The sequence below is a fragment of the Zea mays genome, chromosome 2 (assembly GCF_902167145.1).
Source record: "Zea mays cultivar B73 chromosome 2, Zm-B73-REFERENCE-NAM-5.0, whole genome shotgun sequence".
Lineage (NCBI taxonomy): Eukaryota > Viridiplantae > Streptophyta > Magnoliopsida > Poales > Poaceae > Zea > Zea mays.
This window is the reverse complement of record NC_050097.1, coordinates 117105048-117177136: the sequence shown is the minus strand read 5'-3', so window position 1 is coordinate 117177136 and position 72089 is coordinate 117105048. Positions and strand designations below refer to the sequence as shown.

Genomic DNA, 72089 nt, shown 5'->3' with positions numbered 1-72089 from the left:
TAGTAGTAGTAGTAGTAGTAGTAGTAGTAGTAGTAGTAGTAGTAGTAGTAGTAGTAGTAGTAGTAGTAGTAGTAGTAGTAGTAGTAGTAGTAGTAGTAGTAGTAGTAGTAGTAGTAGTAGTAGTAGTAGGGAAGTATCAACTCATAATGAGTTGATTTGTAAGTACTGTTACTTCCCTTTAATGAAGAATGACGTTGCCTTCTCTGTGCCGATTGTTTTGCTTCGTAATCAGTTAATTTCTGCCGTGATATTCATTGCCCATGATGTTCTCTATCCGTTATGTTTGTAGCATAACTTAGAGTTCTTGAATCATTCCTCCGCCCACCCTATTTGTGAAGTTGATTCTCTTGGAATAGTAAGTAAATAACTCGGGCATCATATCGACGCTTTTAGAGGTAGCTGCCGAGTGACTTGAAGACGACGTCGGAGTTTTAGAGATAACTGTCGAGCGACTAAAGACGACGTCGGCGCGTTAGAGGTAACTGCGGAGCCACTGAACACGATGTCGGAGTTTTAGAGGTAACTGCCGAGCGACTGAGGACGACGTCGGAGTTTTAGAGGTAACACCGAGTGACTGAGGACGACGTCGGAGTTTTAGAGGTAACGCCGAGTGACTTGAAGACGACGTCGGAGTTTTAGAGATAACTGCCGAGCGACTAAAGACGACGTCGGCGTGTTAGAGGTAACTGCCGAGCGACTGAGGACGACATCAGAGTTTTAGAGGTAACACCGAGTGACTTGAAGACGGCGTCGGAGTTTTAGAGATAACTGCCGAGCGACTGAGGACGACGTCGGAGTTTTAGAGGTAACTGTCGAGCGACTGAGGACGACGTCAGAGTTTTAGAGATAACTGCCGAGCGACTGAAGACGACGCCGGCGTGTTAGAGGTAACTGCCGAGCGACTGAAGGTAACATCGGCGTTTTAGAAATAATGGCCGAGTTAGAACGGGCTGCGCCGGCCATGTTGAGGGTAATAGCCGAGTGATGATGTGGAAGTGACCGCCGGGTGACAACGTGGCGCGCTGGTGTTTTGAAAGTAACTGTCGGGTGCTGACTGAGCGCTTTTAGAAACGGTATCTAACTCGGGAATATCCCATAAGTACTGCGCTTTTAGCCGCCTCTGCTTTCCGTGCCCTAGTTCTTGCTTTCTTGCCTCCAAATCCTCTCTGCAATTCGTCTTCCACTCTGTTCGCCGGTAGAATTGAGATGGCGCCCAAGAGGAAGGCCTCGAGTTCATCCGCCGCGGTGATTCCCCCAATCGACCCCAACAGTCAGTTGCCTTTCGCAGGTAACCACATGTCTATTGTCTCCGAGCCCGACCTTCTCCACCTCGTGTCCATCGGGGTCCTTCCCCCGAGGGAGTTGTGTTCTTGGCGGATTTGTCATGGGGTCACTGTCCCGACAGAGGATACCCATGAATCCGTAATTTACGTTCCTTTTCTTCTCCGCGGTCTCGGTCTTCCCATTTCTCCCTTTTTCCACGGCCTCCTTGATTTCTATCGCCTTAACCTGACCCATCTGAATCCCAATTCCATTCTACAAATTTCCATTTACATTCATTTGTGCGAAGCTTTTCTTGGCGTGCTGCCACATTTTGGGTTGTGGAAGTACTTGTATCACTGTCGCCCTGGGATGGCCGGGGGGCAGCATCAGCTGGTTGGGGGTGCTAGTTTAGAGATGCGTCACGGGAGGAAGACTGAATATCTTGAAATCCCTCTCAAAGACATTATCAAGGGATGGCGCTTGGAGTGGTTTATTGTTGAGAACCATGGAAATTCTCTCCCCCCTAGGTCGGGAAGACAGCCGGATGTTCGTACTCCAAGTTGGACCGAATCCCCCACTGATCAGGAGGTAGCTGAGGCAGGTGCTTTGCTAGCTGAAGTTGGGCTGCTGAAGGAGAGGGGTCTGACTGCTGAGGCTGTGGTTGCTGATTTTGTTTTCAAGAATATTCAGCCGTTGAAAGACAGGGCATACCCAGCTTATCTGTACCGAGGCCTAGCTGACTCAACTCGGATTACCAACAGAAGAATTCCCTCTGTAGACTTGGTGAACCGACTTGAGATGATTCTTAGAGGCAAGGTATCAAATGTTGGTTCCCCAGTGGCATACTCAGCCTGGAACTTGCCTCCTCCCAAGGCCTTCACTCTTTTTGTGTTGAATCCACCTGTCACTAATGGCAGTTTGGGCCTTAGAGTGCGACCCTCTGCTGAAGAAGTTAGCGTCTTGGTTGCCTCGCTCGGGGAAATTCCTGATGATGGACGACAGGTCCATTTTGAGGTGCCTTTGGATCCTAGTGACACAGAAATAAGTGCTATGCTTGATTTGCTGGCTGAGGACTCTTCTGATGCTGCTCCTGCTGGGACATTGGTGGTGGCGCCTCTCCCAGAAACTGGTACAACCTTGGATATCCAGAAGCCTGCCAGTACTCGTTCGAGACGCCCTTGCCGAGCCAATCAACTTGATCCTTCCGCAGATGAGCAGAAAAAGAAAAAGAGACGCCTCCGACGAGTATCTAGTTTGGATCGGGACGTTGGTACTTCGGTTCCTGCTGCTGAAGAAGTGCCTGTGCCTGAATTTACTGACACTGACCCCGATGGGTGTGCTCCATCTGTTGCTGATCCCAATGGGGGTGCTCCATCTGCTGCTGACCCCAATGGGTGTGCTCCATCTGTTGCTGATTCCAATGTGGGTGTTGCTTGTGTTGCTGGTGAAAACGATGGGGAGGAAGAGGACGAGGTCCCTCTGACTCGAAAGAACAGTCGGCAGTACGTCGCCAGTGGTGAAAGTAGTGGAGTTCCTTCTCCTGCTTTGTCTGCTCTCATTGGTCTGCAAGAATTGTCTCTGGCGAATTTTGATCAGACTCTTGAGGATATGGTTCCAGAGGATCTGTTATCAGAGCCAACAGATGATGGTGTGATGGAGGTTTGTGCTGATGTGCTCGATGCTGGGTTGAGGTCATCCCGTGCCTCATCGACCTTAGAACGCGGTCTTAAGGGTCAGGAGGCTGACTTGGATCATCTTGGTCCCATGGAAGTAACCGAGGGTCCATCAGCCTTAGAGGCGGCTACTGCAGAGAACTTGGTCCCCAAGGACGGTGTTGACACTTGCCCAGCCCCCGAGGATGTTGCCGGGGATGACTCGGCTCGGGTGGGAAGTGCAAGCCACTGCCCAGCCCCCGAGGGTACTGCCGGAGATGATCCGGCTCAAGTGGGCAGCGCAAACCGTGACCCAGCCCCCGAGGGTGTCCGAGCGGGGTCTTCCTCTTGTACTTCCATGGACGTTCATGCGGGATCGCCTCCGCACTCCGGCTGCATGGTGGTAGCCCAAGCTTTGGACCAGGGAGTCGCTTTAGAGGGCAGCGTCCCCGCTGACCAAGTTTTGGGCTCTGTTGATGGCACTGAGTTGGTTCCTGCTGGTTCGTTGCAAGCTGCTTCGGGTGGCGACCTTACGCCCGGTCATCAATTGATCTCTCATGATTTGGGAGTCCCTTCGTTCTTTTCCAACCTCCAGGTACTGTGATATATTTTAGCTTGATTTTTACACCGCATGAACTGCTATCATTACACTCATCTGTTCTCCTTATCAGGCTTTGGTGGACGGGATGGCTAGCCAGCTGAGGTTGCAGGGTGCTTCTGTTCCAGAAGGAGCTTTGTCTCTTGCACGTTGGAATCCAGTGTTACTTCAACATCGTGTCTCTGACTTGGAGGCGACCAATGCTGGTTAGTGTTTTTTTGCTTCTCTTTGTCTTCATTATTGAACTACCTTACATTCTGACCCCTTTTGTTTGATTGTCTCCTGCTAGATATGACTCGGCAGATTTCCACTCTTGAAGAAAAACATTCTCGAGATCAGGCTGAGCTGGTCCAGTGGTGCTCTGATTTTGAAGAAAAGTATTCTCAAAGCCAGACTGAACTAGCTCAGGTCTCTGCCGCCCTAGATGACGCCAATGCACTGAGCTCTTCCCTTCGCACTCAGCTTGATTCTGAAAAGGTGACTTATGGAACTGTGCCTTGCATTACTGTGTTCCTATTGCTTGCTTAATGCTTGAAGGAGTTGATTTTTGTTTGCAGGAAGAAAAACGTATCCTCGCTGCTTCTCGCGACAATCTTGATAGACTGTATCGCGACTCTAGCAACTCGTTGACCATCCTGGAGAGGAGTCATCGCTTCACCATGGAGGAGTTAGACAACCATCGCTGTAAGCTGCAGGAATCCACGGATGAGGTGATCCGGCTCAAGCAATTGATATCGGCGAAGGATGCTACTATCAAAGAACTCTGTGCTTCCAAGAAATCCATCGCCCAGGAGCTAGAAACCGCTCAGTTGGCTGCCAAGGTTGCTGAAGAAACTTCCATTACTCTGAGAGCCCAGCGCGACAGGGCCATGGATAAGGCCATTCGGGCGGGGCGAATCTTGATGAGGAGACCTAGCGTGGTTGTTCCTGAAGATATAAGGGCTGACGTGAATGCTGCTCCTGATTCCTCAAGTCACCCTTCCTCGTCGGTTGCCCCTGAGAAAGATATCGTGAAATAGAGAAATATTTTGCGTGCTTTGAGCGCGCGGTTAGCATGGTCAGACATTTGTTAGAGGACACCAGTTTAGCACTTGAATGATATTGCTATTCTCCTATTGTTTCAGAATTCAACAGTACGTAAATTTGCAGTAGTAAAATGCTGTGTGATGGTTTTGAAACTTGTTTACGGGATATAGAAGTCATCCCTATATGAGTAATCGTAAGCGCGTCAAATCGCCTTAAGTTGCTGCTGACTTAAGTCGATCGCTTCTGTTAATAGGGCATAGTGGTCATCCCAAGTTAGGTAGGCGTGAGCGTGTTGCACAGTCTTAAGTCGTTGCCGACTTAAGCTGATTGCTCCGTTAGCAGGGCATAGTGGTCACCCCGAGTTATGTAAGCGTGAGCATGTTGCACCGCCTTAAGTCGTTGCCGACTTAAGCCGATTGCTCCGTTAGCAGGGTATAGTGGTCACCCCGAGTTAAGTAAGTGTGAGCATGTTGCACCACCTTAAGTCGTTGCCGACTTAAGCCGATTACTCCGTTAGCAGGGTATAGTGGTCACCCCGAGTTAAGTAAGCGTGAGCATGTTGCACCGCCTTAAGTCGTTGCCGACTTAAGCCGATTGCTCCGTTAGCAGGGTATAGTGGTCACCCCGAGTTAAGTAAGCGTGAGCATGTTGCACCACCTTAAGTCGTTGCCGACTTAAGCCGATTGCTCCGTTAGCAAGGTATAGTGGTCACCCCGAGTTAAGTAAGCGTGAGCATGTTGCACCACCTTAAGTCGTTGCCGACTTAAGCTGATTGCTCCGTTAGCAGGGTATAGTGGTCACCCCGAGTTAAGTAAGAATGCAAGTCAATCATGAACAAACTGAGTATCTTTGAAGCCTTTTTTATTGATGACATATTTCCCATTTTACAGAGTACATCGTCGTCCCGATAGCTTTTGAAATATAGCTAGGGATAAAACTTCCTAAGGTGTTCTATATTCCAGGAGTTCCCAATTTCTGTGCCGTCCATCTGAGTGAGACGATATGATCCTGGCCGAGTGACTTCTTCTATTATGAAGGGTCCTTCCCATAAGGGCGATAACTTGTGCCGTCCCTCTCCCGTTAGAATTCGGCGGAGGACGAGATCTCCTACTGAGAAGGATCGCTGTCGCACGGCCTTGTCGTGATAGCGCCTTAGAGTCTGCTCGTACCATGCTGATTGGATTACTGCATTCAGTCGTTCTTCCTCAAGTATATCGATGTCCTCCATCCTAGTAGCTTCGGCTTCTGCTATGCTTTCGAAGATCAACCTTGGCGCCCCGAACTTGAGATCGGCGGGTAACACTGCCTCCGACCCATAGACCATGAAGAAAGGAGTGTTTCCATGCAGAGCTCGGCTAGGTTGGGTTCTTAGGCTCCAAACGACGTAGGGCAATTCCCTTATCCACTTTCCTGCGAACTTTTCATTCTTATCGAAGACCTTTTTCCTGAGTGCCTCCAGTATCATCTCGTTGGCTCGCTCAACCTGCCCGTTGGCTCTTGGGTGTGCTACAGAAGCATACTTGATCTGAATGCTTTTTTGCTCGCAGAAATCGAAGAACTCTGAACTTGTGAAGTTGGATCCTAGGTCAGTTATGATGCTGTTTGGTATCCCGAATCTGAATATTATGTCTTGTATGAATTCCACGGCCTTAGCTGAGGTTAAAGAAACAATGGGTTTGAACTCTATCCATTTGGTGAATTTGTCGATTGCTACCAGTACATGAGTGTATCCTCCTTGAGCTTTCTTGAAAGGTCCAATCATATCGAGTCCCCAGCATGCGAAGGGCCAAGTTACTGGTATGGTCTTCAGTTGCTGTGCTGGTAGATGTTGTTGCTTCGACAAGTACTGGCAAGGTTCGCACCTCTGAACTAACTCGGCTGCGTCATTCTTCGCTGTTGGCCAATAGAATCCTGACCTGAAGACCTTCCCAACTAGTGTCTTGGATGCTGCGTGTATTCCACATTGCCCAGCATGGACCTCATCCAGAAGTCGCTTCCCGGTAGATGAGAGAATGCACTTCATGAAGACGCCTGATGCACCCCTTCTGTATAATGTCTCTCCAATGAGTGTGTAGTGAGCCGACTGTCGGGCGATACGCTCGGCTGCATTTTTGTCATCTGGTTCCTCTTCATTCTTTATATACCTGATGATTGACCTTCTCTAGTCATCAGAGTCTGACTCTGGTTGATTCACGATATTACACTCTTCTACTTGATCCATTGAGATGCTCGGCTGTAGTATTTCTTGCACAAAGACTCCAGGTGGGATCTGAGTTTGACTGGATCCTAGCTTGGACAATACATCGGCCGCCGTGTTCCGATCTCTTTCTACATGATGAAATTCCAGACCCTCAAATTTATCCTCTAGTTTTCGGACGGTAGTGCAGTACTTTCCCATTGAATCGTTTGAACAATCCCATGCTTTGTTTATCTGGCTTATGACTACCAGAGAGTCTCCGTACACCATCAGTCTCTTGATGCCCAATGATATGGCGATGTTCAGTCCATGGATCAAAGCTTCATACTCGGCTGCGTTGTTGGAGGTTGGAAATAGCAACTGGAGGGCATATTTGAGGTGCTCGCCTCCAGGTGCGGTGAGGAGAATTCCTGCTCCTGCTCCCTACAGCTTCAGCGAGCCATCGAAATACATTCGCCATACTTCTGCAGTCTCTGGGTTATCTGGTGCTTGCTGTTCAGTCCACTCTGATACGAAGTCAACCAATGCTTGAGTTTTGACGGCAGTGCGAGGTCGAAATTCGATGTCATGAGATCCCAGCTCACAGGCCCACTTGGCTATTCGGCCAATGGCTTCCTTGTTGTGAAAAATATCCCCTATTGGAAAACCAGTGACTACTATGACTTTGTGGTCGTCAAAGTAGTGACGTAGCTTGCGGGCAGTTAGAAGTACTGCATATAATAGCTTCTGAACTTGAGGATACTTTTTCTTCGAGGGACCCAGAACTTCACTGATGAAGTAAACATGATGTTTCACTAGGTAGGCATGTCCTTCTTCTGCTCGCTCGACTACCAACGCGGTGCTTACCACGTGAGTCGTGCAAGAGATATACAGCAGCAGATCTTCAGCTGGTTGTGTTGACGTGGCTCGCCGTGGCGGATTCAGCACTAGTGGTGTTGTCAAGAATTTTTTTAGTGCATCTAGAGCTTCCTGTGCTTCTGAGGTCCACTGAAACTTATCCACTTTCTTGAGTAGCTTGTAAAATGGTAAACCTTTTTCTCCCAGCCTGGATATAAATCTGCTCAGAGCTGCCATACATCCAGTAAGTCGCTGAACCTTCTTTTGTGATCGTGGTGCTTCCATTTTCATGATAGCTTCAATCTTATCCGGATTAGCCTCAATTCCCCGGTGGCTGACAATAAATCCGAGTAACTTTCCTGCTGGTACCCCAAAAATACATTTTTTGGGATTAAGCTTCCATCGATACCGCCGTAGACTGTTGAAAACCAGCTGTAAGTCTTCAATGAAGCTTTCTGAGTTCTCCGTTTTGATTACCACATCATCTACGTAGGCTTCCACACGCTTGCCCCAGTGATCGGCTAGGCATGTTTGAATGGCTCTCTGATAAGTCGCTCTAGCGTTTTTGAGGCCAAACGGCATGGAGGTGTAACATAAAGCACCAAATGGAGTGATGAACATTGTTTTTTCCTCGTCTTCCTTCGCCAAGATAATCTGATGGTATCCGGAATAGCAATCCAGGAAAGATAGCACAGAACATCCAGCGGTGGAGTCTACCACCTGATCTATCCTTGGGAGCCCGAAGGGATCCTTTGGACAATGTTTGTTGAGATCAGTATAGTCGACGCACATGCGCCAATCCACTTTATTCTTTTTGAGTACAAGAACAGGGTTGGCTAACCACTCGAGGTGTAACACCTCTCTAATAAATCCAGCCGCGACCAAGTGAGCTAGCTCGACGCGAATGGCTTCTCTCTTGTCGGGCGTGAAACGACGTAGTTTTTGCCGGATCGGCCTTGCCTGGGGATAGACCTTTAGTTTGTGCTCGGCCAGTTCTCTTGGGACTCCCGGCATATCCGCAGGTTGCCATGCGAATACGTCTCGGTTATCTTGCAGAAACTGGACGAGCGTGTCTTCCTATTTGTCGTCCAGGCTGGAGCTGATGATGGCAGTCTTGCGTTCATCAGCGAACCCCAGGTTGATCCTTTTAGTTTCTTCAGTCGGCCGCATAGAGGTCGCGACCTGAGCTTCATTCGCCGGTGCTGCAAGGTCCTCCTCAGGCTTAGAGTTCGCCTGTGTTGAAGAAGACGTCGACGACTTGGTGGTGAGGGCCGCTTGGATGGCCACTCGGAAACACTCTGCGGCGCCTTGGAAGTCAGCGCGCACAGTTATGATTCCTTGTGGTCCTGGCATCTTCAGTATCATATACGTGTAATGCGGAATGGCCATGAATTTTGCCAATCCCGGCCTCCCGATGATGGCGTTGTACCCGCAGTCGAAGTTCGCCACTTCGAACCTCAAGAACTCGGTTCTGTAGTTATCCGGTGTTCCGAAGGTGACGGGCATGTAGATGTGGCCCAACGGGTATTCTCCCTCAGTCAGCACGATGCCGAAGAATGGAGTGTCGGACTCGTGGAGCTCTTTGAGGTGAACTCCCAAGCCTTGGAGTGTCCGGGGGAAGGTGACGTTGATGCTGCTCCCCCCGTCCACTAACACCTTCTTCACCCTGCTCTCTCGGATCACCGGATCGACGAGGAGCGGGTATTTGCCTAGGTGGTCGAAGTTGAGCCATTGATCCGCCCGAGTGAAAGTGATTGGGTGCTCCGACCACCGGTATGGGGCGGGAGGACTGGTGGTCGCCACCAATATCCGGCAATCGTTGAGCTTTTGTTGTCTTCTATTCTCCTGCGATCCGTGTCCGCCGAAGATGACGTTGACCTCCCTGTCAACGCGCGGGAAAGCTCCTCCTCCTCCCTCCTCCTGCTGCTGGGGTTGTCGTGGTTCTTCTGGCCCTCCCCGCGGCGGAGGAGGAGGTAGAGGTTGGAAGGGTAGACCGTGCCCGATGGAGTGCTTGAAGTCCCGGCAGTTCCGAAGAGTATGGCGCATGTCCTTGTGGTACGGGCACTGGGCGTCGAGGATGTCATCCAGCGTGCGCTCGCCTCCACGAGGTCCTCCCCGGGCGCGAGAGGCGGGTGGTCCGGCGGCATGTACTTCTTCGCGAGGTCTCTTCTCCCAGCGTTTGTCGGGTTGCTGGTTCGCGTCGCGTCGTGGTGCTGTCGGTGCGGACTTCGCTCCTCCGATGAGGTCCTGGGCTCGCTCGTCGGCGATGATGTAGAGGTCGGCTTCCCGGAACAGCTCCTCGGAGGTAGTCGGCGCCTTCTGCAATATGGCTCGGACGAAGGCTGAGTCATTGGATCCTCTGTAGAAGTCCTCGATCACGGCCGCCTCCGTGACCTCAGGGATACGATTTCTCATGGTCTGGAACCTTTTGAGGTATGACCGGAGAGTTTCGTCCCCCCGTCGCTTGATGGATTTGAGGTCCCACGGTTGCGCCGGTTTGTCGGAGAGGGACTGAAAATTGGCGGTGAAGCATCGACTGAAGTCGCCCCAGTCGTCGATGCAGTGTCGGGGTAGATGTTGCAGCCATTGCAGCGCGTCTTGCCCGAGGACAATGGGTAAGTATGCGGTCATCACGTCCTCGGACGCCCCGGCAGCCTGAGCAGCGGTGGTGTAGACGGCTAACCAGCCCCCTGGATCCTGCTTAGGTTCATATTTGTCGACATTGGATACCTTGAAGTTAGGGGGCCATTGAATGGCCCTAAGGCGTGGAGTAAGAGCAGATACTCCACACGTATCCTCCTGTCGTCGGGGATGATGTCTGTCCCGGGGAGGGGAGTAGTTGTTGTGGTTCCTCGACCGTCCCCGGGTAGTGCCGCCAGTTGAGGCCGTTGCCGACTCAGTTCTGGTGGCCTGGCTCCGAGCTGGGATGCCATGATCCCTGTCGTACTCCTCCCGGCGGTGGATCTCGTTATCATGCCGTCATTCACGCGAAGCATTGATGGAGCTTCGCGCGTCCCGACGACTGTTGATAGCGTATCGTAGATCATTCGGCGGGTGAGCAAGCGGTAGAAGATGGTTGGCTGCCTGGATGAACAGTCGTCGATAGCCCTCGGTGTCAGGAGTCCGAGGGAGTCCATTAGCTATCCGAGCTAGTACTCCTCCGACTTCACTCGGCGTGTTCATGGCTCGGGCGAAGTCGGGATTCAGGTTGCGCCCGAAGAGTGGATTCTCCCAGCGTTGCCTTGCATCTTGCTCGGCTTGTTCCTGAGCCCGGCGGCGATCACGTCGTCGGGAGTTCCTTCGTTCTCTGAAGACGCGTTCCTCCGGAGTTTCTCCTATCTCCGAGACCTCATCCCGCGAAACAGGTTGCTCCAGATCCCGTTCTCCGGCCTCGTGGTGTCGCTGAATGTTTCGGCGTCGGTTTCTCCGTCGGCGGGATTCTCGCTGAGGTGGTTCTTCTCCATGCGCGGTCGGCTCGTCGTCGGAGACGGGAGGCGACTCCACTCTCCCGATGAAGAGGACGTCGGGGTAGAATGGTACGGCGGTCGTGAAGATCTCTTTTCCGTTCTCCTTTGAGGGCGGAGGAACGGAAAGAACAACTTGTTTCCTCCTGGCCTCCTTCTTCCTTGCGATCTGTGTCCATTCTTTCGTCGGGGAAGTAGACAGTGGAGTTCTCCGGGTCAGCGGGCTCTCGGCCCTTGACTTTCCGAAGGCGATCTTTTTTCGGAGAGCTGGAGGTTGCGCTTCTCCGGTATTTTCGGAGTTTGTTGGAGGAGACTTCTTTTTCGGCGGATCTGCAATGCGGTGTAGAGTTCCATCTTCATCTGCTATGGATGAGATTGTTCCAAAGCAGAATACGGATTCGAGACGGAGGGTGATCTTGCTGTGGAAGGTGATGGCCATTGAGCTAGCTTGGATCGTCGACACACCCCCTACCTGGCGCGCCAGCTATCGGTGTTTTGGGTCCGACCGCACACCCGGGGTTGCCCCTCTAGCTGTTTTAGGAGCAGGACGGTGTCGCCGACTATAGCAAAATGGTTCGTGCCAGACGCACGAGGGACAATGGACAGTGTTTACATGTTCGGGCCGTTTAGAGATGTGTAACACCCTACGTCCTGGTGAGTATGCTTTGTGTAATGGGTTACAAGGTAGCTCTCTAAAGCGAGAACGTGGAGAGTTGAGGTGGATGGCTGAGTGATGGGATCGATCCTTCTGAAGGGGTGCTCCCTAGGCCTTATATATTCGACCGTGGGGCAATACATGTGGATATGATAACAATGTGCACCTAAAAGATAATGAACTGTTTGAGTCTATCTTCCTATGGTTCTGTCAACCTATCCTCGCCTGGTTCCGTTGCATGGGGCTCCAGCGCGGGAAAGTCGGATCTTTGTTGTGGTCGCTTGCTCAACGCTGTGGGTCGTCCGGGCTTGCACCAATCCGGCCTTACGTCAACCTGCTTTACTGACTGTCCCTCCCCAGGCCCACGAAGGAATGGCCTTACGATTTATTGGGCCCTTGGGCCTCTCGTGAGGTCTTTTGCCCTTCCAGTGGACCCGGGGGATATCTGTCCCCCATAAAGAAGAAAAAGGAGAAGAAGGACGCGGAAAAGGCCCAGGCCCACGAGCGGATGCGGGCTTGGGAAGCCTTGGAGAGGTGCCGTCGGAGGTAGGAGAGGGACGGGCTCCCGAGGGAGCCGTCGCCAGAGACGCCTGACGATGATGACGATGATGATGATGATGACGAGGGCGACGACATGGCGGCCTGTCTTGGCCTCAGCCCGAATATGAGGCTAGGCTAGGGGTCGCTGAGCCAACCTCCAAGTGGGTTAGCGCCATCAGAATCTAGGGTCGGGACATCAAGGTCCCGGTCCGAGGAGCGGGGGCAGGCCGAGGGGGTACTTGACCCCTTGGCCGAGGTAGTTGAGGTGACTCCGGGGAGTCAAGCCGATCTGCCTGTCCCCTAAGAGCAGTCGCCCGTGCCGGCTGCACAGGAAGTTGGTCCTCCAGCCATCGTGACGACGCCTGGGCGGGCCGCCCCTTTGGCGCCTCGGGCGCCCGAGGTGGAGGCGGCGCCGGAGTCGGCAGCGGGGCTACCCTCGGCAGCGCCTGCGAGGGCCGAGGCCTGAGGGGCCTCCCCACAGGCACGATTGGCCTTGGTCCGGAGCGGGTAAGTATCCGAGGATACCTCTGCTTTGGTTTTTTCCTCCGTGTGTCTTGATCTTGCCTTCTCTCCTTCTTTCAGCAAGCAGAGGCAGAGCTCGACTAGTCTGGCCCCCAGGAAGGCCCTTAAGATGGGGCTAGCCTCTGCAGCCGGTGCCGCGGCGCACCAGGCCGGTTGGCTGGCCTCCGCATAAAGCGCCCTCGAGCGGGGGGCCCAAGCGGCACGAGTTGCCATGGGGCAAGTCCCCCGGGCCGACCCCTCTGTCGGGACGACCATCGTGTCGGAGGAGACTGCTGACGCGGTCGTGGCCCCAAGCCCGCCTGACCTGTTGCTGGCGCCGGCGTCGACTCCCGCCGGGGCCGTCGCTGATTCGCCCGCGGAGCCGCCCGTGGCTCCCGACGTCGGGATGGTTGAGGAGCCACCGCTCGTGGTCGTCCCCGACCTCCCCAGTCTCGGCCATAAGGAGAGGGCGGACGCCGTTGCCGAGGTCGGTGATCGGGGGCCCGCCTCCTTAGCCGAGGGGAGGCCCAGTACGTCGACAACGAGGGTACCCGATGCGTCGACTGCAGGGGGTCCCAACGCCTTGGAGGAGGGGCGCGCAGAACCGCGACCCATCTTGGGGGGCAGCGACCTTATCCCCGCGCGGTGCAACCCCAATGAGTGGTGTGGGCAGGCACTCCGGTTCTAGAGCCGCGGCGCCTCGGAACCCCTCTTCCTCCTCAACGATGAGCGGGAGGAGCAGTCTCAGAATGAGCTCCGTGAGTATGGCGAGGCAGCGATGGGGTCGCTTCGGTCGACCATGGAGGCAGCGATGGGGTCGCTTCGGACGAATCAGACAACTTAGCCCCTTTTTAAATACGCTTTTGAAAAGATTTTCTTTCGGAAATCAGAAGCACTATTAGCCCTCATGCACATGCATCATCTATATGCTCTATGAGGCACTAAGTTTCTCAAAAGGTAAACATTATTGACCCCTCTTGATAGTACGACTATCTAACGTACTAATCCTACCATTTTACTTCTCTAATCACGTTTTGACCGACAAAACCAAAACCTATCGATTACCTTTGCCTTGAGCTATTCCACATTCCACACCAAAGCCTCCAAGACTTCTAAAGTAGCTCAACCGTCAGTGGTCCAACCCGCATTCTTATTTTCTCCAAAATTCGTTAGTCCACATATAATTGTCATTAATTACCAAAACTTGCTCATGGATCACCTTGCGCCAAGCTTACCATACCACCTAGAGAGTGACCACCGCCCTCACCATGTTTTGGTTTTTTAGGCCCACCATGACTGACAAGAGCCACACCCTTATGTTGTTACATTAACATCGGTGCGAGTGCTCTACAACTTTCTCGTCTTATAGAGCCCACACTCATTTGGCCATGTTGCAATATAAGTCACCATGTTTCTATGATGGAGGACATCTCCTGGAGTGATTGATTGCCGTGCCAACCTCCATGCAAAACCCATATCTTAGATGGTACCTAATTTTTTCAAAGACTTCTCCACTCCACTCCTCAGATTTATAATCTAACCTCCGAGTCGTATTCTCAACGATAGCCTTCACCGATTCATGAGTGTGGACAAGTATGAAGTATCCGGTATGCTGGTCGAACACAACAAATCCCATGATGCCATGATTTCAAAAAAACAAAAAAGAGAAAATTTTGTTTCATTTTATAGGGGGTGTTTGGTTTCTAAGGACTAATGTTTAGTCTCTAGATTTTATTTCATTTTAGTTCTAAAATTGCCAAATATAGAAACTAAAACTTTATTTTAGTTTCTATATTTAGCAATTTATACACTAAAAAGGAATAAGATGAAGGGACTAAATATTAGTCCCTAAAAACCAAACACCCCTAGATGAGAGAGAAGAACATATGGCCCAGAACCGAGGAGGCCGTTTTCCAGATGAGAAAGCGAATAACTAACGGCCCACTTGCCCCTAAAGGCCCAAGACGACAATTACTTTCGTTGCGCGCTGCAACTGCCGCTCGCCGATCCGCGCACACAGCCGACTGCCGCCGCCATGGAGGACGTTCTGACACCGCCGCCGCAGCCGGAACTCGCCGGAGAGAAGCGTAAGAGGGAGGAGAGTTCGCTGGATGCGTCCATCGAAGACGCTCCATCCGCCCCCGCCTCCACCTGCAGCGCTGAGGATGCGGCCGGCAGCGACGTCGCCCGGCACCCGATGTGGAAGACGAGCCTGTGCTCCTTCTTCCGCCGCCGCGGCGCCGGCGCCGAAGGGTGCAGTCACGGGGACTCCTGCCGCTACGCGCACACCGAGGAGGAGCTCCGCCCACGGCCCGACGGCACCTGGGACCCCACCTCCGACCGCGCCAAGGAGCTGCGCAAGGTCGCCGCGGAGGCCCAGGAGGAGGCCGAGGAGGAGGTCACGGTGGATGAGCAGTCACTCGACAAGTGCCTCGTCGGGCTTCCCAGGGGCTGGACGGCTGATAGGCTCAAGTCCTTGCTCCAGGATCAGGCAATTAGTACTAATGCTCAATTAATTCTTGTCCTTGGTTTTATTGGACAGTGTCTCGTACTGTTAAATCTAGTACTACGCATTGCCCGTCGTCATCAGCAACTAGAACTATATTTAATGCCAGAGCTCTAGAAGTTTGCTTAATCCATTGTCACCATTGAAGCCTCAAGCCTGAACCAATACTGATTCTATCCAGCAGGGACGTCTAAGTGATCATGGTCTATGAGTGTTTTAGGCAGCTTAAGTGTGATTCGTATTGGTACATGTAGTTAAATATCAACACCAACACATTTGTAGTCCGATGCAGCCAATTTTCCCCTTATCCTTTTAAAAAAAGGAATAAGGATATGCATTCGCGAACCCTGTTAGTTTATGCTGAGTTGCCAACTTAATTGTTACATATCAAATGATGGCGCTGCAGGGAATCTCGTATGCAACAGCAAAGAAAAAGAAGGGAATGACAGTTGGTTTTGTGACTTTTCAGAGTGTTGAACAACTAACAAATGCAGTTCAGGTAATTGTCCCTCTCTACATACTGTCTATTTGCTTGGGTGTCTAGGCAGGGAACATTGAGTTTTACCTCTTGAATTGGTTAGGTCCTTAAGGAGAACCCTTCTGATGGAAAGCAAATTAAGATAGTAGATGCCAATCGTAGGTCCCATCAAAAGGCACATGCTGGAGCACCTGTATCCAATACTGGAACTGCAACAGAAAATGGTAGTAGTCCTACTACACCTGCAGAGGAAACATCTGTGCCTGAATCGGTGTCATCAAGTAAAAAAGGTGCCCGTGATGCAGTTACTCCCCTTGCCCATATGACTTACATTGATCAGCTAGAACACAAAAAGCAATCTATGGCACAGATACTGAAGAAACTTGTAAGGCCAATTTCACGTCCTTGTACAGTTCTAAACACTGATAAACTATGGTTCTGCAGAAATTGCTAATATCTCTTTTACTGTCTAATCTAATGCAGACTCGCAATGCTAGGAAAGCTTGCCCACCTACCATTCCCCATCCTGATTGGGTTTTTAAATCAAAGGAAATCGGTAACTTTCCAAGCTTATTTTGTTACAATTTCACATGGGATTCTCAGTAATTGTGATAAGCTCTTGAATGGCCGTCAATGTGCTGATCCAGCATCCATTGTTATCATATAGTTTATATTCTTTATTTCTTTTTTGTGTTTCAAAAAGTTTCCTTTACTAGTACTTTTACTACTGCTCGTCGAATGCAATTACACTCATAGCTTGTTTTAGCTCTAGCCAAATGCTAGCTCTGCCTCTTATGATCCCCATGCAGATTCTTTTAGACAACTATATATAGAGTTATGGATGAAGATAATTGTATGACATGTTTTATGTTCGATTTTTTGGCTGAATGATTGAAATGTAATGCATATTTTGATATAAGCCATGCGGAATTGTGAGTAAACTGAAACAATCTTCATCCCAGAGGAGTTAAATCTAGCGCTAAGGGGCATGCATGCTAATCCTTACTAAGTAATAATCCAATTTCTAGTCAAAAGAGAAGTATTAATCACTGTTTTCAAGTCGGGCGACCAGCTGGTCGCCTAATCGGTCCTGGTCGACCTTAGGTCGTCTCCTAATCGTCCTATATAATTTCTGGACATATGTATATGTATATACAAGCAATTCTGCAATAGCCAATAGGCTAGGCACTATATAAGTCTGAACTGAAAGTCTGAAATAGGAACTAAAATATTGAAAGTACAAGCAGCAGAACTGAAAGTCTGAAATTGGAACTGAAATATAACAGTAGCAGCAGAACTGAAAGTCTGAAACTGAAATATTGAAAGTACAAGCAGTAATGCAGTACTTGCTAGTCTGCTACCTAGAACATTGGTGCAATGGTGCTGGTAAGAAACTAAGAACATCAACATACTGTGACTATTGACTAGAGCAGACAGAGCAGAACACTGGTGCTGTGATGGTAAGAACCAAGAAGGCAAGAACTAGAGACTGCAGACATACTGATAATAAGATAGAAAAGGGGGAGGAGGGGAGCAGGGGAAACCTTGAGATGACGAGGTCATCTCGTCAGTCGTCAGTGGTGCTGGTCTGGAGTCAACGCCGGTGACCTGGAGACGCCAGAAGTGGGTGTGGAGCCGGCGCAGGTGGACTGGAGCGGCCACCGGTGACTGCACTGGACGGCCGACGGCGGCAGAGGACAGACAACGGGCTGGAGAGGAGCGCATGCAGGGTTTTGGTTTCGGCAGGGAAGGCAATTTGTTTATATTACTTACTGTAGATGGGTCGAAACAATAATGAAGCCCAATAGAAAACCCTAGCCACCACTGAACGACCAGAAACCCACTAATCGGATGATCTAGACAACCAGAAAGTCTGATCAAGTCGTCCTGCTAATTGGCCACTTTCAGGCGACCAGCTCGACTAATCGTGGTTAATTGCGATTAGTCGGATGACTTGCAAACAGTGGTATTAATCAGCAGCAAATAGTTATGCCATATGTGTATGTGCTGATATCATTGCTCCAAAGGCAATAGGCAACAAGGCGACCTACGGTGAACTGGGTATGCCTTAACTAGACACCCAAGGTGAGCTGCACCTGCTTGGACGCCTAGGTGGCGCCTTTGAAACAGAGGCCAATGGAACAACTTGTTCAGTGTTTTTTTGTTATATATTTTTCACTACCCTACGATGGTTATAGCACATTAACGTTGAAGACTCTTCCATGGAAACACTGCTTCTATTTTTGAGGCTTCCATGACCCTATTATAATAGAACACTAACTCTTCCATGTTTCAATGATTCATATCAATAGCAGACAAGCTGTTAAAATCTTTAGGCAAAGACATATGAGCCATGGTGCTGACTGAGTATAAAATGTGTGTCAGACTCCGACATGCCTTTCTTTTGATTAAAAGTGAGCATAAGTGGCATGCAATCCAACTCTTTACAAACACAGACACATTCTAATATGTCTCACTTACCTAAAACATATATAATTCTGTTTTGTGCCAGTGCCTGAGACACTTTGCAATTAATCTCAAATATATGTAATGTGACTTCTGAACATATATGTGGGGTCTGAAAATTTTGCTTTTTAAGCTTAACTGGATGCATCTTATCATGGCCTTTGCAAGGGCCTTTTGTGCTTTGCCTCTTGGTAATGCCCTTCTGGACTCTACTCCTTTTAGCTAAGTAATGGTCTGTTCAATTACTCAGGTGGCCTTCCTTGCAAGTTTGAAGGCATTTTGGAGTCCCCAGTTGTTAATGGATACCGTAACAAGTGTGAGTTCTCTGTAGGATATTCTTTAGAGGGCAAAAAGACAGTAGGATTTATGCTCGGAAATTTCAGGTTGATTTCTCTTTCTCATTTTTTCACTGCTTTTAATTCCATTAATAATAACTGGTACACATAATTCTAGGGAAGGCGTGACTGCTGTTGAGGAACCTGAGAACTGTCCAAATGTCTCAGAAATTTCCTGCAAATATGCTAAAATGTTCCAAGATTTTCTTCAATCATCAAGTTTCCCTTTGTGGAGCAAGATTGACAACTCTGGGTTTTGGCGCCAACTCACAGTATTCTCTCTAACTTCTCAATCCACAGCTAGATGCTTCTATTTTATGTTTATGTTGGGATTTAGAACTAAGACAACTATAGAATTAACTTTGTTACACTGGGATTGTTTTAGGTTCGTGAGGGAAGATGTCCAGCTGAAGCTGTTGTTTCACAGAATGCAGAATCACAAATATCAGAAGTCATGCTTATTGTGCAGGTTGTTTAGAGTAAAACCTCACTTGTAGTGTCAACCTCAATGAGTAAAGTCATAAATGGAGTATTTGGTTTGAGGAATGAGTTAGTCCATTATCTCCTCACTTATCACTTTTTTACTTGGTTTATGAATTGGAAATTTGGAATAGGTTGATCCATCATCAACTCATTCCTCACAAGGCAATAATTAATACTAGTATGAGGAATGGAGTCATTCCATCAAATTTGAGGAATGATCTCATGATGTAACGCCTCATCTAGTATGGTCGATTCCTCAAACCAAACACCCTAAAACATTCCTAGCGGCTGGCAGCTGACACCCTATCAAACTTTGCCTGTAATTTCAGGTGTGTTCGACAAGTGTTGATGAAGCTCTTATGAAAGAAGAGTTTGACAAGCTGTCTGCTGCCCTGGTACAAGGAGCAGCAACATGCTCACCTCCCTTGCCACTGACAACTATTGTAGTGCAAGTAAGTTTTCCCAGCTTCTTCAGAACTATGATTTCTGGCTGTTCTTATTATTTATTACTTCATTTACTTTACATTTTTTTGCTTGTAAATCATATTATGTTCTGCCCGGTAAAAGCTTATACTAATGGGCCATGGCTTATTTTGTCATGGTTGTCAGGAATTTGATTAACATTTTGCTTGGAGCACATAAGAGAGCTTGTAGCTTTGAACTGGACTTTTGTCTTTATATAATACTCCCAAATTTGTATAGTCATTCATGCCTAACATTGGGGCACTGCCGCACTGGGCTCATTATTCATTTTTTTAGTGACTCTTTGGATCATGTTGATTTAGAAATAACATTTTTTGAAAATATAGGCTTCATATGATTTTCAGGAAAACTGATTTTAAGTTACTTTTCTTTTGGATAAGTATACAGAGCATTCTATTTAGATGATTTGTTCAGTAGTGGAGAAATTTAGATTGGAAACCGATTCATGAAAAAATGGTTGATATATGTCACAAAACTTTTACTATGTGCTAGCTTTTTTCAATATCTTGATCTTTATCTTGGCTAACAAAACCAGATTTTTTTGTTAAGCTCCAAAAATTGTGGTAAAACTTGAGACCAAACAACCACTTAGTGATGTTACTTTCAGTTTATGTTGAAAAGTTGGCTGTCTGTGTTGTACTTGAAATAATTAAAGAATAGTAAAACTTGAGATCAAACAACCCCTTAATGGAACCAACTTATGCATGCAGGATCATAAAGGGATATCAAATGCTGCACCTACTGATTGCCCACTGATCCCGCTATTGGTACCAAAGGGAGATAAGTTGGATGGCACATCAGAAGATAAAACAAGAATCCATGATCACATAAGCAACTTAAAGTTCTCTATATCACCAACAGCTTTTTTCCAGGTTATTAGCTGAAACAAGTTATTGCTAATTCCCTTTTCTGTTTACAAATAAATGTTTTAATGACACACAATTGCACAGGTTAATACTCTTGCTGCGGAAAGATTGTATGCCCTTGCTGGTGATTGGGCTAATCTCAATTCAGACACATTACTTTTTGATGTGTGTTGTGGGACTGGAACTATTGGCCTGACCTTAGCACAGCGTGTTGGAATGGTGATTTCTTTTACGCCCCGTTTGGATCATTGTAATTGAATTTCATTCTAATAATAGTAATTTATGCATATATCAATTAAGCTAGTTCGGTGTTATACAAAATATATTTGTATACTATTATTAGCAAGATATCGGAGATATTTATGTGCTACGTTTTTATTATAGAGAAGTGAGACGAAGAGTGTCATGTAAGTTACAGAGTAGAATCAAATTCTACTAATGCATAAAATCATTTCCCATCCTCCACCCCATGAATTTGAGATAGACTTGTATCTTTACTTTGGAAAGTGGTGGAATGTCAAATTCCAAACTAAATAAGTTACTTTATTGAGTGAATTCCAATTCCTCTAAAATGAAGAGATCCAAACGCCCCGTTACAGAATTTGTTATCTAGTGTAACACGCAACTACAGCTTGAGCCATTATTAACTTATTTAGATTCTTGTTGGAAGTCTCTGTTTCTTTGGAAAAATCTTTCTCAAATCTATTTACTAATTTCTCCAGGTTGTTGGGATTGAAATGAATGAATCGGCAGTTTCAGATGCTCACAGAAATGCTCTTATCAATGGCATAAAAAATTGTCGCTTTGTCTGTGGTAAGGTAAGGCTCATATTCACTACATGAAACTGATGCCACATTGCCTCATCCTTAACTACCATGTTGTCTTCCTCTAGGAACTACCATAATGTCATCCTGTTCAGTTCCATTGTCTTCCTGATCTATCTGCATAATGAAATTATCTTATTTACGCTCATGTATTGGGATTAAACAGGCTGAAGATGTGATGGGGCCCCTTCTCACAGAATATCTTGGTTCACCACAGCAGCAGGCTGCAGCTTCTAAAAGTAATTCTGAAATCGATGATACAAGCAAAACTGAGGATATGATTGGTTGTGCAAGTTATGATGGTGAAAATATAGATAGCTCAAAGCAGAGACATGACAATGCTGAAGGTCAGCAGCCTATGGACACGTCAGTTGATCATCCTACCTGTGCAAGTGAGGTGGATGGGATGGACGTGGTTGATTGCAATCATGATGAAAACAATGTGGCTTCTGGTGAACAAAATTGTGGGGAAGCATCATTGATTAATGGTAAACCCATTGAGACATCATCAGATAATAGTTTGGAGCAAGGCAAGACATGCAAGGATGGTTCTTCCAGTCCAAACAACAATGTCCTTGCTGCTAATGCATGCCAGTTTAAGAATGTCGTTGCTATTGTAGACCCTCCACGTGTTGGCCTTCACCCTACTGTAAGTAAATCTCAGCCTACCGCTGAATGATTGTAGTGAATTCCTTTTTTTTTTATCGAACGCGCAGGAGAGCTGAGCATCTTTATATATTAGAGAGAAAGAAAGACGGTCTTACAAGAAGGGAGAAAAAAACTTGCTATGCAGGAATCCCCAGAAAATCACACACACCCTTAGAGCTTTTACATGTTTGTTACATAATTTTCTCCGACCACAGTAAGGGCTTCGGCTGAAGGGCGGGCCTGGTGCAGCGGTAGAGCCTATCGTCTGTAACCGAAAGGTCCCGGATTCGAGCCCCAGCCTCTGCATATTATGCGGGTAAAGCTTGGCGTTTAAAGATACCCTTCCCCAGACCCCGCACAGTGCGGGAAGCCTACGGCATTGGGTACGCCTTTTTTTTACACTAAGGGCTTCGGCTAAGCCTAAGCTTCCGAGATGTTTGGCTCCAACTAGCACCCAACACGCCAACTCACTAAGAAACCTCTCTGCACCTTGCCGATGGAGGGAGAATCACCCTAAAAGATCACCCGGTTACGCTGCAGCCATAAACACCATGCACCTAGTATAATATCAATATTAAGGCCTTTCTTGTCTTTATGCACTCGGTTACAAACTCTTCTCCACCAATCAGCAAAAGGGATATCCTCTACACCAGGGGAGAGATGACCAAGCCTGAAAAGAGATAAGAGGCTGTGCCAAAATTGCTGAGCAAAGACACACGTAGTCAAGAGGTGCTGAACAATCTCTTGCTCTTGATCACAAAGAGGACATGCTTCCGGATGTGGGAGGCCTCTTTTTGCCCATGTATCAGTTGTCCAACATTTATTCCTCATGGCTAGCCATAGAAAGGTCTTACATTTAGGAGGGGCCCAACTTTTCCATAACCTCTTCCATGGCTCAAAAAGGATGGATCCTGTGAACATGACCTCGTAGCAAGATTTAGAGGAGAATCGACCAGAAGCCTCGTGCCTCCACACACTCTGATCATCATCTTGGGTCAACACTAGTACACTACCTCTCCCATAGTATCCTAGAGAAGTAGGTACTGCTGCATCCCCACTAATGTCCCTCACCCACAATCTGTTGTCAAGAGCTTGTGCCTGAAACAGTCTGCCTGTTGTCATTTTCCTGTTGTTATAGTGCAAGGAGCTAGTGTTTGCTCCCTGTATTTAATCAAAGAGCTGGTTATCTTAGTTTATCCCTCTATATGCTCCGACGCTGTTCCTTAGTTATCATTTGAATACTGAACCTTTATATTTGTCAAACATCTTTGTGTTTGTAGGCTTGTAGCTAAAACACATTAGCGAACCAAAACACCTAGGGTTAGCACAATGCTTTTTACTGGATTTACTTGCACTATGCTCTAGTGTATATTCTGATTTTTACTGGGCCTGGTGCAGTGGTGGGAGCTGTCTCACCGAGTCACCAGGTTATGAGTTCAAAGCAGTGTCTCTGGATTTGTGGGAGGAATGTTTAGTTCGGTCTATCTCGTTTCTAAACCCCACTCATGTAGGAGCCTCTAGTAGTGGGCATGTATTTTATTTTTACTAAAATGCTAACCTTCATGGTGGATCATACTCACATTCAAAGTATCTTTATAGGTGATCAAGGCATTGAGGACGCATCCACGTATTCGACGTCTAGTGTACGTATTTCACATACTTGTGTTGTACCATACTGTCTTAGCTTGACAGGCACTGGTAGATTTTCTTACTTCCCTTTAAGATAAAGTTACTAGCCGCATATGCAGTGAAGTGTTTGCTGCTGCGCTATTGAATTGTAATTGAGGTAGTGATGTCAGGTGGTTATGTTCTGAAGGTCAGGGGCAGTTTCTAGCCTAGAGTTTAAACAAACATACAACAGTGTCATGGATTAGTCAGTTACAGCTGTGAAGCTCACTCACTGCTTGTTTTTCTTTTCTTGTACCACAGGTACATTTCCTGCAACCCTGACAGTCTAGTCGCCAACGGGATCGAGCTTTGCACACCAACACCCGAGAAACAAGAGAAGAACAAAGGCAACCGAGGGTGGCGGTCTATGAGCAGCGCGGGTCTCGCTCGGCAGAGGACGAAGTCGATGCCCAACTCTGAACCTTTTATCCCCAAGAGGGCAATGGCTGTCGATCTGTTCCCTCACACACCGCATTGCGAGATGGTTATGCTTTTTGAGAGGTGAAGGAAGTGTGTCTACCAATTGGACGCAGCTGGCGTGCCTCAGATTCTTGTTAAGAGATTTTTGACCTTTGTGTCGAGGACCATATCTGTTTTTCCTCCTCACCTTGGCCCATCCATATGTTGTAACTTAGTAACATCTATTCGATTGAGAGGCCATGACGGTTGGTGTTGGTGGTTACTCTTTCGGATTTGCCTTCTGTTCGGCTACACTTAATCACTGGTATGTATTTCTTTTTCGTGTTAAATGGATGGCATAGTAGGACTAATTCGTGTACGTAAAATGTGTGCTAGTAGCCATACCTGGCTCAGCTTTTATATCGATGGTCCAACCTGGAGTGACATCCTAGTCAGGGAAGAAAACCGTGCATGAGAGCTAGTGTTGGCCCAACCGTGCTAGCATTTGTATCTGCTACTAGAAATAGGCAGCGTCCTATCGGACGCTTTGTACCAGCCACCTACACTATGGAAAAACTGGGGAGAGACCGGAGTTGCAAGATCAGGTTGTTCAGAGGTATCTTTGCAAATCCTAATAGAAATGTATTTACAGAAATAGAGCATCGTGTCAGACAAGAAATATGTTAGTGATGCTCAGGAAATTGAAGTTTTCCTCTTCCTGAATATTCATTCTCTTGTGTGTTAGAGTTCAAAAAGATGCAAAACAGACTTAACCACATTATTCCCGCTTCACCAATTGTTCTTAAGAAAGAAGGGGAACAACATGATTCTTAACTGGAGATGACCCCACTGAATTGTCAAATTAAGGCGCTACATCTACTAAAGCCACATTTAGTACTTTTGTAGGGTTGCAACTCATGTCCTATTGGTTCAATTTTTCAAAGCTCGGTTAAATAGTAGGAGAGGAATCGTGTCACCAACAGAGAACTGCATAAATAACTTTTTGGTGATCCTGGCACTTATTTTATTTCATAAATAACCAAAAATATTGCTTGTGAGTTTTGTTGGGTTTTAATTCTAGCCCACCACAATTTGTTTGGGACTAAAAGGTTTCGTTGTTATTGTTGTTGAAATAACGAAGTATATTAAAATCATTTTTAACTTATAAAGTCTTACACTTCGACAAAAACAATTATTGCATAACTTACTGAATTCCTGAGCATGAGGCGCATGTGCCATCAGATTAACTTTTCAGGTACCCTTGACTCCATTACTGCGATAATGTGTTACACACGACATATATTCAATGGATACCAGTTAATAGGTATTCTAGTTGATAGCAGCCTTGGAGGTTAGACTGAGATTTTTTTAAGCGGCAGTAACGGAGTAGTATCCAACTTTTGCATATTATGCAGGTAAGGCTTGGCGTAGAGCCTACCGTCTGTAATCGGAAGGTCCCAGGTTCGAGCCCTACCCTCTGCATATTATGCGGGTAAGCCTTGGCACTTAAAGATACCCTTCCCCATACCCCGCATAGTACGGGAAGCCTAGGGCACTGGGTACGCCCCAGTGGCCTGGCAGATAGTTTTGGCGAAGTCCAGAAATTCACAGGTTCTTGATGCTCCAGAAAATTCATGGATCTTGCTCCCAAATATGAATTTTTGGGTGCTTCAGATTTCATGGAGCTAGTGTGTTTGGATATAAAAAGCAAGATTTGGAACTATTTTATCTAGAGCTATATAGTTTGTATCCAAAACAATCCCATATTGCTGACAAACTAAAATAGCAGTGAACTTTGGTTGCAAACGAGGTTTCAGATACATGCTAATTACCAATCCGTTACAACCGGTAGAGGCCTTGACCTTGCATTGTCGATTAGCTATCTTCAACTGCTGCAGTGTAAACAGGAGAAGACAGGCGGGAGGGCAGCACGGGCACCGTTCGGAGCTCGACACGTTGTTGTCCTCGTCGGCGATGCCTCAGCCTCACAGCTGTCGTGCCTTGCACCCGCACCGCTGCGGCTCGGCTGGACAGCCGACGGTCCAGGCCTCCAGGGTGAGTCGCCGAGGACGGCAGCACCGCCGCACCAGCGTGCAGCAGATCGACGTCGTTCCCCAGCATGGCGACACCAGCGGCCTACGGATGTTGCTCTCGGAATGGTCGTGGCCCCGCACCAGCTCCACCTTCTCCAGCGGCTAGAACTGGCAGAAGAATTCTGCGATGTCAGGCTTCCTCGCCCACAGCAGCAGGTTCCCCACGAACACCTTACCCTTCTGCCGGAAGTCCTCCGGCGGCGGCGACGAAGGAGGAGGCGAGGGCGGAGGCTCCTCGGTCGTCTCCAGCGTAGGAGGCGGCGGGGGCAGCTTGCTCGTTGGCCATAGGCTGGAGGCGAGTGGGTTCGCGTGAGGAGGAGGCAAGGGCGTAGATGGGCGGCAGAGGGGTTGAAGGGCCTGCGAGGAGGCGAGGCATGTGTAAGCGGAAGTGGGGAACACGGACGCAAGCGCTCGCTCAGCTGAATCAAAGGAAGAAGTCGGGTCCGAGAGTGTGGGCTCACGCGGCCACGTGTCGTACACGCGGTGGTCGATGAACGCGTGAAGTGCGGGCAACGCTTGAAACCGGGTGAGGTTTTAATAGAAGAGATGCTAAATTTCTCCCCGCCCTGTACATGCATACGGTGTATATATGACTGACAGGTGGCCTATGATGGCATTGCTGCGCTGCCTATATCGCTGCCCTTCTCATGTATCTATACATGTCCAAACCGGTGGGCCGTGCGGCGCTGCCTTCTAGTCAGCCTTCAGCTGCAGACATGGGAATGGGAGTGTGACAGCACCACGCCATGGCCACCGCCGCCGGCGATGTTGAGAACCCCCACGTTCCTCCTCAGGCATAGAACAACATTGCATCCACTATATACATGATAGTGCAGATGGAGTCGGAATCTTGTTTCTTTGATATGTATGCATGCCTTCTGAAAGAGATCATCGTTTTGCGTTGTATTTTATTGTGCATGTACATTCTCCGAAGCCGTTTTTTCTATACCATTACATCCACAAGTTTAAACTTTGTAAAACACACTCAACAAAAGGCACCAAGACTTAGCATATCATCAAAATCAACGGTTTAAATCGCTGGATAACTCCCCTCTCTCCCTTACTCAAATCCAATGGCCAATATTATTTGAATCATGTCTCATCCCTCCCCCGCGATCCCACCGCTCCCTGCCTCCCCCTCGACCTCGCCACCCCCTCCTCCCCCTCGCTCTACCGTCGTCGGTCCCTCCCTCGCGTCATTGGACCTCCCCCTGACCCCAACATCCCCTCCCCCTTACTCGCATCGCTATCGGCAACTACCCTTGCACCGTCACCGCCATCGAGCCCTCCCCCTCCCTTTTCCGGGATCGTAGTATTAGCACGAGTTATAATTATAAGAAAACTAGTATAATGCATGTGCGTTGCTGTTAGATTGGAAACTCCAACCCTAATCTGGGTTTGGGAGATGTATATTAATATAGAGGTAGTTGAGCCTAGGCCCATTACATAGACACCATCACCACCCATTACACAGTAGCTCTAACACCCCTAGTCGAAACTCTAACCACGACAGATGTTGAGATTAGACCAGAAATCCTTGAACACAGTAGCCTAGGGAGATATATATATATATATATATATAGTTTGTACATTTGGAGCCCTGGTCTTCCAATAACTAGAGGAAGCATTGGCTCAACGGTTCAGCCGCACCAGGTTCGGGCGGCTATAAAAACACCCGGTCGCTAGGGATTAGGTTTTAGTGTGGGTGGCGGTTCCCTCGGGCGAGCGAGCGGCGGCGGCGGTTTCCTCGGGCGTGCGAGTGGTGGCGATCCCGGGGGCCAGCGGCGGTGGCGCGCCGAGGCGGGCGACCGGCAGCGGCACTCCCCCAGGATCGAGCGACGGCGACGCTCCTGAGGCGGGCAGGCAAGCGCTGACGACGCTTCTGAACCCGACGAGATTATATTTTACGGACGAAATAAAGCATTGAAAAATCAAATTTTTGTTTACATACATACCATTCCATTTCCTTTCAACTCAAATTCTTGCCATCCTAAATTTATGCGAATGCAATAGGAAACATATTTTGTACACAGTGCACCATAGTGCATAAATACCTTCGACGTGTAGCATAATTAACCTCAGTGTATATCATAAACTGGTTCTAATGAGCCTAGATGCATGGTTGTTGGAGAGATCATATATTTGTGGAGGAAATTAAGCATTTAAATCAGATTTTTTGTTTCCATGCATGTCAATCTATTTTTCTCTCAACGCACATTATTGTCATCCTAAATTTGTGCACATGCAGCAGGAAACTGATTTTTACGCAGCGTACTGTATTGCATAAATACCTACACTGTGTAGCATAGTTAGTAGTAGTATATTTCATAAAATGTTTCTAACGAGTCTAGCTGCATGACTGTTATAGAGATTTAATATTTATGGATGGAATAAAACATTCAAATCTGATTTTTTTGTTTCCATGCATGCCGCAATTAACAGATACACTTCCTAATTTCTCGCGCACGCAAATGGATACAAATTGCGCACATTCAAAGAATGGACGCATGCGGGGTGGGCTAGCAGCCAAGATGTAGTGGTACATGGCTGGCTAGGGCTTCCTGTATCCTATGAAAGCCCAGGGCTCCTAATAGCCTCACCCTATATATATACACGATTCTCTTCTAGTTTTATATACAATTGAGCATGAGCAGTTTGTAGTATGTAGTTTACCTGAGAGAGGGACCTTGTTACACTATATACATGATAGTGCAGATGGAGTCTGAATCTTGTTTCTCTGATATATATGCATGCCTTCTAAAAGAGATCATCCTCTGGCGTTGTATTTTATTGTGCATGTACATTCTCCGAAGCCGTTTTTTCTATACCACTACATCCACCGGTTTAAACTTTGCAAAACTCACTCAACAATTGCACCCAGACTTAACACACCATCAAAACCAACGGTTCGGATCGCTGGATAACTCCTCTCTCCCTTACTCACCCAAATCCAATGATCAATATTATTTAAATCATCTATCATCCCTCCCATGGGATCCCACCGCTCCCTACCTCCCCCTCGACCTGACGATCCCCCTCCTCCTCCCCTCACTCACAATGACGCCGTCGGTCCCACCCCGCATCATCGGCCCTCCCTTGTGACCCCAACATCCCCTCCCCTCACTCGTGCCGCCGTCGGCAACTCCCCTTGCGCCGTCACCTCTATCGACCCCTCCTCTTCCCCTTTCCAGGATCGTAGCATTAGCACGAGTTATAATTATAAGAAAACTAGTATAATGCATGTGCATTGTTGTTAGATTGGAAACCCCAACCCATAATCTGGGTTAGGAGTTATATATTAATACAAAGGTAGTTGGGCCTAGGCTCATTACATAAACAGCACCACAACCCATTACACAGTAGCTCTAACACCCCTAGTCGAAACTCTAGCCACAACAAAAGTTGAGACTGGACCGAAATCCTCAAACATGGACATAGGGAGGCCCTTGGCGAAGACGTCGGTGAACTAAGAAGTAGTTGGCACATGAAGAAGTCGCACATCACCGATGGTGACACGCTCGCAGACAAAGTGGAGGTTGAACTCGACATGCTTCGCGCGCTGGTGCTGGAATGGGTTGTTGGAGAGGTATATGGCACTGACATTGTCGCAATAGACAAGAGTATTCCTTGTTAGCGGACTATGGAGCTCATGAAGAACCTGACGGAGACTCACAACATTGTTGGCCACAACGCAGTACTCGGCCTCGGTGCTAGAGTGAGAAATGACCGGCTGCTGCTTCGAGGACCACGAGACAAGGCTGTCATCGAGGAACACTGTGTAGCATGAGGTGGACCAACACGTGTCTAGGCAGCCAACCCAGTCAACATCGGTGTAGACAACAAGGTCGGTGATCGCCGATTGTCGAAGAAAAAGGTCAAAGTCGATGGTGCCCCAGAGATACTAAAGGATCCGCTTCATAGAGGCAAGATGTGGCTCCTGTTGGTTGTGCATATAGAGGCACACCTGCTGGACGTCGTAAGCGTGCATATAGAGGCCTTGCCTTAAGTGTCCATAGGAGTCATGCACGCTTACAATCAGCCATGCCAGCATGCTCGAGAATGTCGATGATGTACTGGTGTTGATGGAGAAACAGGCTTGTGACCAGTGCTCCACGGTGATCCCTAGGTAGTGGTGCAGCTCACCAAGGTCCTTCATCGCGAACTCCTATTGTAGGGAGAAGATGAGGCACCGTAGGAGGTCGGGGGAGGAGGCCGTGAGGATGATGTCGTCGTAGAGAAGGAGGTACGCTGTGTCCAGGCCACGATAGAAGACAAATAGGGATGCGTACACCTTGGCCTCGACGAAACCCTGTGAGATCAAGAAGGTGACGAAGCGACTATACTAAGCTCCGAGCGCCTGATTGAGGCCATAGAGGTACCGATTGAGCTTACAGACCATGTCGAGGTGAGTTGGGTCTACGAAGCTGACTTGCTGAGGGAAATACACTATATTCGCTAGAGTTCCATGGATGATGAAGCTGAGGTGCCCGATCTTTCGGCGAGTAGAGATAATTCCGATTTGTCGGAAGATGACCCTTGCGATCCGACTACGACGAGCAAGCCCGAGGCGCCAATGCAATCGCTGAACCAACTCCCTGTGGTTACCGACCTTGCTGATGCGAGATCGGCCTGATCACGAAGATCGTTTCTTGTGCGCAATCGAAGAACGAACAAGAACAAGATGCGAGCAATCTAATCTATTACTCGAGGGTGGAGTTCTGAATACACGAAGACAGCGCAGATTTGCGCGTGTTCGAGAGTAGCTAAGGCTAACGTAAAACAAAACTCAGGAAATAAAGGAGGCGCAGCTCCTAAATAAATAGAGAGGGGGCGCAGCCCCTAGGGGCGGCCAACCCTAGGTCGTCCATTATGGGCCGCAATTGGGCTGGTCGTCTATTCTTCCGGGCCTTCGTTCTTTAACAACATGATGTAGTTCAATTCTCTTGCACGGGCCCGAGTCACTGGCCCAGGTGGAAGGGGTGGCGCCTGGGCTGGAGAAGGTGCTGCTGGTGTAGATGTGCTCGTGTTGGTGTTGATGTCCGCATCATCCTCCCCTTCTTGAACTGAAGTCGTCCTCGACGGCAACTCCTCATCTTCTCCCGCATACGGTTTCAAATCTGCAACATTAAAACTAGTGGAAACACCAAACTCCGCAGGTAGGTCGAGGGTATAAGCATTATCATTAATCTTGGTTAGTATCTTAAAAGGACCAGCAGCACGAGGCATCAATTTAGAACGGCGCAAAGTAGGAAAACGATCCTTTCTCAAATGCAACCAAACCATATCACCAGGTTCAAAAGTAACATGTTTTCTTCCTTTACTACCAGCAACCTGATTTTTTGTATTAGTAGCAGCAATGTTCTGTTTCGTTTGTTCATGTATGGTAATCATTTGTTCAACATGTGCAGAAGCATCTACATGTGGGGCGTTCGCAGCATTAAGTGAAATCAAATCAATAGGTGCCCTAGGAATGTAACCATAAACAATCTGGAAAGGGCACATCTTTGTAGAAGAATGCGTGGCATGATTGTAAGCAAATTCAACATGAGGCAAGCAATCCTCCCAACTAGAGATGGCAATGGGTACCCGAAACCCGAAACCCGATGGGTTTTTACCCTATTAGGGTACGGGTTTGGGTCAATTTTCATACCCATGGGTTTGTTAATGGGCATAAATGTATACCCGACGGGTTCATGGGTACGGGTTTGTTCCTATAGTACCCAAACCCGTGAACCCGTGGGTTTTTTAAACCCGACCAAACCTAGTGCATATTGTCATTTTATTTTATAAACTAACAACAAACTTGTTATCTACCTATTTACTTCCTAATTTTTATAAAATAGTGAATGTATAAGTAGTTGGTGATAGTGTTGCTTGCTTGCTATTATAGTTATTGCTAGTGTTATATATGTGGTGGATGTATAACTTAGTGCAAGGTAACTTGATTATACAACTTATTATTTGTAATTAATTCTCTCTACCAATATTTTTTATACCAAATCATGAACTCGTTGATCATTACATAAATTTTGGACCATGATCTCATTAATCATTACGATACTTATTGATTATAAAAAGAATAAGCATATTGGAGATAAAAACCCGCGGGTAACCCGTGGGTACCCGCAAACCCGATGGGTACGGGTTTGGGCAAAATTTCAAACCCGTCATGGGTACGGGTTTTTTAATGGGTGTAAATATTTTTCATGGGTACGGGTTTGGGATAGTAAAACCCGGCGGGTTTATACCCGTTGCCATCTCTACTCCCAACGTCTCAAATTCTTGTCTAAAACAGCCCTAAGCATGGTAGATAAAGTTCTATTTACTACCTCAGTTTGTCCATCAGTCTGAGGGTGACAAGTAGTGCTAAACAACAATTTAGTTCCCAATTTATTCCAAAGAGATCTCCAAAAATGGCTTAGAAACTTAGCATCGCGATCAGAGACTATTGTTTTTGGAATACCATGTAAACGAATAATTTCTCTAAAGAACAATTCAGCAACAATGCTAGCATCATCAGTTTTATGACAAGGTATAAAGTGAGCCATTTTAGAGAATCTATCAACAACCACAAAAATACTATCCCTCCCCTTCTTAGTTCTAGGCAAGCCCAAAACAAAGTCCATAGAGATATCAAGCCAAGGAGAAGAAGGGACAGGCAAAGGCATATACAAACCATGGTTGTTCAACCGTGACTTAGCTTTCTGACAAGTAGTGCAGCGTGCAACAAGGCGCTCCACATCAGCGCGCATCCGAGGCCAAAAGAAGTGGGCAGCCAACACCTCATGTGTCTTGTAGACGCCAAAATGCCCCATGAGACCGCCTCCATGCGCTTCCTGTAACAACAAAAGACGAACCGAGCTAGCTGGAACACACAGCTTGTTAGCGCGAAACAGGAACCCATCCTGTATGTGAAATTTGCCCCATGGTTTCCCATTAATACAATGGCCGAAAGCATCTTTAAAATCAGCATCGTCAACATATTGATCCTTCACAGTGTCCAAACCAAAGATTTTAAAATCTAACTGTGACAGCATGGTATAGCGACGAGACAAAGCATCAGCAATAACATTGTCCTTCCCGTTCTTGTGTTTAATTATGTAAGGAAAGGACTCAATGAATTCTACCCATTTAGCATGACGACGGTTCAGATTTGTTTGGGTACGAATATGTTTTAAAGCCTCATGATCAGAATGGATTATAAACTCACGATGCCAAAGATAGTGCTGCCATGTATGCAAAGTGCGCACTAAAGCGTAAAGCTCCTTATCATAAGTAGAATATTTCAGACTAGCACCGCTTAATTTTTCACTAAAATAAGCAACTGGTTTTCCTTCTTGTAACAAAACAGCACCTAGCCCAATACCGCTAGCATCGCATTCAAGCTCAAACACTTTATTAAAATCAGGCAATTGCAATAGGGGAGCTTGGGTTAACTTATCTTTCAAAGTGCTGAACGCTACCTCCTGCGAATCACTCCAAGCAAACGGCACATCTTTCTTTGTAAGCTCATGTAGAGGCGCTGCAATGGAGCTAAAATCACGAACAAATCTGCGGTAGAAACCGGCAAGTCCAAGAAAGCTCCGAATTTGTGTGACCGTCGTCGGTGTAGGCCACTCCCGAATGGCAGCAATCTTGCTGCTATCCACCTCAATGCCCTGCGGAGTAACCACATAACCAAGAAACGAGACACGTTGCGTGCAAAATGTGCACTTTTCCATGTTACCAAACAAGCGAGCAGCACGCAAAGCGTCAAAAACAGCACGCAAATGTTCTAAATGCTCCTCTATAGACTTGCTGTAAATAAGGATATCATCGAAATAAACAACAACAAACAAACCTATGAAGGCCCGTAGAACTTCATTCATTAAACGCATAAACGTGCTCGGAGCATTAGTCAATCCAAATGGCATAACCAACCATTCATATAAACCAAATTTCGTTTTAAAAGCCGTTTTCCATTCATCACCGAGTTTCATTCTAATCTGATGGTAACCGCTACGCAAATCAACCTTAGAGAAAATAACGGCACCACTAAGCTCATCTAGCATATCATCAAGGCGTGGAATAGGATATCGATAACGAACTGTGATGTTATTAATAGCACGACAATCTACGCACATACGCCATGACCCATCTTTCTTTGGGACGAGTAAAACAGGAACCGAGCAAGGGCTAAGAGACTCACGAATGTAACCCTTATCAAGCAGTGTCTGCACCTGGCGCTGGATCTCCTTCGTCTCATCTGGATTTGTACGGTACGGGGCGCGGTTCGGAAGAGAAGCGCCGGGGATGAGATCGATCTGATGCTCAATGCCACGGAGGGGAGGAAGACCCGGTGGTAAGTCCGTAGGATAAACATCAGCATACTCCTGCAAAAGGTTAACAACAGCAGGGGGTATATCCAAAGACGGTGCATCATCAAGAGGAACAAGCATTCGCGAGCATACAAGTGCATAATAGGGCATATGAGCTTCATGGAGATCATCAAAATCAGCACGTGTAGCAAGTAAAACAGGAGAGTGCAACTTGATTTCAGATTTAATAGGTGCGGCTGATATCGATTTGACTTGTTGTGCAGTTTTAGCAGCCCTAGTAAGATCATCTTTCAAAATTTGGTCAGGGGTCATTGGATGTATAATTATTTTCTGGCCTTTAAACATGAAAGAATAATGATTTGAACGACCATGATGTAAACTATCAGTATCATATTGCCAAGGTCGACCTAATAACAAAGAGCATGCTTCCATAGGAATAACATCGCAATCAGCATAATCAGAATAAGAACCCAGCGAAAAGGGGACACGTACCGAACGTGTTACCTTTATTTTACCACCATCATTAAGCCATTGAATGTGATACGGATGTGGATGTGTGCGAGTGGGCAAGGATAATTTCTCTACCAACGCTGTACTTGCCAAATTGTTGCAGCTGCCACTATCGATGATGATGCGAATCGACCGTTCGTGCACGACGCCCTTGGTATGGAATAGAGTGTGTCGCTGATTTTTTTCGGCCTGGGCAACCTGTGTGCTGAGAACACGCTGCACAACAAGACTCTCATACCTATCGGCATCGATGGGATCAACGTGGACTTCCTCATTTTCTGCATGGTTAGTGGCAATCATAGCATGACTAGTTTCCTCAGAATCACTGGCTGAAGAGTACTCACCATTGTCACGTATAAGCAAGGTACGCTTGTTTGGGCAGTCCCGAATCATGTTCCCAAACCCTCTGCAACGATGGCACTGAATATCCCGTGTACGTCCTGTGGAAGAAGCGGCGCCTTTGGCAGGGGGCGCCACTGGCTTGGTCGTCCCTGTGCGCGATGTAGTGCTAGGCGTAGAAGGTGCAGGGCTGGAAGGAGTTGAGCTGTGTGTTGGACCCCGGCCTGCAAGAGAGTTAGTATATGTCTTTGATCGTCGTCCCTGCACTTCACGTTCAGCTTTGCAAGCATATTCAAACAATGTGGTTATATCAAAATAATCCTTATAATCAAGTATATCCTGAATTTCCCTGTTCAAACCACCACGAAAACGCGCCATAGCAGCGTCATCCGACTCAACTAAACCACAACGAAGCATACCCTTTTGTAACTCCTGGTAATATTCCTCAACAGACTGTGAACCTTGTTGAAAACGCTGCATTTTGTTAAGCAAATCACGAGCATAATAGGAAGGAACAAATCTGTGGCGCATGGCAGCTTTTAATTGGGTCCAAGTAATGACACTGTTAATGGGAAGTTTTTGTTTATACTCACGCCACCAAATTAAAGCAAAATCAGTAAATTCACTAATGGCAGCCTTCACTTGGCTATTAGCAGCAATATCATGGCATGAAAATTTCTGTTCTACCTCTAATTCCCAATCAAGATATGCAGCAGGATCATATTTACCATTAAAAGATGGAATTTTAAATTTAATCTTAGAAAATAAGTCATTAGGGGGATGACGAACCACACGACGTGCACGACCACGGCGATCTCCATCGTCCTGCTCAGTGTCACCGCCGTATTCCTGCTCCATCTTTGTGGTCAATGCATCAAGGCGTGCCAGGATGGTGTCGAGTGTGGTGCGAGTCGCAGTTTGAGCAAGGTCAAGTTGGTTGAAACGCTCGGTCGTCGAAGTGATCGTTGAATCAAGTCGTTCATGCATCGTCCTAATGTCAGCAGCAAGTCCATCAACTTGTCCCCTTACTTCCTGCAACTGGGCATCCACCATGTCGTGTGCTCCTGCCATAGTTAGCGCAAACACCAAAAGGAGAAAAACCAACGACAAAAACATGGGTGTACTGCTCACAAGGCGCTCACACTAGTGCTGTTATCAAGTTCTTATCCGTTCTTACCAAGCCACAGTGGTGAACTGCAACCAACAGGTGGAACCGGTGAAAGATTGGATGAGCGATTGCGTGGAGAAACAGAAACCTGCTCGTCGTAGAAATATGTGGAGTTGTGGGTAGGCTGCACTCAGTCAAGGATTAGCACGATCAAACAATAATGCAAAGTTGAATTATAGTGCAAAACACGAAACTATATTGCTGGCCACAGGTGCAAAGGATGGATGGAACTAGCAGAATGGCAGTAATGTAAATATTGTACTAGTGATGCCAAAAAGGCACTAGTAGAAATCACAGGTGATTTTGTTTTTCTTTTTTGTATGATTTTTTCGATATTTTTCTCAGCACAGGAAGCAACAAGATAGGAGCTACACGAAGTTTCACCTAAAACAGATATCAGATGTGGTCTACAGAAAATCAGGAAGTTCTCTGAAAAGCGTGCGAGAACTTTGACGAATTTTTTTCTTTATTTTCCTGAATTTTTTTGACAATTTTGTCGAAGCCCAAACAGACCGTAGGTGAGTTTGGCCGGCCTCAGAATGGTGTCAACTAGCTCCTGTAAAAATTTCAGATTTTTTGGACACCCGAGCGAAAAGTTATGCCCGGTTTACGGAAGGTTCCTCAAGTTATGTTTTAAAAACGACCGGGATGAAACAAACGTATCCTTTCTCCTTCGTTTTCTTTTTTTTTGTTTCTGTTTTTTTTGATGTAACCGAAGGAGAAAAACAAGGAAGCGGTCGTTGACTCGGTTTGTTTTTTTTTTCTGTTTTTTTCGTAACCGAAGGAGAAAATCAAGGAAACGGCCGTTGACTCGGTTTGTTTTTTCTGTTTTTTTTTTGACGTAACCGAAAGAGAAAAACAAGGAAACAATGTTGACTCGGTTTGTGGCGTGATCAAACGGAAGATGGTGGCGGCGCTAGGGTTTGAATGGTGGAAGAACACAATGCAACCAGCAACAAATGACGCGAAAGCACACAAATTCAACAATGCAGATTATTGAAAGAAAGTGCGAGGCTCAAAAGGGTGCTGGGATAAGATCTAACCTGAATTTTTTATGCGGTTTTGTGGACTGTAGGAAAAAAAACGCTCGATAAACTCACCGATCAACCTGGAAATCTGATACCAATTGATGAAGCTGAGGTGCCCGATCTTTCGGCGAGTAGAGATAATTCCGATTTGTCGGAAGATGACCCTTGCGATCCGACTACGACGAGCAAGCCCGAGGCGCCAATGCAATCGCTGAACCAACTCCCTGTGGTTACCGACCTTGCTGATGCGAGATCGGCCTGATCACGAAGATCGTTTCTTGTGCGCAATCGAAGAACGAACAAGAACAAGATGCGAGCAATCTAATCTATTACTCGAGGGTGGAGTTCTGAATACACGAAGACAGCGCAGATTTGCGCGTGTTCGAGAGTAGCTAAGGCTAACGTAAAACAAAACTCAGGAAATAAAGGAGGCGCAGCTCCTAAATAAATAGAGAGGGGGCGCAGCCCCTAGGGGCGGCCAACCCTAGGTCGTCCATTATGGGCCGCAATTGGGCTGGTCGTCTATTCTTCCGGGCCTTCGTTCTTTAACAACATGATGTAGTTCAATTCTCTTGCACGGGCCCGAGTCACTGGCCCAGGTGGAAGGGGTGGCGCCTGGGCTGGAGAAGGTGCTGCTGGTGTAGATGTGCTCGTGTTGGTGTTGATGTCCGCATCAATGGAGGAAGGCATTCTTGACGTCGAGTTGATGGACTGGCCAGGCCCGAGAGAGGGCCAAAGTCAGAACAGTCTGGATGGTAGCAGGCTTCACCACGGAGCTAAAGGTTTCGTCATAGTCCACCCCAGGATGCTAGGTGAAGCCCCACAAGACCCAGCAAGCCTTGTACCGATCCAAGGAGCCATCCGCCTTTAGCTTCTTCTTGAAGATCCACTTCCCGGTGAACACATTAGCGCCGGAGAGGCATGACACCAGGCCCCAAGTGTGGTTCGCCTATATGGCCTCGTACTCTTCCATAGCGCACAACCAGTTCGGATCGACGAGCACACAACAGATAGAGGACGACTCGGGAGAGAGCGCCAGATAGGAGGACGTCGTGAGAACTAGGCAGTCGATAGGCCGAAGGACGCCAGCGGCCTACGCGGGTAACCATTGCGTGGACGTGCCCGGGGTTTCAATGAGTAGCAAACGGATGATACACTAGTGGATCCACGCTAGAGGGAACCAGTGCATTGCCCCGATCACGTCGCTGGTAGACATGAACGGGGTCCATAAAGAGCAACGACTGTGGAACTACGCGCTACATAGAAGCTGCACCGAAAGCTCTATCAAACAGAACATAACAAGGGGAGATCTAATAAAATATTTTTGTAACCATTGGAAAAATAATACATTATTGACAATTTAAAATATAATGGTCTGAGATCCTAAATATTATTTGTTGGTTACTTGTTCTCAAATGCTGTAGATCAAGAATAAGGCAACACAATTGTTAATTATTATGGACCTTCGTCTTCCGAAGCATTATCTCCACATGGGTATAATACTCATCACATGAAGGTCAAGAAGGGCATACCTTCATCATTTAATATGTGAATAGGAATGCAAAAGGATGAAGACAATAACTGCATCTCGTTAATTCATTTATATTTGCACTCCATAAAACACATATGAATATCAACAGAATTAGTATTACATTGATACCTTCGGCTTGCTCGAAGGTGAAGACGCGAGAGAGTGATTACAATTCAGTGTGAACAGTACGGTGGTACTATTCACCTATTTATAGGCACGTGACACAGCCCGAGTAAAATTACATTCATGCCCTTGAACATTTGTTTATAGACAACTTAGCTTAGGGTGACCACTATACCCTACTAACGGAGCAATCAGCTTAAGTCGGCGATGACTTAAGACGGTGCAACATGCTCGCGCTTACTCGACTTTGGGTGACCACTATACCCTACTAACGGAGCAATCGGCTTATGTCGGCGAAGACTTAAGACGGTGCAACATGCTCACGCTTACTCGACTTAGGGTGACCACTATACACTACTGACGGAGCAATCGGCTTAAGTCGGTGACGACTTAAAACGGTGCAACATGCTCATGATGACTCGGCTTAGGGGAACCACTATACCCTACTAACGGAGCAATTGGTTTAAGTCAACGATGATTTAAGTCAACACAATACGATAACACCTACCTATCTTAAGGCGACCACTATGCCTTACCAGCCAAGCGATTGGCATAAGTCAGGAAAAGTTCCAAAACCAGCACGCCACATTTACTTTCACGATTGTTCAGGATGACTGTTATACCCTGACAACAAAAACAAGCAATACTTCAGGAAAACAGAATGTTATAATTGTTAGCACCAAGGACACGTCCTAGTGCCCCACCCACAAAATATTCGAACACAACCATCACACACACATAGAATTCATAAGTACATTCAATGCTTCGCAGGATATCACTGCATCGAAACGTCTCTATTGGCAATGTTTTTCGCAGGAGCAATTGAAGAAGAAGGTCAACTCGACAATGCCATCAGGAACCACTACGTCGGGCCTCCTCATCAAGATCTGCCCCGCGCGAATGGCTTTGTCCATAGCCTTGTCACGCTGAGCCCTTAGAACGGCGCAGCTGTCCTCTGAAGCCTTGACAGCCAGTCGAGCAGTTTCTAGCTCCTGGGCGACGAGTCTCTTCGAAGCACGATGATCTTTAATGATCAAATCCTTGGCCGATAACTGCTGTCCAAGCCGCTGAACTTCATCCTGAGATGCTTGTAGCTCGTGACGATGATGATCCAGGTCCGACATGGTGAAGCGGTGGCTCCTTTCCAAAATAGTCAAGGAGTTGCTAGCGTCACGATATAACCTGTCCAGATTATCACGAGAAGCCACAAATGCTCGTCTTTCCTCCTACAAACAAGAATCAACATTCAACACCTAGTCAACAATAAGCATGACAAAGCCAACTAAGGGAGTTTACCTCATGTGCCATCCTTTCCGAGTCAAGTTGAGCATTGAGAGAAGAATTCAAAGAGCGCGCATCATCCAGAGAAGCAGAAACTCGGGCCAGGTCGGCTTGACCTTGAAAATACTTCTCCTCAAGATCAGAGTACCACTGGGTTAAGTCGGCTTGACCTTGAAGATATTTTTCCTCAAGTTCAGAGCACCACTGGGCCATATCTGACAATGCAGCTGAAAAAGGGTACATGATTCAAAACAAGTTGATCAGTAAAAACATCTAAGGAAGAAATAAGGTCACTAACTAGCGTTCGACGCCTTCAAGTCAGCAATTTGTTTTTGAAGCAGCAATGGGTTCCACTACATTAGAGACAGAGCTCCTTCTGGGACAGTGGCACCATACGACCTCAGTTGAGCAGACATTCTGTCGACCAAAACCTGTGGTCAAAGACAAATGAGTATATGAAAGATAATTTACCAAGAAGAACAATAAAAGGCAAGTAGTTGACTCGCATGAAGATTGGAGAGGAATGATGGTAAACCCAAGTCAGGAGGAGCGATATCATGGCTTGACGGAGGAATATCAGCAGGAACAATTTGAAGAATGTTGCCAGGGGTCAGCTCAGCCCCACCAGCGGATACTAGACTTCTCGCATCTAGCTCACTGACCTCCAAGGCGACTTGTTTGTTCAAAGTCGTAGAAGCATGCATCACTGTCGCCCCATCGGATCGAGGTGGAGACGACCCAACATGGACATCCATGGAGGTGTGGGAAGGAGAGCTCACCTGAACACCCTCGGGGGCTGGGTTGCAGCTTGCGCTACCCACCAGAGCCGGATCACTACCGGCAACACCCTCGGGGACTGGGTTGCAACTTGCGCTACCCATCAGAGCCGGATCACTACCGGCGACACCCTCAGGGGGCTGGGTAACTGCCAGCACCACCCTCGAAGGCTGGGTTTTCTACAGCAGCCGCCTCTAAGGCTGAAGGCTCCCCTGTCACCTCCATGGGAGTCGAGCAACTCGGACCAACGTCTTGGCATTGAAGATTGCTTTCCAAAGTCGATGATGCACGAGATACTACTCGGGATACCTCCAATCCCACGTCTGGAATTTCTGAACAAATAGCCATCACGTCATCAACAGTTGGCTCCGATAGCATATCCTCAGGGATGACCTCCTCAAGGGCCTGATCAAAATCTGATATTGATAGTCCCTGAAGGCTGACAAGAGCTGACAGAGCTGGAGAAGGAATATCACTCCCCCCTCACTACCTCTGTAATGCCGGCTGTTCTTACGGATCAGCAGGACTTCTTGTTCTTCTTCTTCTTCTTCATCTTCATCAAATATACGGACAACAGTCGGTGCACGATCACACCCATTGGGTTCAACCTCAGGAAGGACACTCCCATTGGGATCAACCTTAGGAAGGACACACCCATTGGGATCAACCTCACGAAGGACCTCTGCTGGCACTTCATCACGAGCCAGAGCAGAAGGACCTGCATCCTGGTCCAAGCATGACAGTCACCGAAGCCGCCTCTTCTTCTTCTTCTTCTTCTTCTTTTCCTCAACAGGTGCAATCGGGTGACTAACTCGGCAGGGACGCTTTGGGCGAGCACCTTCAGGCTTCCGAGTCTACACTTCTTTGCCAAGTTCTTGTCCAGCCGTGATAGCCATTGGCTCAGCATGGGTCGAGTCGGAAGATTCCCCAGCCAGCATACTAAGCACATCATCTATCTCTGCATCGTCTAGACTAGTTGACATCTCAAAATGAGTTTGCTTCTCATCATTGGGAAGATTCCGAAGAGGGGCAATCAGAGCCTCAATGTCCTTGAGAGAGGGTCGCACTCTAAGATCCAGACCACCATCACTAGCAGGAGGGTTGGACACAAATTCAGAAAATGACCTATGAGGTGGCAGGTTCCAGGCAGAATAGGCAACAGGAGCACCAACATTTGACACTCTGCCCCTCAGAATCATGTCCAGCCGGCTCACTAGATCTTCGGTAGGAATTCTCTTGTTGGTGACCTGGGTAGTCATTGACACCACTGTACAGATAAGCTGGGTATGCCCTGTCTTTCAAAGGCTGAATATTCTTGAAGACGAAATCAGGGACCACAGCTTCAGCAGTCAAACCTCTGTCTTTTAATAAGCAGACCTCAGCAAGCAACACTTTTGCCTCTGTTACCTCCGAAGGGGTCGGAGACTCTACCCAGCTTGGAGTATGGACATCTGGCTGCCTTCCCGACCGAGGGGTAAGGGACTTGCAGTGATTCTCCATGATGAACCACTCGAGGCGCCACCCTTTGATGCTATCCTTCAGGGAAATGTCGAGATACTCTGATTTCCTCCCGCGGCGCAGTTCTAGACTAGCGCCGCCAACAAGTTGGTGCTGTCCCCCAGCCATCCCGGGCCGACAATGATACAGATACTTCCAGAGACCAAAATGGGGAAGAATCCCGAGATAGGCCTCACACAGATGAATAAAAATGGAAACTTGCAAGATAGAATTAGGGTTCAAGTGGGTCAAGTTCAGATTGTAAAAATCAAGGAGATCGTGGAAGAAGGGAGAAACGGGAAGAGCGAGACCACAGATAAGAAAGGGAACATAGACGACGGACTCATGAGTGTCCTCCATCGGAACAGTAACTCCGCGACAAATCCGCCAAGAACAGAGTTCTTTTGGAGGTAAAACCCCAACATCCACAAGGCGCAGAAGATCAAACTCTGAAATTACAGACATATGGTTACCCGCGAATGGCAGTTGACTGTTGGGGTCGATTAGCGGGATGATAGCCACGACGAAGCTCTGTTTCTTCCGTTTCGGCGCCATTGCAATCTTGTCGATGGAACAAACAGGAGCGAAATCTAAGGAAAACAGGGGAGTAGTTCGAGGCGGAAATGTGAAGTTAGGGCTCAGAAATCAAAAGCGCACATCGACATGAGTATAAATGGGGGTTTCCCGGGTTGGGCGCCATTTCTAAAAAGTGCCAAGTCAACACTCAGGAAAGTGAGACTTCAGATATAACTCGGCCATTACCTCTAAAACGCCGACAGTGTCAAGCACGACTCAGCAGTTACCTCTAAAACACCAGTGTCATCAGTTATCACTTAGTGATTATTTCTAAAAATGCCGGCAACGAGGCGCAAAGACGAACTATCAAACAATTATAAAGGAGCAGCGAAAAAACGGAAGTCTGCTCGGAACAACTGAAACTTCTTCATTACATAGTGGAAGGGGTCTTTGCAAACTCAAAGACTGACCCGTTATGAATCAACCTTTTCCCCTTTTTACTACATTACTCACATTACACTACACTACTAACTACTACATTATTTCACTACTACTACTTCTACTAATAATTATCTATACTAATATTTAAGCCAGTGGTGCTTTGCCACTGGCCGTGCTGCTGATGCTGCCGTCCTTGCCGTCGTCGCCGCCACTGTCGCTGCCATCGCCGCCATCGCCACCGTCGCCCTTGCCGTCGTCATCGCCGCCACCCCCACCGCTGCCGTCACCTTCGTCGTCGCCGTCACCGCCGCTCCTTTCCTCGGACGAGCCGAAAGAGTTCTCCTCGTCCGAGGAGACCTCCGACTCATCCGAGCCCTCGAGCCCGGCACGCTCGACAGACCGGATGTACGTCCACACCTCGGCGGCTATCCCCTGGGAGTCGTCCGAGTCGTCGGACGATGCCGGAGGGAAGCGTAGACCGGCGATCCCTCGGACTCGGAGGAAAACTCCTCCTCCGAGTACTCGGAGTCACCGAAGCCCTTCGACGAAGGACTCAGTTCACGTTTCCGTTTGTCGCCGGAGCGACACGACGAGCCCTGACCCTTCTTGTCCTTGCCCATGGCTAGATGGAAGAGAAGAGGGGGTTGAGAAAGAAGCAACAGATGATCAGAGTATGCGTGAAGACAACAACGGGGCATACAGTCTATTTATAGAGGCCGGAGGCAACCGTTCATCTCCTACCACGATCACCGAACAGTCGCAATTATTCAATAAGCAATTCAAATCGCCTAGAAGCAAGTCAGGCAGCAAACGCCGCTTCGCGTAACACAACACCATTTGGACTAAGGTCAACTGCTTGGGCGATATGATTACGCCCCCAGTCACGTCAAGTTACTACTCCAAGACAGTTTGCTAAACGCTCTGCGTACCAAGACGTCCCTTGGTCACACCCATTGGGGGGAGACGACCAAGAATTTTCAATAGATTTTCTAAAGCAGTCACATCTATACAGTATACACAATGAATGTATCAAGACAGAACGAAGATATCGATAGAGATCAAAGGAAAGCCAAATATAGCTACTGAACTGGAAGTCTAGTCAGCAGAAGCATTGAAGCACAAAGCGAAATGAAGACCAACCAAGAGCCATCTACTAGACGTCCAATCTGTCGTCGATCAAATAAATTTCAAACCTAACAGGGCATGGGCAGGCCACGTTGTTTGAGTTCGCAAAAGCACGAGATGAAGACAATATGCTGATTTCTATAACATGAGACGAAGATAAAATGCTGGTTTCTAAAGCATGAGATGAAGACAACATGCTGATTTCTAAAGCATAAGATGAAGATCTTTGAGTGGATTATTTTCAATAATCCACTCAAAGCTCGGGGGCTACACCCATTGGGTGCACCTCCGGTGCACCCAATGAATCCTTAACCCTAAAGGACATAATGCTGATCTCTAAAGCATAAGCTGATGATAAAATACTAGTTTCTAAGGCATGAGATGAACATAAAATGATGATTTCTAAAGCATGAGATGAAGATCTTTGAGTGGATTATTTTCAATAACCCACTCAAAGCTCGGGGGCTACACCCATTGGGTGTCCTTAACCCCAAAAGGACAGAATGCTGACCTCTAAAGCATAAGCTGATGACAGAGCGCCGATTTTTAAGGCATGAGAAGATTGTTGAATGTACCTAGGGAGGATAACAGAAGATTGTTTTTTTATTGAGTCACTCAGAGTTCAGAAGCAACGGTCAACAGGTGCACCTTCAAAGCGCCTATCGCCAAAATGAAAATCAAAACCGCAAGCTGGACCTAGAATCTTTGGGCTGATTAATTCAAAATCAACTCAAAGATTGGGGGCTTGTGGGGGACAGATATCCTCCGGGTCCACTAGAAGGCTAGAAGGCCTCGCGAAAGGCCTTGGGCCTATTGTTTCGCAAGGCCATCCCTTCGTGGGACAGGGGAGAACTGCTGGCAGAATGGGCCGACACAGGGAATGAGCGAACGCGGGCCAAGGCGGCTCATGGGGTTTTGAGCGTTATCCACAGCTCTGATCCGATTCTCCCGCGCGGCCACCTTGGACATCGGAACCAAATGAGAATAAGTCGGCAAGATTGTAGGAAGATAAGTTCAGTCAGTTCACTATTACTTAGGCACACATCGTTATCGTACACGCATGTAAGTGCCCCACGGTCGGATATATAAAGCCTAGGGGGCACCCTATCAAAAACAGGTCATTCATCAACCATCTACTCGGTTCTCTAGCATTCTCCATACTGAAGAATTCCCCTATAACCCACCACATAAAGATCCACACCAGGAAGTATGGTATTACGCCTCTCTGAGCGGCCCAAACTTGTAGAAAATTGTCTATCGTCTCTCGTGCGTCTTGCACGAACCATCGAGCTACAATCAGCAACACTGTCCTACCCAAAAGCACCTCGAGGGGTAACCCCGGGTGCGCGGTCAGACCCCAAACACCGACAACGCCTAACCTAGCTAGAATAAAATCGTTAATGGGCTGGGGCGGCTAGCTTGCCTAATGGGCCGAACAACACACGAAAATTTGGATTTCAGATTCGGTTTAGGAACCGGGCACCCGACGGTGAGGTACCCGTATCCTACCCGGTATTTCGGGTATTTATCGGGTATTAGCGATTCCGTATCCTACCCGTATCCGGGAGTTCATTATGCGGGTAGTACCCGTATCCGCCCCGACGCAAAAAATACCCGTATCCGTATCCGAAAATCCATCCCGTTTTGATACCCGTACCCGGTACCCGTTCCGGGTACCTGTCCCGTTTTCATCCCTAGCTCAGCTTGACCTGCTAGGTTTCATTTGCTTATGTGTGGAATGGAAGCAAGCATTGTTTTTTTTTAAAAAAAACTAACGAATATGAGTATATTGCCGCACATTATAATAGGATGTATGTATAAGTTGAGTTTTGCATTCACCAAAGATAATGAGTTATATATCTTGTTTAATTTAATCGGATCTGGTTCAACCTCGTTCCAATGAAATCAAATAGAACGCAAAGCTCATATAGATTGCTACGTACGTGCAACAAATAATTAATCGCGCACAGAAAACATTTTCCATAGTGGTGGGAAAATGCTTTATTTAAATTTTTTATAAATCTGGTCAAAGTTAAGATAATCTATGACTTAGACAAATTAGATTAGCTAAGGGAGCTGGGATGAGCCATTGAGGTGAGTGATGTTTAATTTACACAAAACATAAACACGTTATTATATTTATTAGTTTATCACCGAGGCAAATTAAAGGTAAATGGAAATTTAACATATATAGGAAGAGCTAGTAATAATAAGAAAAAAGTAGTAGTATGAGTATCAGTTGTGATGACAGAAAAGAAAAGAATGAATTGTAATGGAAGTAGACATGGGACACACCACAATGTATATTGTTTCGCTTTTGAAGTTGTCAAGTTATATCTGAAGCTGATGAACGAAACACCCTAGCGCACGCAAGAAACATATGCTTTGGGTTTGGGCGGAGCCTCAAGGCTGGAATCGAATCGCTTGATTTTCCCCCACTTCCCTTCGTCACGCACGCTACGTACCCTGCAGCTGCACCATCCACATATATATATGTGCACAGGTCAAGGCTAGCTAGCCTTTCAGTTCATCGAGCACCACTGCACATCCCGATCATCATTTTGCGATACACATTCTACCAAACTCGATCGCAAGAAGAAGAAACAGCTAGCTAGCTACCAATCAATGGCGTCCAACGACAACGTCGCCGTGGCCAGCGAGGTGAGCAGCGCCGTGGCCAAGCTCAACGACCACCTCGCCACCGCGCTCACCGGCAGCGGCAGTGAGAACGCCGGCACCGTCATCACGCTGGCCGGGAAGAACAGCGGCGCCACCATGGAGGCGGCGGCCGCGGGCGACGTGGAGGACCTCGTCGTCGTCAGCAGCGTGGACGCGGAGGAGCACGACGAAGGTCATGGCCACCAGGACAACGAGGAGGAGGAGGTGGAGGAGAACGTGGTCATCACCGCCTACGCCAACAGCAACTACCAGGCCGTCAACAACTCGGTGCTCGTTGCCGGCAGCTGCGCCGTCGACGACCCCGGCGTGCACGTCGTCGTTGTGGAGCACGTCGACGAGATACGCGACTACGACGAGGACATCGACGGCCAAGAGTTCTAAGCACTACTGCATTGTTATTACTGCAAGCTATATGGATATGGATTGAAGGGCATATATATATATATATATATATATATATATATATATATATATATATATATATATATATATATATATATATATATATATATATATATATCGTCATAATATATCCCTGCATGACAAATATATATCTATGTACTATACTACATATACATTACATCTACATTTTCTTGGATCGGGTATGTACTGGTACTACTGTAAGTTGTTTTGATGCATACTGCTACTTGAATAAAAAAGCTAGCTGAATATATATACTCTCCGCCCATTTCAAATTAATTATATAAGCTGTTTTAACCTTTTCTATGGCTTTTACTGTACGTCTAGATTATGTACAAATATATATGTAGTTTTTTTAAAAAAAATTATTTATCAAAACAGCAACGACTTATAAATCTGTAACTGAGAGAGTATATAGTTGCATAAACGACAGGAACTGAACCCCACCCCAAGTTCGATTTCAAGCTTGAAATCCCAGAGAGCCGGTACCAACAGCCTTGATTGAAGTTACTGGGGGTGAGCTTGATGGGTATGGCTGTCCTGACAGAAATTTCAAAAACTTTCAAGGGTGGACTAGAATTGGGAGGCTCTGAGGACTCAGGGAGATGGTTCCTTTTCTAATTAACGGTTTTCCCATCTGAAGAAGAGCTGCTGTGGATGGCCGATATAGGATATAATTTGAAGAGTGGCATTACGATCACAATCAGTAAATGGGAGATGCATGGAGATGTCAAACCGGTGTATCATCTGAGATTTGGGTACATACATGTGAGGGCTTGTTCGGTTAGCTCTCAATCCATATGGATTGAGTGTGATTGGATAATTTTGAATCCCAAACAAGTCAAACTTATTATTAATTTTTTTCAATCTCATTCAATCCATGTGTATTGGAAATAACCGAACAAGATCTGACAGGGGTCATTTCTCATGCTTGGCGTACGTCATTATCTGGGTACATGTGACAGGATATAGTGAGTCTTCAGGGTGTATGCAATGCAACACAACAGTAGTAGATGTGGAAGGGGAGCAGGTTACGGAGGAGCAGCCATTGCGCCCATCCCTCAATTTACACAATATAGCAGACGGAATGAACAAACCTTCCAGCCCCGAGCCAAGGGGGATGCAAAACCAAAATCTCATGAGCCTGTTCTCGACAAGGCAACGCGTTGAGTCTTTGCCTGAAGAGCTTTGCGAGCGTATTTTGAGTAATCTAGGTTTCAAGATGGAAAAGGGTAGCTCTGGGATTATTTTTTCTTCTTCTAAAAGCTCTAAGAAGGGTAGAGACAGAGACAGGTACAGGTACGGTACAGGGTAAATCAACCTATCAACTCTGACATAATTCTAGACTCTCCGATTAATCCTTTTGAATCAAGTGATGATGAAGCCACGAATGTTGATGATGGCTTACTCGTGCACTTGATCAAGGATGTTTCTGAGGTGGATTCGGAGACAGATGGTCTAGACACTAAGTTATGTGATCTAATGGCTTCATTTCATAAATCACGTAAAAACCGGAAAAATAAAAAACATTCGAAAAGATTGTTCATCATGATAGGCCTCTTTTGGAATAGCAGAGGTTTTTCAAACTTGGCTAAATTTCGGTACATATGTGATGCGGTCAAAGAAAATAATCTAGATTTTATAGGTAAACAAGACATGCCACGATCGAATTTGTCGCGCTTGACCGGAGACGTTGATTTCGTGTGGCATTGTCTTCCACCTCGAGGGAGATCCGGAGGGATAGGGAGTGAGGGCAGACATCTTTGATCTAATAGTAATTGTTGGAGTGGAATTTTTTCCGTCAAATTCCATCTCAACAATAGGGTAGATAATTTCAAATGAAGTTTAATGGCAGTCTATGGCCCTCCTCAGGATGACTTTAAAACAACATTTTTGCGTAGCTAGTAAGAACTTGTCAACAAAATTATCTGCCAACCTTAATTGGGGGAGATTTTAATATGATGAGGAGCAGCAAGGAAAAAATAAAAAAAATCAATAAGAGATGGCATTTCCTTTTTAATGTTGTAATAGATAGCTTTGACTTACGGGAGATTGAGTTAAATGGAAGACACTTCGGTCAACTCATTACTCAATCCAACATATGATAAATTAGATAGAGTGCTTATGTCGACCGAGCGGGAATTTAAATTCCCATTGGTCTCTATCCACGCGTTAGACAGAGGCGTTTTGGATCATACGCATCTTTACCTTGAAACAGGATCACCGGCCTTTTTGGGAGCGTCCAAACAGTTTCGGTTAGAACTTAGCTGGTTTGCTCGTGTGGACTTCTTCAAAAAGGTGGTCTATTTGTGGAATAAACCAGTAAAAGCCAACAACTATGTACAACGTTGGAACGGCAAGCTTGGCGCCCTACGAAGCTTTCTTCGAGGGTGGTCACGACATGCCAACGGTACATACAAGCAACATAAAAATGAGCTCCAGACAACGATAAATGATTTGGATGTAACCGCTGAGGGTAGGGACCTGTCTGATGAAGAGTGAGAGCACCTTGCTCGTGCCAGGTTGGACCTATCTAAACTACTCCGAGAAGAGGAAATTATTTTTTCCAGCGTGCAAAGACGAAGTACATTATCCTTGGGGACAACAATATTAGGTACTTTCAGACGATTACTAACGACAAACATGGAAAGAAACTAATCCGCTCCTTAGACCATGATGGGGGAAAATTGAAGGACATACAAACCTCGAGATCTACATAACTGAGTTCTATAAGGAGATTTTTGGTGAACCTTTGGATATCAACATATCCCTTGATGAGGAAAACATTCAGAATATTCCACATGCCTCGCCCTCGGAAAATGAAATCCTAACATCTCCATTCACAATTGAGGAGGTAAAAGAAGCTATTTTCGGAATGGAAAAAATAAAGCACTAGGGCCGGATGGCTTTTCTACGGAATTCTATAAAAAATTCTGGGAAACAATCAAAGGTGATATTATACTCATGTTCAAAGACCTGTACCATGGTAATTTACCTATATTTAGTTTGAATTTTGGCGTGATAACCCTAATACCCAAAATCTAAGAGGCCAATGTCATACAACTGTATAGACCTATTTGCCTACTTAATGTGAGTTTCAAGATTTTCACAAAAGTATCAATGAATAGACTGAATATGGTGGCCAACAAAGTGATAAACCCAACTCAAATAGCCTTCATGCGTGGACGGAACATCCTGGAGGTGTCGTCATACTACATGAAGTGGTGCACAAAATGCTAAGTATCTTGATATGTACTCACCCTTGCTTTACACACCAAACCCCCCAAGGTTGTCCACGTTGCAACCACTGCTCAGGAGAAGATGAAGTCGTGGAGGAGGACTTCCAGGAGTTCTAAGAGTACGATAAGTTCTAGGCTTGGGTTAGCGGCAAACCCCCAGTCGGCTGCCTGTGAAGGCCGTGTTTATCTACTTTTCATTTTCACACTTTGATAATTGTTAATGACTATGTGGATGTCTCGGACATCATGATGTAATCAGACTATTACCCTCTTTTATGTTATTATTCGAGCACTGTGTGATGATGTCCGATTATGTAACTGTTGTGTACGAGAATTGCTGATCCTGGCACGTACATGGTTCACATTCGGTTTGCCTTCTAAAACCGGGTGTGACATAACATCAGAGGGAATCTGGCAGCAATTACTCATGAACATTAGAGTGACATAACCGCCTGCATAAGGAGCAGGAGCATCAGCGACAGGAGTTGGAGCAGCAGTGTCACACCCGGTTTTTAGAAGGCAAACCGAATGCGAACCATGTACGTGCCAGGATCAGTTATTCACGTACACAGCAGTTACATAATATGGACATCATCACACAGTGCTCAAAATAGTATTAAAAAGGGATAATAGTCGATTACATCATACGTCTGAGACGTCCATATAGTTCTTACAATAAATCAAAGTGCGGAAAAGAAACGTAGATAACACGGCCTTCACAGGCAGCCGACTGGGGGTTGCCGCTAACCCACACCTAGAACTCGTCGTAATCTTGGAACTCCTGGAAGTCTCCTTCCACAGCTTCATCTTCGCCTGAGCAGTGGTTGCAATGCTGACAACCTGGGGGGGGTTTGGTGTGTAGAGCAAGGGTGAGTACACATCAACATACTCAGCAAGCATCCTGTTTGGCTGTAGTGGACTAGCTTTATGTGGGGATAAGTCAAGCAGTTGCTTTTAGTTGGTCAGATTATTATTTACTAGTAGAAAGCCAAATTTTAGCATTACCCAAGTTATTAACCCGATGTACCCTTTCCAAACGGAAAGAATACCACTTACCAGCACCATAATCATAACCAAAACCATCAATCTCATTGCCACCTGTACCACAATGTCTCTGATCAAGTACCACTAATCACTGGAGCTCCCTTGGCCGCTCATAACCGCGAGCACGGCTGATATATCAGTTTCATAACACTCTGCAGAGGTTGTGCACTTTACCCACAAGCCGTGATTCCCTCTTGCCTCGGGCCGATCAAACCCTTAAACACTACCAAGGTGAATAGGCAGGGTCTCACTACGTAGCCTTTACAAAGATTCCCCGGGGCTGTAGCCACCCGTTAGGTTTCCTAAATGCACCGCACTCCTCCCCAAGGGGCGAACCCAAACTTGGCAGAGCGAGCCGCATACACCGAGCCCCATTGACGGCACGACGGCTAAGTGAACTACACCCCGGATCCTCTAATTATTCAGCTAAGGGCACCCCATTCCACCCTCATGGTTGCACTGTTTTCCCGGGCGGTCATCCATAGAACAGGTCCTTACGGAGAGGCACTCGAGAAACCGCTCGAGTCCCCTTGAAAACCACAAGTATAATCATAAAGAAGAACGGGAAAACAGCGTATCATAGATAATCACATCATGTTCATTGATTAGAGTTGAGCAATAGCATCAGACTAAGTAGTAATAATCCGACCCAAATAGGTAAACAAGGACATGGATAACAAAAGCTAGTCAATCCTTAGGTATAAATGTGTAATGCGGGAGGTGAATTAAAGAATAAATAGGACAGAGATAGGTCAAAGGACACTTGCCTCCACCAAACGACTGCTGCTCAGGGGCTTCTCCTGCGAATTCCTCGGGCTCTTCGACCGGATCGTTCTCTATGCGAGCGCAAACATACATACATCCATCCACATATTTAATACAAAAGAACAGTACACCATACAAGATAACAAATAAAGTGAATATGCACCAAGTATGACATTCGATAACGCATTTGTTATGGCTAGAAAGAAACGGGAAAGGTCTCGCAGGGGGTTAAATCTTATGCACTAATGACACAATTGGTTTTTAACAAAATAATTCTGTTATATATATTTATATATACTGATGGAAACCTAATCACTTTTAGTTGATCAACGTTGCACAGGGTAAACAATTAACTACGTGAATCAATAACATAACGGAATTTTAAATTAAACTTCCTATTTTCCCATAGCATGAACAGTGATTAGCCTACTTAAAATACAGTAATTATGATCACAGAAAGTAAATAAAATAAAATAATAAAAAAAATAAAAAAAACAGAAGGGGGGGGGGGCGGTTGAACCGGCCCTAGGGCGGTTGAACCGGCCCTAGGCGGGGCGCGGGCGGGGCTGGCCGGGCGGCTGAGCCGCTGCGCCGGCCGGTTGAACCGGCGGCCAGGCGGGCGCGGGGGGGGGGGGGTCGGGCTGGGCGGCCGAGCGGGCGGCCACAGGCCACGGCGGGGCAGGGGACGGCCGAGCGGCCGAGCAGGGGGGGGGCGGGGCGGCCGAGCGGCCGAGCCGGCCGAGCCGGCCATGGGGGCGCGCGCGGGGGGGGGCCGGGGGCGCAGCCAAGGGGCCGAGCGGGCGGGGTGGGGCGGGCGGCCGAACCGGCCATGGGGCCGAGCGGCGAGAGGAAGGGGAGGGGGGATGGGGGAGGGAGGAGAGAGGGAGGAGGGGGGGGCTTACCGGCGTCGGGGATCGACGGCGAGGGGCGGCCGGCGGCAGGGGGCGGCGCGGCAAGCAGGGGGCGGCGGCGGCTACCTAGGGCAGGGGGCGGGTAGGGGTAGGGGCGGCGGCCTAGGTGGGGAGGGAGAAAATGAGGGGGGAGAGGGAGAGGGTTAGGGAATAAGGGAAAGAGGGGGGGGGGGGGGGCGGCTGGGCCTATTGGGCCCAAGGGGGGGGGGCGCCAGGGGGCGGCTGGGCCGGCCGGGGTCGGCCCACGGCGCGGGAGAGAGAGAAAAAGAGGAGAGAAAAAGAGAGGGAGAAAAAAGAAAGAAAAGATCTTCTCCACATTTTCGAAATCCGATCTTTCTACATGAATGCAATTGCGCTTTCAAAGCAATCAAAAGAAATGCAAGGTTCGGCATGGTGCATCAAGCAACATAAAGCATTTAGGGTTTTTATACGTACGGGAATTCCAAACCGAATCCCGCTAGAACTTTGGAAAAGGTCAAGGTTTAGCGAAGGGAAAAAGAAAAGGAAAAGGTAACGCCCGAATTTTGGCAAGTAAAGAAAAGAAAAAATTCAACTGCAAAATTCGGGGCGTTACAAACCTATCCCCCTTAAAAGAATCTCGCCCTCGAGATTCAGGGCTGGCTAGCAAAGAGCTCCGGGTACTTGGCCATCAGATCATCTTCACGCTCCCAGGTTGCTTCTTCTTCAGAGTGGTGATTCCATCTGACTTTGCACATTCTGATGGTCTTCCTTCGGGTGACTCTATCTGCAACCTCAAGGATCTGAGCTGGCTTCTCAATATAGGTCAAGTCCTCCTGGACTTCAAGACCTTCCACTGGCAACTGCTCTTCTGGCACACGCAAACACTTCTTCAATTGAGACACATGAAAGACATCATGCACAGCAGACAAATTCTCTGGCAGGCTGAGCTGATAAGCCACTTCTCCACGCTTTGAGAGAATTTGATACGGACCAATGTAGCGGGGTGCCAGCTTGCCTTTCACTCCGAATCTTCTGACTCCTCTGATCGGTGACACTTTCAGATAGACAAAATCTCCGACTTCAAAACTCAGCTCTCTTCTTCTTGTGTCTGCATAGCTTCGCTGCCTCGATTGCGCTATCTTCAGATTCTCTCGGACCATCTTGATGTTCTCTTCGGCTTCAAGCAAAATATCTGGCCCAAACACCTGCTTCTCTCCAGGCTGATCCCATTGCAACGGAGTTCTGCAACTCCTTCCATACAGCGCTTGAAACGGTGACATCTTCAAACTGGCCTGATAACTGTTGTTATAGGAAAACTCTGCATAAGGCAATCGCTTGTCCCATCCGGACTGATCTTGCAACGCACAGGCTCTCAACATATCTTCAAGAATTTGATTGGTTCTTTCAGTCTGACCATCTGTCTGCGGGTGATAAGCTGAACTGAAATTCAGATGCGTGCCCAAGGCTTCATGCAACTGCTGCCAGAAATGAGAGGTGAACTGCGTTCCTCTGTCTGACACTATCTTCTTTGGCACACCATGAAGACAGACGATCCGAGACATATACAATTCTGCCAATACTGCACTGTTGTAGTTGGTCTTGACAGGTATGAAGTGGGCTGATTTGGTCAAACGGTCCACTACTACCCAAATGGAATCGTAGCCGGCTCGAGTGCGAGGCAATCCGACTATGAAATCCATACCAATTTCATCCCATTTCCACTGAGGGATCTGCAACGGTTGCAACAATCCAGCAGGTCTCTGGTGTTCTGCCTTAATTCTTCGACAACTATCGCACATAGCCACATGCTCTGCGATTTCTCTTTTCATTCCGTACCACCAGAATTTCTTCTTCAGATCCTGATACATCTTCTCACTGCCAGGGTGAATCGAATAAGCTGTCTCATGAGCTTCCTTAAGAATCAACTCCCGAATAGACTGGACATTGGGAACACACAAGCGGTCTTTGAACCATACCACACCTTCTGCATCTTCTCGAAAATCTTTGCCTCTGCCATCTAGAATCAATCGCCGAATCTCACTGATCTTTTCATCATTTTTCTGCGCTTCTTTGATTTCGCGCTCCAAGGTAGGTTCCAATTCAACTGTGACTCCTCGCGAATTGTTCAGAAACCCGAGACTCAACCTGTCAAACTCCTTGGCCAACTCATAAGGCATCGGGCGAGCAACCATCAGATTGACTTGACTCTTTCTGCTCAGAGCATCTGCCACTACGTTTGCTTTTCCTGGATGGTAATGAATCTCCAACTCATAGTCTTTGATCAATTCTAACCATCTTCGTTGCCTCATGTTCAACTCTGACTGAGTGAATATGTACTTCAGACTCTTGTGATCTGTGTAAACATCGCATTTCTGTCCATACAGATAGTGCCTCCATGTCTTCAGTGCGTGAACCACTGCTGCCAACTCTAGATCATGGATTGGGTAATTCTTCTCATGAACCTTCAGCTGTCGGGACGAGTAAGCCACAACTCTTCCCTCTTGCATCAACACACATCCCAAACCTGTGTAACAAGCATCGCAATACACCGAGAAGGGCTTGTGCACATCAGGCAAGACTAGGACAGGCGCTGTTGTCAACTTCTCTTTCAGCGCTTCAAAGGCCTCTTGACATTTCTGGGTCCACTTGAACTCAACTTTGTTGCCTAGCAACGCTGTCATTGGTTTCGCAATCTTCGAAAACCCTTCAATGAATCGCCGATAATATCCGGCCATTCCAATGAAGCTCTTGATTCCTCGAGCATCCGTTGGCGCTTTCCAGTTTAGAATGTCTGCCACTTTCTTCGGATCCACAGCCAATCCTTCTTTGTTGATTATGTGACCCAAGAACAGGACTTCACTGATCCAGAACTCACATTTGCTCAACTTTGCATACAACTGGTGCTCTCGCAATCTCTGCAACACCATCCTCAAATGATCTGCGTGCTCTTCTTCGCTTTGAGAATAAACCAGAATGTCATCAATGAATACCACCACAAACTTATCAAGGTAATCCATGAATACACTATTCATCAAGTTCATAAAGAACGCTGGCGCATTGGTCAAACCAAAAGACATCACTGTGAACTCATATAAACCATACTTGGTAATGAATGCCGTCTTCGGAATGTCCGAAGGTCGGATCCTGAGCTGATGATAACCTGACCTTAGATCGATCTTGGAGAACACACTGGCTCCTCTCAACTGGTCGAACAGATCTTCTATTCTGGGCAAAGGATACTTGTTCTTGATCGTGACTTCATTCAAAGCTCGATAATCGATACACATCCTTTTAGTACCATCTTTCTTCTCCACAAACAAGACAGGGGCGGCCCAAGGCGAGGTGCTTGGCCGGATGTAACCTTTCTCTGACAGCTCATCAATCTGCTTCTTAAGCTCAACCAACTCTGGTCCAGATATTCTGTAAGCTCTCTTAGAGATGGGGGCGGTTCCAGGAAGAAGCTCTATAGCAAACTCAACTTTCCGCTCTGGTGGCATACCCGGTAAATCCTTTGGAAACACATCTGGGAATTCAGACACAACCTTGATACTCTCAATTGGGTCTGCTTCACTGCTATCAACAGCCATCTGATAACAACTTCCTTTCTTTGGCTCAGGTGGGACTAACTCGGTCACCACTTCCTCTCCTAGTGGGGACACCAACTTGATTGTCCTTTTATCACAACTGATAACAGCCTGATACTTATCTAACCAATTCATCCCTAGGATGACATCTATTCCCTGAGTACCCATTACTATAAGGTTGGCGGGAAACGCTATCCCCCTTATTTCCACACTTACATTTAAACAAATGCTATCAGCTCGAATTCTACCACCGGCTGAGTCAATTTGAATGGGGGTTAACATGGTAGTAGTTGGAAGATTATGTGCTTCTACCCATGATGCAGTAATGAAAGAATGTGTTGCTCCAGTATCAAATAACACTTCTGCAATATGGGAGTCGACTGGGAACATACCTACTATCATGCCGGGGGTCTCCTGAACTGCTTCAGCCTCCAAGTGATTCAATCTTCCATGATTATAGCGCTGTTGAGGGCGATTGCCTGCTCCAGGCTAAGGCACATTCTGCTTTCCTGGGGCATTGGGGCCTAACTGCTGCTGGGCTGCCTTCTTCGGACATTGCATCACCCAATGGCCTTGCTCTCCACAGTGGAAACACGCCCTGTTTCCAACCTGAGCTGGTGCTGCCTGACTGTTTTGCTGATTTGCTGGGGCAGGAAGACGAGGTGCTTGCTGATTCTGCTTCTGAAACTGACCTCCTGACTGATTGCTCTGACGGTTCTGGTACTGATTCTGAGGGTACTGCCTTTGAAACTGCTGGTACTGCTGACGCTGCTGATGCTGCTGAGGTGGACGCTGGTTCTGCCTGAACTGCTGAGGTTGATTGCCTGAGAAACGAGGGCGGCTGCTGCTTCCAGGCTGGGGTCCACTGATCTTGCGCTTACGATCTTCCATCTCCTTACGCTTCCTTTCTGTCATGATTGCTCTGTCAATCAGGTGCTGGAATGTCGGGAAGGTGTGATTCATCAGCTGATACTGCAGAGGGTCAACCAAGCCTCTCAGAAAACGGTATTGTCGCTTGGCGTCAGTGTTGACATCTTCAGGAGCATAGCGAGACAACTGCAGAAACCTGTCCCGATACTCACTGACAGACGATGACCCTTGCTTAAGGGCCAGGAACTCCTCCTTCTTCACTGTCATCAGACCTGCAGGCACATGGTACTGACGAAAGCTACCTCTGAATTCTTCCCAGGTGATGGTGTCGGGGTTGGCATGGGTGGCGAGGTAAGACTCCCACCATGACTGGGCTGCTCCTCTCAACAGACGGGGACCATACAGAACTTTCTCCCTGTCATCGCACTGAGCGGTATGCAACTCCCGCTCCACAGTGCGCAGCCAATCTTCAGCATCCATGGGGTCAGAAGAGTGAGCGAACGTTGGGGGATGGCCTCTCATGAATTCAGCACGCTTGTCTCTAGGCATCTGAGGCATCTGAGGCTGGGGTGGTGCTTGCTGCTGTTGCTGCTGCTGCTGCTGCTGAATGGCGGCCAGAGTCTGACCGATGGCTTGAACTGCCTGAGTCTGCATCAGAAACATCTGCTCAATCGACATCGGGGGCGGGGGCGGCAGGTGCTGCTGCTGGGGCACCTCATCCTGCGGAGCGGCTCGCTCCTGCTGAGCACGCCTTCCTCCTCTACGCCTGTTCTCTGACATCTGCAGAATGCAACCACACATCAGAACTGATCTGGCAAAGCTTGCAGCATAAGAAAAGAGTATAGAATTCTCCAACAGCACTGAACAGATGAGCATCTTCACTGATCTCCAACACAGACCACACAGCTTCTCAGATAAAGAGGAAAGGAGAATAATGGGTTTCCCAACTATATAACTAACTTTATTGACATAGTATGTAAACCAAAATGCAGGGGGTACCCACACTCTGGTGACAATCATTACAAAGATCCAAACCAAACATAGTTCATCATGACAAACATAAATGCACAGGATATAGCAAACTACCCTGTCTAACTAAAACTAACTAAGACCGAGACTAACGCTAAGACTGAAGCTTCCATGTATATATTTATTTCGTATTAATTACAAGATCCAACTCTAACGATCTATGGTTCTAGGTTTATCTTGGTCTTGCAGGCGGGATTGCCATAAGACTGGTGTCCACGCTGAGGTGAGCGGTACGGGTGCTGAGTCCCAACGGGAGCGGGGGAACCACCGTCCAGATAACGACGTTCCGCGCGCTCAGCCCGCAGCAGGGCGATCTCAGCACGAGCCCTACTCAGCTCGTCTAATGCATGGTCCAGCTTCGTGTTTAGCACGGCGGCTAGGTTGACTGTGCTGCTCAACCTAGGATTGCCCTCACCGACAGGTGAGACAATCACGCCTCCTGTGCTGCCAGATGAACGGCGGGGGTAATACTTCAGGTCAAGACCGTCAGCTGCCCCACCGAAAACCGAGCAGTAGTGCGAAAGCGCACGCCGTGCAGCATCTTGCATGGCTGCCTCAGCTGAGTCCCGCTCAGAGATAGAATAGTGCTCTGAACAGGCCTCTGCACCCTGGAGACTGTCCTCCGGGCAGCGCACCAAGCAAGTTGCCTCCCAGCGGTCCGGGTAGACCCCGCGACTATGCTGGTAGACCACACAGCGATACTCGACGGACCAAGTATGCCGGTCAAATGCCCGACGTAGCAGGGTGTCGAGCGCATCATGGAAGTGACACCCGCGAGCAGCGTCGCGAGTGATGGGTCGAGCAACCCACCCTTCCGGCTCAGGGTTAGCAGAGAAGTCGGTGTCGTGGCTCGAGCTGTCGTCGCCTCCTCCGTCGTCTGGGTCTCCTCCAGCAGCTACTCCAGAGGCTGGGGCGCCCAGTGGTGGTGCAGGGGGCGGCTCCAGAGGAAGCACAGGGGAGCAGCTCCTCACAGACTCTATCTCCTGGTGGAGCGAGAGGGAAGAGCTCTGCTGCTCCTGTCGTCGACGCTCCTGCTCCTCACGCAGGCGGTGGTGTAGTCTCTCCAAGTGGCTGGACTGTCCGGCCACGGGACGGCGAAGCGGACGCTCAGCAAGGCGGGAGGGTAAGAAGGGGATGACTGACTTTCGTGCAGTGTGTCTAAGTCGAGCCATCTACAAAAGACATCGCAAGCAAAAGGGTAAGAATAGAATTAATATGACCAGCAAGTAATGAATCATAAGTAAATGAAGGATTGGAATAAAACATGATTTTCAGCAAGGTATAGTATATAGTAGAACATAGGTTTGGTCAGTAGGACCAACTTTTGAAGGGGTACCAAGGTCAAGGCAGGGACCGAGGTCTATAATCCTTAGAACGACCATTCTACTCTAGGTTAGCGGTCCTACAGTCAGCACGGCTTTGATACCACTTATGTCACACCCGGTTTTTAGAAGGCAAACCGAATGCGAACCATGTACGTGCCAGGATCAGTTATTCACGTACACAGCAGTTACATAATATGGACATCATCACACAGTGCTCAAAATAGTATTAAAAAGGGATAATAGTCGATTACATCATACGTCTGAGACGTCCATATAGTTCTTACAATAAATCAAAGTGCGGAAAAGAAATGTAGATAACACGGCCTTCACAGGCAGCCGACTGGGGGTTGCCGCTAACCCACACCTAGAACTCGTCGTAATCTTGGAACTCCTGGAAGTCTCCTTCCACAGCTTCATCTTCGCCTGAGCAGTGGTTGCAATGCTGACAACCTGGGGGGGGTTTGGTGTGTAGAGCAAGGGTGAGTACACATCAACATACTCAGCAAGCATCCTGTTTGGCTGTAGTGGACTAGCTTTATGTGGGGATAAGTCAAGCAGTTGCTTTTAGTTGGTCAGATTATTATTTACTAGTAGAAAGCCAAATTTTAGCATTACCCAAGTTATTAACCCGATGTACCCTTTCCAAACGGAAAGAATACCACTTACCAGCACCATAATCATAACCAAAACCATCAATCTCATTGCCACCTGTACCACAATGTCTCTGATCAAGTACCACTAATCACTGGAGCTCCCTTGGCCGCTCATAACCGCGAGCACGGCTGATATATCAGTTTCATAACACTCTGCAGAGGTTGTGCACTTTACCCACAAGCCGTGATTCCCTCTTGCCTCGGGCCGATCAAACCCTTAAACACTACCAAGGTGAATAGGCAGGGTCTCACTACGTAGCCTTTACAAAGATTCCCCGGGGCTGTAGCCACCCGTTAGGTTTCCTAAATGCACCGCACTCCTCCCCAAGGGGCGAACCCAAACTTGGCAGAGCGAGCCGCATACACCGAGCCCCATTGACGGCACGACGGCTAAGTGAACTACACCCCGGATCCTCTAATTATTCAGCTAAGGGCACCCCATTCCACCCTCATGGTTGCACTGTTTTCCCGGGCGGTCATCCATAGAACAGGTCCTTACGGAGAGGCACTCGAGAAACCGCTCGAGTCCCCTTGAAAACCACAAGTATAATCATAAAGAAGAACGGGAAAACAGCGTATCATAGATAATCACATCATGTTCATTGATTAGAGTTGAGCAATAGCATCAGACTAAGTAGTAATAATCCGACCCAAATAGGTAAACAAGGACATGGATAACAAAAGCTAGTCAATCCTTAGGTATAAATGTGTAATGCGGGAGGTGAATTAAAGAATAAATAGGACAGAGATAGGTCAAAGGACACTTGCCTCCACCAAACGACTGCTGCTCAGGGGCTTCTCCTGCGAATTCCTCGGGCTCTTCGACCGGATCGTTCTCTATGCGAGCGCAAACATACATACATCCATCCACATATTTAATACAAAAGAACAGTACACCATACAAGATAACAAATAAAGTGAATATGCACCAAGTATGACATTCGATAACGCATTTGTTATGGCTAGAAAGAAACGGGAAAGGTCTCGCAGGGGGTTAAATCTTATGCACTAATGACACAATTGGTTTTTAACAAAATAATTCTGTTATATATATTTATATATACTGATGGAAACCTAATCACTTTTAGTTGATCAACGTTGCACAGGGTAAACAATTAACTACGTGAATCAATAACATAACGGAATTTTAAATTAAACTTCCTATTTTCCCATAGCATGAACAGTGATTAGCCTACTTAAAATACAGTAATTATGATCACAGAAAGTAAATAAAATAAAATAATAAAAAAATAAAAAAAACAGAAGGGGGGGGGGGGGGGGCGGTTGAACCGGCCCTAGGGCGGTTGAACCGGCCCTAGGCGGGGCGCGGGCGGGGCTGGCCGGGCGGCTGAGCCGCTGCGCCGGCCGGTTGAACCGGCGGCCAGGCGGGCGCGGGGGGGGGGGGGGGGGGTCGGGCTGGGCGGCCGAGCGGGCGGCCACAGGCCACGGCGGGGCAGGGGACGGCCGAGCGGCCGAGCAGGGGGGGGGGCGGGGCGGCCGAGCGGCCGAGCCGGCCGAGCCGGCCATGGGGGCACGCGCGGGGGGGGGGCCGGGGGCGCAGCCAAGGGGCCGAGCGGGCGGGGTGGGGCGGGCGGCCGAACCGGCCATGGGGCCGAGCGGCGAGAGGAAGGGGAGGGGGGATGGGGGAGGGAGGAGAGAGGGAGGAGGGGGGGGGGGCTTACCGGCGTCGGGGATCGACGGCGAGGGGCGGCCGGCGGCAGGGGGCGGCGCGGCAAGCAGGGGGCGGCGGCGGCTACCTAGGGCAGGGGGCGGGTAGGGGTAGGGGCGGCGGCCTAGGTGGGGAGGGAGAAAATGAGGGGGGAGAGGGAGAGGGTTAGGGAATAAGGGAAAGAGGGGGGGGGGGGGGGGCGGCTGGGCCTATTGGGCCCAAGGGGGGGGGCGCCAGGGGGCGGCTGGGCCGGCCGGGGTCGGCCCACGGCGCGGGAGAGAGAGAAAAAGAGGAGAGAAAAAGAGAGGGAGAAAAAAGAAAGAAAAGATCTTCTCCACATTTTCGAAATCCGATCTTTCTACATGAATGCAATTGCGCTTTCAAAGCAATCAAAAGAAATGCAAGGTTCGGCATGGTGCATCAAGCAACATAAAGCATTTAGGGTTTTTATACGTACGGGAATTCCAAACCGAATCCCGCTAGAACTTTGGAAAAGGTCAAGGTTTAGCGAAGGGAAAAAGAAAAGGAAAAGGTAACGCCCGAATTTTGGCAAGTAAAGAAAAGAAAAAATTCAACTGCAAAATTCGGGGCGTTACAAGCAGGGATCTTCTTCCTCGCCTCAGCAGGAAGTAGAGTCTGTGAGGTGTTGCTCTCATGTGCCCCCGCTAGAGGCGCCCCCTGCACCACCACTTGGCGTCCCGGCCGCTGGAGTAGTTGTTGGAGGAGACCCCGATGACGGATGTGATGATAGCAGCTCGAGCTACAACACCGACCTCTCGGAGGAACAAGAGCCGGAGGGATGGGTTGCTCGACCCATCACTCGTGACGCCGCTCGCGGGGTGTCACTTCTATGATGCGCTCGACACCTTGCTACGCCAGGCACTCGACCGATGCACTTGGTCCATCGAGTATCGTTGTGTTGTCTTCCAGCACAGTCGCGAGGCTTACCCGGACCGCTGGGAGGCGACTTGTTTGGTTCGTCATCCGGAGGATAGTCTCCGGGGTGCGGAGGTCTGCTCGGAGCATTATTTTATCTTTGAGCGAGACTCATCTGAGGTAGCCATACAATATGTCGCACGACGTGCGCTTTCGCACTACTGCTTAGTGTTCGGTGGGGTGGCCGATGGTCTTGACCTGAGGTATTACCCCCATCGTCTACCTGGCAGCATAGGAGGCATGATTGTCTCACCTATTGGTGAGGACAATCCTAGGTTGAGCAGCACACTCAACCTAGCCGTCGTGCTAAACACGGAGCGGGACCATGCTTTAGATGAGCTGAGTAGGGCTCATGCTGAGATCGCCCAGTTGCGGACCGAGCGTGCAGAGCGCCGTCACCTGGAGGATGTCTCTCCCGCCCCCGTTGGGACTCAGCACCATACCGCTCTCCTCAACGTGGACACCATGCCTACGACAACCCCGACTGTAGGACCCAGATAAATTTAGGACCCTATATCGTCATCGTTGGATCTTGTAATTAATGTTTAAAATTGAAGTCTTAGTCTTAGTCTTGCTCCTAGTTAGTCTTAGTTAGACAGGGTAGTTCGTATATCCTGTGTTTTTTTATGTTTGTCATGATGAACTATGATGGATTTGGATCTTTGTAATGACTGTCGCCAAAATGTGGGTACCCCCTGCACTTTGGTTTACTTGTTAATGTTAATAAAATTAGTTATCAAGTTAGGAAGCTTTTTATTCTACTTTCCTCTTTATCTGAGAAGAAGTGTTTGCCTGTTTTGGGAGTCAGTGAAGATGCTTATCTGTTCAGTATTGTGGAAGAATTCTATACTATTTTCTTATGCTGCAAGATTTGCAAGATCAGTTCTGATGTGTGATTGCAATTCCGCAGATGTGAGACAACAGGCGCAGAGGAGGGAGGCGTGCTAAGCAGGAGCAGCAAGCATCACAAGACGAGGCACCTCAGCAACAGTTGCCACCGCCGCCCCCGATGACAATAGAGCAGATGTTTCTAATGCAGACTCAGGCAATCCAAGCTATTGGTCTAACTCTGGCCGCCATGCAGCAGTAACAGCCCCCACCTCAACCTCAGATGCAAGTGCAGATGCCTTAGATGCCCAGAGACAAGCATGCTGAATTCATGAGAGGTCATCCCCCAGTGTTCGCTCACTCTGCTGACCCCATGGATGCTGAAGATTGGCTGCGTACCATCGAGTGGGAGTTGCACACCGCTCAGTGTGATGACAAAGAGAAAGTTCTGTATGGTCCCCGTCTGTTGAGGGGAGCAGCTCAGTCTTGGCGGGAGTCCTACCTCGCCACCCATGCCAACCCCGACACTATCACTTGGGAGGAATTCAGAGATAATTTCCGTCAGTATCATATTCTAGCAGGTCTGATGACAGTGAAGAAAGAGGAAATTCTGGCGCTCAAGCAAGGGCTCATGTCAGTGAGTGAGTACCGAGACAGGTTTCTGCAGCTATCCCGCTATGCTCCTGAAGATGTCAACACAGATGTCAAGAGGCAATATCGTTTCTTGAGAGGCTTAGTTGATCCCCTGCACTATCAGCTGATGAACCATACCTTCCCCACATTTTAGCACTTGATTGACAGAGCAATCATGAGAGAGAAGAAGCGCAAGGAGATGGAGGATCGTAAGCGCAAGATTGGTGGACCTCAGCCTGGGAGCAGCAATCGCCCTCGTTTCTCAAGCAACACACCTCAGCAGTTCAAGCAGAATCAGTGCTCGCCTTAGCAGCAGTTTCAGAGGCAGTACCCTCAGCATCAGCAGTAGAATCGCCAGAACAGTGTCACACCCGAATTTAAGGGACAAAGCCAGGTGCATCTCATATATGCGCCAAAGAAGACAACACATATAATAACAGAGTGTATAGAGATAAATGTCACAATATCATCAGAGTACTTATTACATAGAGGAAGCCTTACAAAATAAAAGATAAATATAAACGAACTAAAGTCCATCCTTGGCACCATAAAGTCAACTGGGAGACGCCACCTAGATCAAGTCAAACTCCTCATTGTGTGACTCCTCTTGAACCACCTGTTCTTCTCCTGTGGGGGTGTGAGACAGCAAGGGTGAGCTCACACATGTTCATCACTCAACAAGTTGTGGGGAATAATGTGCATGAACTCACCAAAGGTGGGAGTTCATGTGATGTTTAAGGCTGATCAACAATAGGGGTTAAAGCTGAGCATTGCTTTTAATAAGTTGGTCAAATTTTATTAGAAGTTACTAAATGTAAGTAAATACCAAACCATAATAAGAATAAAACAAAATTAATAAATAATCCCATGCAATGCAAATGACAACTTGAATTTAGTTTCATAATTTAATCATGCAAGAGTCCTGAGCTGCTCATGACCGTGAGCTTGGCTAGTATACCATTTTTACACTCTTCAGAGGTTGTACCCTGTACCCACAAGTCATGTTACCCTTCTGCCAAGGGATCACAACTCCCATACACCTCTACTAAGGAAGCGAAACAGGGCAACACTACGAGGCCTTTACAAAGTTCCACTAGTTTCTGGGAAGAGCAATTGCAAGAATCCCTCGTCTGACCGCCATCTCAGCAAAATCAACCCGAGAACCTCCTTGTATGCCTACTCCCCTACTGCCCTTGCCCCTTTCGGGTAAGGTAGTCTTCCACTATCTTTCCTAATTAGTCAGCCAAGGGCGTCCCATTCCACCCTTGTGGTGGCACGTGTTTCTCAAGTTAAGCTCCATGTTCCAATTAAAATTAATGATCTTGACATGAACATAAATAACATAACAGAATAATTGGAACATGGATATAATAAAATATTAACCCAAAACCATGTAAAGCAATAGCATAACTACCCAAATGATTCAGGGATAAACAAGGTAAAAAGGATAACGAGTCTAGGGTGACCTATTGGTTCCCATCAAAATTAAACCTATGCATTGATAAGTGATAATAAAGAACATTATTGGGTAAAAAGTGGTCAAGGGCACAACTTGCCTTCAATGAGCTCCTGCTCAGCAACTTCTATCTGCTGAACACCGGGATCCTCAGCCACTGGCTCTTCTACTCGCCACAATACAAACAAGCATAGTATAAAGAAGAAATCAACATCACACCAAACATGTATACAAATTACACATTAATAATCTACATCTTAAAATAAGATCACAGGAACAGGAATCATTAATTTTGGACTTATAGATAAAGTTATGAATTTCCAAAGGTTCTATGTGTTTTGTACAAGATTAATTAGGATATCAATTTTAATGTGGCTTTCATGTGAAAATAGTGGCACTAAATGATAAACAATAATATTACAAAATTATAGGAACTGGAATGGACTAATTTGGACTTAATATAAATCTCTACTACTTATTAAGTTAGCAATAGTAGCCTGCCTTTTTGTGTTCTGCCATTCTGCGATCTCAGCCGTCCAATCCCGCACACCAGTTTTCCAAAAAAAATTAAACTGTGGCTGCCTAGGGATCGAACCTTGAATCTATTGAGCAGAATGCCTAGCCTTCTACTCTCTAGCCAACATGACTCATGTTGAATTGTGTACAACTTCAACTAAAACGTCTTTTGTGTTTAACCCACCGTCCTCTCTGTATGCTAACTGAGTCTAGAAAAACATTTATAGCTTGGCCCCTGATCTTTCTAGAATTTGGGACGCAGTCCAGGAAATAAAGAAAATAGGGAAAGGAGTTTAGAAATTGATTTTTAGTTTAAAAATAATTGCAAAAATCCATTTAATTCATGGAAATTTCATATTAAATCCAAATGAGTTCATTCCAATTTCTATAATTCTATAATATTATTTTTATCACATAATACCTCTGTTTTGTCATGAAAACAACAATAAAATTGATTTCCTAATTAATCCTATATCAAATACATAGAAACTTTGGAAATTCGTAACTTCCCCATTTTAATTCCAAATTGAATCGTTCCAGTTGTGTTAGTCTCGTATGAATATTTACTACGCAGTAACAACATTGATTATACCATGTTTCATACTTTTATAATTAGATATTTATTTATCCTATGTTAATTGGGTTAATCTATGTCTATTGGATTAATTTATTTAATATATTAATATAGTATTCTAACTTTGTGGTTATATGATCTTTGACCATTAGTCTTGCAAACACACACTTACCTTTTTGTTTAAGCAAAAGTGTATGGTGGTACGTGTCCAATGACTAACGATGTACGAGAGAATTTCTTCCGGTATGTGTGAAACGTGCTCTCCAATAACGAGATCATACAAATCGTGATATATATCAAAGTCTGCATGATACTGATGGTTGCAATGTAGTGGTGAAACAGATAGATTATAAATAACAAAATTTATGTATGGCCAGAATCACAAATTGATTATGAAACATTTTCTCATAACGGTATAACACATATTTTGTATATAAGTTATCGTAGTATACTGGTATTATATATTCCCGTTGCAACGCACGGGCATTCAGCTATCATGTATAGAAGTCTGCATGGTACTGTTGGTTGCAATGTAGTGATGAAATAGTTAGATTGAAATAACAAAATTTATGTATGGCTAGGATCACAAATTAATTACGAAACATTTTCACATAACAGTATAACACACATTTATTCATAAGTTATCATGATATTAAATGTTTCCGTTGCAACGCACGGGCACCCACCTATATGTGTTTATGTCTACATCTATGACAGGAAACACATCTACTACATCTCTCTCCAAGCTCACTTGCTACATTGCACAATGCGTAGTAGTAGATAAGTATCACCGATATTCTTGAATTATATTTTTGGATGGAGGTAATATTATTTAAAGAAGAGCTTTGCATGCTATTTATTTTGTTTGAATAATGCATTATACTTAAATTCCCTTTTTTGCATGTGTGAAATTTTTTCTTCGTAATATTTTTTTCCATAGATCAGACTTGTGAGTCATTTTCATAAACCAACGCCAAGCATGAATCCATGTTTCCTACTTCAAACCCCGAACAAACTCCATGAGCAGGAGGCATTCGCGTTGTCGTCGCTCATCGATGACGAGAAGAAGCTTGGAGACTGTCAGTTCGACCTCTAAAAGCAATCTTACGTGGTCGCATGCGCCGCTGTGTACGACAAGCTCCTGCGAAGCCGCCGCTTGGACGCGGTCCAGAGCAGCTGCACCGCGCTGTCCATCGTTAAGCAGGGGGGCCTCATGGTTATCGCCAACGTCGACGACTCTCGGGTTGTTCTGGACACCGCATCCGACGACGACGCCATCACGCCGTCGAGCTCATCGTCCACCTGAAGCCCAACCTGCCACGTAAGTCGCTACTGACCGGACATGAATTATTGTGCTCTGGGACGATGGACGTTGCTGACGTTGTGTGAGTGTCCTCGAACATGATGTATGTAGTGGAATAGCGCATTCGGTGGTGCAACGGCCAGGGGTACTACCTCGCTGATGAGCCCGGGGTGCACTTCGTTTGGCAGCCCAACCAAGAGTCATCGGTACTCGTCATGTCGCGTGCGTTCGACGACTACTATATCGAGGATTGTGACGTCATCTTGGCGCCAAAGGTGACACAGAGGAGGATCGACAACAGTGACCAGTTCGTCATCTCGCCACCGTCAGGGTAGCTTTTGTGCCGGCCTGCCTTTAATTCTCTTCGCAAACACATACACACTTACCTTTTTGTTTAAGCAAGAGCATATGGTGGTGCGTGTCTGATGACTAACGATGTACGAGAGAATTTTTCCGGCATGTGTGGAACGTGCTCGTGCTCTCCAATGATGAGACCATACAAATCGTGGCATATATCAAAGTGTGCATGATACTGATGGTTGCAATGTAGTGGTGAAATAACTAGATTAAAATAACAAAATTTATGTATGGCTAGAATCACAAATTGATTATAAAACATTTTCTCATAACAATATAACACAGATTTTGTATATAAGTTATCGTAGTATACTGGTATTATATATTCCCGTTGCAACGCACGGGCATCCAGCTTTTTCTATGAATTAAACAAATTCTAGCCATTATTTTCATATTAAAAATCCATGTCTAAATTCATTTCCCTGATTTCCTAACTCCCCGGACTGCGCCTCAATTTCCAGAGAAGACAGGGGCAACGACTCAAAAGTTTCTAAGACTCAAAACTTCACTACTGCGGACTGCGGGTTTAATAAGAGAAAACCCCGGGACTATTGTGTAAAGCCACCAGCCGAAGAGGTATGGGCCGATCGTGGCCGTCCGATCTAACATGTGCGCCCAAGATTAGAACTAGGTACACCTGAACAGGTACGCGACACCAAACCTGCTATCAGAGATCTACGACTCTAATTTCCAACTAACTCGAAGCCTCCCAGATCCGCCCGATCGGATCTCGACGGCTCCAAACCCTTCATGCGAATCGGTATGCATCAGATGAATCACGATCGTTCCCCAAATGGATCAACGGTGGTGAACCACACTACCTTCCTCGGCCACCCCGACCGGCGGTGCATGAGCATGGCACGACGTCACCATCGCCGGTCAGGCGGATCCCCGATCTACGTGCATCAACCACCAATTCGACCGGACCCAAACATTACGACAACAAAAACGAACGCACTCAAGGGGATTTTACCGGGAGTTATACGCGTCGGTGAGTTGTCGACGGTGGCCATGGTCTCTTGTCGTTGCGCAAACGACGACAAGCAATTGCCGCCAATGGGCAAACGAATCCGACCTGGACGTTGGTCCAACGCGTGCCCTACGGCGACTAAATGGCCATGCTCCCGGAACAGTCTACCGCGACTGAGAAGTCGTCCGAGGGTGTGTCTACGGCGGTGGTGCGGGTGGCTATTCTCTCCCTCTCACAGCTTTTCCTACTTCTCAGTATAGCGCTGCCCTAGTTTGCGATGAAGTGGAGTCAACGTGCATGGGAGGGGGTGGAGTATTTATCCGCATGAATTGATCAAGGATGCAACAGTGAGGCCGATATTGCAGGGGGAATCTCGATCTTCGTGGCGGCGGACGCGGGCACGGTGCGTGGGCGTGAGGGGAAAGAAGGTCGTTGGGGTTCCGGGCCCACGTGTCAACGACATTCCCAGGTGTGTGAATATGACAAGTACGGGCCGCATGACAGTGAAACCGGGATTTGGGGTGCACGAGGGAGGAGTGTTGGGCCGCGCCAGGGAGATTCCGCCCACGCGCAATTCTCTCCTCCAATTTTCCTTTTTCCATTTCTAATTTCTTTTCCTTTTTCCCTCTCTCCCAAATTCAAACTTCAATTTAAATTTAACTTCGAATTCCATGGCAAACTTGTCTCCAAATTAAATGTCCAACTTGAACATGGTATGAGATGAACTTATTTATTTTTAAGAAATTTATTTTGTGATGACTAATGCTTCTCCTCCTCAAATTCTAGTGTTCCAATTTGATATTTATTTCCAACTTGGCTACTAATATATTTCTATCAACATTATTTATTGTTACCAAATGCACACACAAGGAAACTCCAGCATGATGCATGATTCGTTTTATAGTTCATTAATTAATTACTCACTTAAAAATGTGTTTGTTCACATGTTCTAATGACTGGAGGCCACACACAAAAAAAAATTCATCTCTATTTTTCTTATTTACATTTTTGGGTATTACAAATCCTACCCCCTTAACAAGAATCTCGTCCTTGAGATTTAGTAAGGACTAGGGAAAAGATGAGGAAAATCTATTCGAAGCTCTTCTTCTCTCTCCCAAGTAGCTTCATTTTCTCCATGGTGACTCCATTGTACTTTGCACATCTTTATAACTTTATTTCTTGTAACCCGAGTCAAAGTATCAAGAATCTTAATAGGATATTCCGTGTAAGTCAAATCACCCTGAACACTGAGTTCCTCCATGGGTAGCTATTCCTCAGGGACATGGAGACACTTCTTAAGTTGAGACACGTGGAACACATTATGCCCATCAGATAGATGATCAGGTAGCTTGAGTTGATAGGCCATCTCCCTAACTCGCCTAAAAATTCTGAATGGTCCAATAAAGCGAGGGGATAATTTGCCTTTAACTTTGAATCTCCTCATTCCATGAAGTGGTGACACCTTGAGGTACACATGATCACCTTCCTCAAACTCCAGTGGTCTTCTTCGATTATCAGCGTAGCTATTTTGCCTGGTCTGAGCTACCCTCAAATTCTCCCGGATGATACAGACTTGTTCCTCTTCTTCTTGAATAAGTTCAGGCCCAAAGAACTGTCTTTCTCCAGTCTGATTCCAATATAGAGGAGTCCTGCACTTCCTGCCATATAAAGCTTCAAATGGTGACATCTTCAGACAGGTGTTGGGGGCCTTCGTCTTCCAAAGGTCCCCAA

At 47.1% G+C, this 72089-nt stretch overlaps 3 protein-coding genes across 3 annotated transcripts; 2 read left to right on the top strand and 1 right to left on the bottom strand.

Moving 5' to 3' along the window:
• The first annotated feature begins 14629 nt into the window (after positions 1-14629).
• On the top strand, positions 14630-24260 carry LOC103646885 (zinc finger CCCH domain-containing protein 24). The gene is made up of 14 exons (XM_008671513.3): positions 14630-15224; positions 15646-15738; positions 15821-16102; positions 16201-16273; positions 18434-18566; positions 18637-18790; positions 18904-18987; positions 19331-19453; positions 20195-20356; positions 20435-20569; positions 21073-21168; positions 21341-21823; positions 23422-23465; positions 23752-24260. The coding sequence occupies exons 1-14, from the start codon at positions 14769-14771 to the stop codon at positions 23993-23995; spliced, it is 2562 nt and encodes an 853-aa protein (XP_008669735.1). The 5' UTR covers positions 14630-14768; the 3' UTR covers positions 23996-24260.
• A 1253-nt stretch (positions 24261-25513) lies between these two features.
• LOC103646884 (uncharacterized) lies at positions 25514-26480 on the bottom strand. Its single transcript, XM_008671512.3, has 2 exons — positions 26159-26480; positions 25514-26090 (listed from the first exon to the last, which is right to left on the bottom strand). The coding sequence occupies exons 1-2, from the start codon at positions 26356-26358 to the stop codon at positions 25775-25777; spliced, it is 516 nt and encodes a 171-aa protein (XP_008669734.1). The 5' UTR covers positions 26359-26480; the 3' UTR covers positions 25514-25774.
• Positions 26481-47147: 20667 nt separating this feature from the next.
• On the top strand, positions 47148-47988 carry LOC100278009 (uncharacterized). The gene has a single exon (XM_020549314.3). The coding sequence runs from the start codon at positions 47262-47264 to the stop codon at positions 47694-47696; it is 435 nt and encodes a 144-aa protein (XP_020404903.1). The 5' UTR covers positions 47148-47261; the 3' UTR covers positions 47697-47988.
• The last annotated feature ends 24101 nt before the right edge of the window (positions 47989-72089 follow it).

Coding starts and splice junctions, on each gene's coding strand:
- LOC103646885 (XM_008671513.3), top strand. CDS start 14,769: ATGGAGGACGTTCTGACACCGCCGCCGCAGCCGGAACTCGCCGGAGAG. Junction 19,454..20,194: donor TGACAACTATTGTAGTGCAA/GTAAGTTTTCCC, acceptor TTATGCATGCAG/GATCATAAAGGGATATCAAA. Junction 20,570..21,072: donor TAGCACAGCGTGTTGGAATG/GTGATTTCTTTT, acceptor TAATTTCTCCAG/GTTGTTGGGATTGAAATGAA.
- LOC103646884 (XM_008671512.3), bottom strand. CDS start 26,358: ATGCCTCGCCTCCTCGCAGGCCCTTCAACCCCTCTGCCGCCCATCTAC. Junction 26,091..26,158: donor GGAGGACTTCCGGCAGAAGG/GTAAGGTGTTCG, acceptor TTCTTCTGCCAG/TTCTAGCCGCTGGAGAAGGT.
- LOC100278009 (XM_020549314.3), top strand. CDS start 47,262: ATGGCGTCCAACGACAACGTCGCCGTGGCCAGCGAGGTGAGCAGCGCC.